The sequence below is a fragment of the Nicotiana tabacum genome, chromosome 4 (genome assembly GCF_000715075.1).
Source record: "Nicotiana tabacum cultivar K326 chromosome 4, ASM71507v2, whole genome shotgun sequence".
In the NCBI taxonomy this organism is placed as follows: Eukaryota; Viridiplantae; Streptophyta; class Magnoliopsida; order Solanales; family Solanaceae; genus Nicotiana; species Nicotiana tabacum.
In genome coordinates, this window is record NC_134083.1 from 59,949,166 (window position 1) to 60,021,254 (window position 72,089).

The window sequence follows — 72,089 nt, forward strand, 5'->3', positions numbered from 1 at the left end:
CGTGATTTCCTTAATGAGTAACTGAAGTTTTGAACTTCTCATCAAATTTGTACCTGTTAATTAACAGCTATTAGTCAGATTACTTGGAAAAGTGGTAAATAATTTGTTACAAATTACAATAGAGGAAAAAAACAAATTTTGGTAACTTTACAGCTTTAGTTTGTCGGCCCTAAAATAAAAACCTAGCTTGTAATTCAAGAAACACGTAATAGGGAAAAGGAAAACCAAGTAAATTATATTACATACTAATATATAACTTATAAGTAAAGCAATATATATCAGAAAGTTACCAAAACAAAACAAAAACCAGGTTATCGACTTACTATTGAGAGCAAGAGAAAAATTGATTCAATGGCGGCGATTAGCGATCCAATAATATGGACGAGAGGCAAAACTATAGGAAGAGGCAGTTTCGGTATCGTCACTTCAGCAACGACAACAAACTCATCCGTTGATATTCCGTCGACAATCGCAGTAAAATCTGCCTTGTTTTCGCATTCAAAGTCGTTACAGAAAGAGAGAGAATTGCTACATGAGTTTCAAGATTGTGATCATGTTATTCGATGTTTCGGAGCTGATGTTACTGAAGAAGATGGGAAGATATTGTACAACATGTTGCTCGAGTACGCGTCTGGTGGAAGTTTAGCTGATCGGATTGGTCAAAATTCAAGGAAAGGGTTGCAAGATTTTGAGGTAAAACAGCACGCGAAATCGCTTCTCTTAGGGATTAGTCATATTCATGGAAGAGGTTTCGTTCACCTTGACATTAAACCAGATAATATTCTTCTTGTGGGTACGGAAAAAGTTGCCAAGATTGCTGATTTCGGGTTTGCGAAGAAGGTTGGAGGAGTAAAGAGTCAGAAAAGAAAGCACGGACTCAAAGGAACACCTTTGTACATGGCACCAGAATTAGTTCTTGATAACGAGTACGGACCTGAAGCTGATATTTGGGCTTTCGGATGCACTGTCTTTGAGATGGTTACAGGGAAGACAATGTGGGATTGCAGTGAAGCCAACGACGTTGTTTATCTGTTGTGCAAAATTGGAATGGGATCACCGGATTTGCAGAACAAAAGATTGTCAAAAGAGGCTGAAGATTTTCTGAAAAAGTGTCTTGTTAAGGAGCCGAGATCGCGATGGACTGCTGATATGCTATTAAAGCATCCATTTCTTTCATCTGATGATAATGTTGTTGTTCGTGAGCGGACAAGGAAAAAGGAACTCAACCCGTTTTTGTTTATTCGGTATTTGTGCTGGTGAAAGTAATCCTTTAATTGACGATTTCTGCAATAGTATGAAGATGGATAAGCTAAAACCAATAAAGTTATTGAATTGCAGATCCAACAAAAGAAGAAAGCTACTAGCTTGAAGGATGCTGATTATTAGTTTTGATTAGAATTTTACAAATGTAAAGAATTATACTAATGTAAAGAACTACGTTTGGGCTTGATCCCCATAGGAGCTTAGCCCGGGGTACGTAGGCAACCTGTGAGAAAAGGAGAGATCAGGTGCAGCCCCTTGTATTAAAAGAAAACAGTTTTGTGTTTATATTTTCTTAATTAGTATTGAACAATCTGTACAAAAAGGCAGCTTGTAATTTTCGTTAACAGTGAGTACATTCTCTTTTCAACATATCTTGCAGATTTATATGTTGTATTTTTTCTTATAGAATATTCAATCTGTTCACTAGAAAGAGAGGCTATTTTGCAAGTAGATTTTGCTAATAGTAACTACATTCTGTTTTATGTTATATTCTTTTATGTCATATTATCATGGAACCAGAATATACCAAGTCAGAGTAGCAAAAGAATAAAATGAAAGAGCCCCTTTTGTATGTAATTAAACGCAATGTTTATTTGAAATATGAAAATTCTTTCTTCAAGCGACAAAAGATTAGGTTTTGCCAAGTTAATTTAGGATTTGGTTCCTAAAAACTTGTTGTAACTAAGGAAGTAAAAGGAGGCTTAATTACTAAATAGCTATCCAAAGCAATTGACATGATTTACAAAAGCAAAGATCATTCTCTGATATAGGCTAGGTGGTAACATATTTATCATATGCATTAGCACAATGGCTCAAACCTAGATATAGTGGCATTTCCTCTAGCAATTTATATCTAGCACTTTCTACACACAAATTATATCCCATCACAGTAGTTATTACAAACTACAGCTGCTGCCAAAGTTAACCATCGTCTTAAAATTGATGATGGGTAGCGAGCTTAAAAAAAACAAAAATGACAGCTCGATACACAAGGCATTTTGCGTTCACAGCCGGTGGACTGTTTAAGTGGGTGAAAGTATAAAATATAATGTTATGAATACTCAAGAGGACCAACAACCATAAAGTGGCAGCAAGATGTTAGGAATTTTTGGAAGTAAACATTCCTAATGACAACAAAATATAGAAAAATATCACAATCCTGCACGGATAAGTATCCCTTTTCAAGCCGCAAAGGCAGTAGGGGTGGGTGTTCGCAATTCAGATTGGATATGAAAATTCAGTTTGAATTTTCGAATTTCGGATTGAAAAATGATAATTCAAAGCTCGGACAATATCAGATTTTTTAAGTTTGATTTCGGATTGAAAAAATGACAATCCAAATAAGCTCGAATTGGATCGGATTTAAGTTTGATTTCGGATTAATCGTTTGGATATTTTGGATTTTAGATTTTAAGTCTATAAGTTTAGAGTCTTACAAAAATGAACATTCAAATGAAGTCCTCATGTTAAATTGCTTAGAAAGTTTCTCATTCTAACCGCAATCATCTAAAAAAAGTATTCACGTAATGAAATCATCATCAAATATAATAAGGCCGATACACTACTAGAAATTCGATAAAAACCGACCAAAAAAATCAACCAACGTTGGTCGGTAATGGCCAAAAACCGACCAAAACGCGACCATTTACGTGTGGACGGTATTTTTGTGGTCGGAAAGACATACCGACCAAAGTTGGTCGGAAATTACCGACCAAATTTGGTCGGTCAGTTAAATTCAAAAAAAAAATATTGCAAAAGAAATCGACCAAAGTTGGTCGATTTTTTCCGACCAAAGTTGGTCGGTATTTTAATTATGTAATAAAAAAATTCACCATCTGGGAATTGAAACGGGGTATGTACTGTGGCAGGATACTATTCTACCACTAGACCATTGGTACATTTTGTTTTAAGACTGTCTTTTATTTGATTTATACTCTTTAATTATATTTTCGCACGAAAATAACCGATCAAAGTTGGTCGGTTTTATTAAAAAGTAAAATTATCGACCAAAGTTGGTCGGTTTTTTTACCGGCCGAATTAACCGATCAATTTTGGTCCGTTTTTTTAATATTAATTTTTATTTATTTTAATTGAAAAACCGACCAAAGTTGGTCGGTTTCTTGAAACATAAATTTCGCGGGACTCAAAAATAGTTTCCCGCATTTTTGCGCCAAAGAAAACCGACCAAAGTTGGTGGGTTTCGTAAAAGAAAATTAAAAAAATATATTTTAAAAAACCGACTCGGTCGACCTTGGTCGGTTTTTGTCGAATTTCTAGTAGTGATAATAAGTAGTACTCCCTCCGTTTTAATTTATGTGAACCTGTTTGACTGGGAACGGAGTTTAAGAAAAAATAAAATTTTTTAGAATTTGTAGTCCTAAACAAGTCAAAAAAGGCCTGGAGTATTTGTGTGGTTATAAAAGCTTCTCATTAAGGGTAAAATTGAAAGTTTAAGCTAAATTGATTCCAAAATTAGAAATGGGTCATTCTTTTTAGAACGGAACAAAAAGGAAATAGGTTCAAATAAGCTAAAACGGGAGGAGTAATAGTAAGACCATATTGTCCTAATAAAAAGTATTATAATAGTAATTTAGTAATTAGTATTGAATATATGAGATAATATCTAATAGGTGGGGATGGTATTGGACTTATTATATTGCATATGGATAATGGACTAAATATAAAGTATATCCAAAAATCCGAAATACCAAATCCAACATCCAATCTGAAATCCAAAAATTTTAAAAATTAAATCCGTAATCCGAAGATTTAAACCAAAAATTCAAAAAAATCGAATTTAGGTTTGGATTTTAGGTTTGCCCAAACTATTCTCACCCTAAAAGGTAGAATCAAATTACTCGTCAAGTCCATCAATTTGAGTTGTGTGAAAATCATGTTACCCCTCCAACTTTGTGTGAAAAAACAAATTCCTTCTCAATTTGTAAGCTATAAACATTTTCTCCCTCCTATATCTTAGGTATTTATTGAATTTGCTAACAGTAAGTACATTCTCTTTTCAACATATCTTGCCGATGTATATATATATTGTATTCTTCTTTCTTAGCCCTAAAGTATGAGTGTTCTGAAGATAATATTTCTCAACTATCGATACGTTACGACCATGCCTGCTTGACAAAGTCTTTGGCGCCACTAATTGACATTCCAAGCATCTAATGCCTCAAATGTCCTTTTATTCTTCGTTTCGGACTAGCTAGTATATACTGCTTTCGTGCTTAATAGATTTTGGTGATTTGTGTAATTTTTAGGATGTACATTTTTCTTAAACTTCGTCAAGCCTATCCGCCTATTTGTTCCAAACCATAATTTCTAGTTTCAAGATCGCTGCGCTTTTAGCATGCGTGTGGTGAGATGTGCCAAGCCCGATGTCTACTTATTTTGTCATTCCTATGATTCAAAGAATTCACCGGCTATAGGGACATCAAGTAAGGGGCTACTCATGCCTAATGAACATTCGATTATTTTTTCGGGGAAGAGAAGAGCTCTATGTCACGACCCGAAATTCTCGCCTTCGGATCGTGATGGCGCCTAACATTTCACTTGCTAGGAAAGCCAACGTTAGAATAATATTATCTATTTTTAAAATAATTTTTTTAATTTATTAATAATCAAAGAAACAAATGCGGAAGTAAAGTCTAAAATATAGTGAATAATTCATAAAAACAATGGTGTATAAATACCATCCCAAAATTGATGTCACAAGTGCACGAACTTCTAGAATAATACAAATAAGGGTCTCAATAAAATAAAGTTGTCTCGAAATAAACACACATCTAAAGTAAAGTAGACGGGAACTTCAGAAACTGCGGACGCCATGCAGTTATACCTCAAGTCTCATTTAGTAGCTGAAATCTGAGTAAGTCTATGGTACGTCGCTGGGACCAACTCCAAAATCTGCACAAGAAGTGCAGAGTGTAGTATCAGTACAACCGACCCCATGTACTGGTAAGTACTGAGCCTAACCTCGACGAAATAGTGACGAGGCTAAGGCGGGTCACTTACATTAACCTGTACACAATATTAGTAACAACAACAAATAATAAAAATAAATCAGATAACTCATTTATAATAAATGAAGCCAGCCCTGCAATCATAACTAATTATCATTTCCATCAGTTTCCGTTGCAGTGTGCAACCCGCTCTCACAATATATTCATATTTAATTCTGTTGCGGCGTGCAACCCGCTCCTCTAATATATTCATTTTAATCAAATCTGTTGCGGCGTGCAACCCGATCCTCCAATATGGACTTTTAATAAGTCTGTTGCGGCGTGCAACCCGATCCTCCAATATGGACTTTTAATAAGTCTGTTGCGGCGTGCAACCCGATCCTCCAATATATTCATTTACCAATTCTTATAGAAGAAATTACTCCAATGAGTTCAACAATTAATATAAAGTTTTTAAGACAACAAGCATACAATAATTATGATTTAATTATGAAACAAACAATGACAAATAGCAATTTATTTAGGAAATCAGAGAGAAAATAGGCAGTTTAATATTTAAATATGATAAATGTCAAGTAGCAATTAGCACACATAAATCAAATAGCATGTAATAATTATTGCAGGAATTCAAGAATTAATATTTGTCAAAGAATAGGAAAGAAATAATTTTTATAACAATTAATTCATGATTAAAACAACTTATGATTTTTCAAGTAAATACGCAAACAATTAATTTGACGATGTATAGACACTCGTCACCTCGCCTATACATCGTTCACATGCATTTCACATAACAAATAGTTTAAGGGTTCTATTCCCTCAAGTCAAGGTTAACCACAACACTTACCTCGCTTTGTAAATTCCAATCAATTACTGGACCACAACTTTTCCTTTTAAATTTATCTCCAAAAGCTTCAAATCTATTCACAAACAATTCGATATACTCAATACGAATCATAGGAATTAATTCCATATGAATTTACTAATTTTCCAGATAAAAATCCAAAATTCATTTAAAAATTCGACAGTGGGACCCACATCTCAAATCTTGGAAAAACTTATAAAATCCGAACACCCATTCTGAGACGAGTCCAACCATATAAAAATTATCCAATTCCGATGTCAAATGGACCTTCAAATCTTAAATTTTCGTTTTTGGAAGATTTTATAATAATCTAATTTTTCTCCCAACATTTCACGGATTCATGATATAAATAGGTATGGAATCATGAAATATAATCAATATAAGATAAGGAATACTTATCCCAATATTTTTTCGTGAAAATCGCCCAAGAATCGCCCTACCCGAGCTCAAAAATAGAAAAGGGTTGAAAATGGGACGAATCTCATTTTCCAGAACTTAAGTTCTGTTTCTTGGAGTTTTTTCCTTCGCGAACGCGGTCAGTGCCTCGCATTCGCGAAGCACAAATTTGTGCTGTCCAATTTTATTCTTCGCGAATGCGAGGGATACCTCGCGAACGCGATGCTTGCCTGGCTTGGCCTTCGCGAACGCGAGATGCCCTTCGCGCACACGAAGGCAAGTTTTCCCGGCCAGCCTCTTCCCCTTCGCGAACGTGAGGTTTCGATTGCGAACGCAAAGCTTTGCACCTAGACCCTTCGCGAACGCAAAGCACAATTTCGTCTGCCTCCAGTTTCTTCTTCGTGAATGCGAAGAAGGATACCAGAAGCAGATTTCTGCGATTTTCCCAAGTCCAAAAATGATCTGTTAACCACCCGAAACCAATCCGAGCCCTCAGGGCTCCAAACAAAACATGCACCCAAGTCCTAAAATGTCGTACGGACTTGCTCTCGCGATCAAATCGCCAAAATAATACCTAGAACCATGAATTGAACACCAAATCGAATAGAATTTTCAAGAAAACTTTAAAATTTATATTTTTACAACCGGGTGTCCGAATCACATCAAATCAACTCTGTTTCTCACCAAATTCGGCAGAAAATTCATAAATATTATAGTGGACCTATACCGTACTCCGGAACCAAAAATACGAACCCGATGTCAGTAAATCCAACATCAATGAATTCTTAAAAATCATTAAGCTTTCAAGCTTTTAATGTTTCATCAAAATTCCATATCTCGGGCTAGGGACCTCGGAATTCGATTCTGGGCATACGCCCAAGTCCCAAATCACAATACGGACCTACTGAAACTGTCAAAATACTGATCTGAGTCTGTTTGCTCAAAATATTGACCAAAGTCAACTCAGTGGAGTTTTAAAGCTCTATTTCACATTTTAATCCATTTTTCACATAAAAACTTTCCGGAAAATTGTACGAACTGTGCACGTAAGTCGATGAATGATAAATAGTGCTTTTCGAGGTCTTATAACACAAAATTACTTATTAAATTTAAAGATGACATTTTGGGTCATCACATTCTCCACCTCTAAAACAAACGTTCTTCCTCGAACGGAGTTAGAAAAAGTACCTGAGATGTGAATAAGTATGGATATTTACTCCGCATGTCCGACTCGGACTCCCAGGTAGATGCCTCTACCGACTGACCTCTTCATTGCACCCGAACTGAAGGATAACTCTTAGACCTCAACTGCCGGACCTACCGGGCTAGAATAGCCACCGGCTCCTCCTCGTAAGTCAAATCTTTGTCCAATTGGACAGAGCTGAAATTAAACACATGGGACGGATCATCATGATATTTCCGAAGCATAGACACATGGAACACCGGATGAACCGATGATAAACTAGGTGGTAATGCAAGCATGTAGGCTACTTCACCCACCCTTTCAGGAATTTCAAAGGGTCCAATATACCTAGGGCTCAACTTGCCCTTCTTTCCGAACCTCATTACACCTTTCATAGGTGAAACCCGGAGTAATATTCTTTCTCCAACCATGAATGCAATATCACGAACTTTACGGTCGGCATAACTCTTTTGCCTAGACTGAGCTGCACGAAGTCGATCCTGAATAACTTTGACCTTATCCAAAGCATCCTGTACCAAATCGGTACCCAACAACCGAGCCTCTCCCGGTTCAAACCAGCCAACGGGCGAACGGCATTGCCTCCCGTATAATACCTCATATGGAGCCATCTGAATGCTCGACTGGTAGCTATTATTATAAACAAACTCCGCAAGTGGAAAGAACTGATCCCAAGAACCTCCAAAGTCTATAACACAAGCACGAAGCATATCTTCCAATATCTGAATAGTGCGCTCTGATTGTCCGTCTATCCGTGGATTAAATGTTGTACTCAACTCAACCCGCATGCCAAATTCACGTTGTACAATCCTCCAGAAGTGTGAGGTAAATTACATACCTCGATCTGAAATAATAGACACTGTCACACCGTGTAGGCAGACAATCTCACAAATGTAAATTTCCGCTAACCTCTTTGAAGAATAGGTAACTGCCACTGGAATGAAATGTGCTGACTTAGTCAACCTGTCCATAATGACCCAAACTGCGTCAAATTTTCTCTGAGTTCGTGGGAGTCCAACAACAAAATCCATAGTAATGCGCTCCCATTTCCACTCAGGAATTTCTAACTTCTGAAGCAAACCACCAGGTCTCTGATGCTCGTACTTAACTTGCTGACAATTCAGACACCGAGCTACATATGCAACTATATCCTTTTTCATTCTCCTCCATCAATAATGTTGCCGCAAATCTTAATACATTTGGCGGTACCTGGGTGAATAGAATACCTGAACTGTGTGCCTCTTCAAGAATTAATTCACGAATCCCATCCATATTAGGCACACAAATACGACCCTGCATTCGCAGAACTCCATCTTCCCCCACACAAACATGTTTGGCATCACCGTTCTGCACCGTGTCCTTACATACTGCCTCTCTTTGATATGCTCATATAAAGAAGACCGAGCGACTGTACAAGCTAGAACCCGAATGGGTTCTAGAACATCTAACCTCACGAACTGATTAGCCAAAGTCTGAACATCTGTAGCTAATGGCCTCTCACCAACCGGAATATACGCAAGACTGCCCATACTCACAACCTTTCTACTCAAAGCATCGGCCACCACATTGGCCTTTTCGGGGTGATACAAAATGGTGATATCATAGTCTTTCAACAACTCCAACCATCTTCTCTGCCTCAAATTAAGATCTTTTTGTTTGAACAGATACTGAAGGCTACGATGATCAGTAAATACCTCACACGAGACACCGTAGAGTTAATTCCTCCAAATCTTCAGCGCATGAACATTGGCCGCCAGTTCTAAGTCATGATAGGATAATTCTTCTCGTGAACTTTCAACTGCCGCAATGCATATGCAATCACCCTGCCATCTTGCATTAATACTGCACCAAGCCCAATATGAGATGCGTCACAATATACCGTATACGATCCTGAACCTGTGGGTAATACCAACATCGGCGTCGTAGTCAAAGCAGTCTTGAGCTTCTGAAAGCTCAACTCACACCTGTCTGACCATCTGAATGGTACACCTTTCTGGGTCAATCTGGTCAATGTGCTTGTTATAGATGAAAATCCTTCCACGAACCGACGATAATAACCTGCCAAACCCAGGAAACTCCGGATCTCTGTAACTGAAGTAGGTCTAGGCCAATTCTGAACAGCCGCTATCTTCTTATGATCTACCTTTATGCCTTCTGTCGATACAACATGCCCTAAAAAGGCAACTGAGTCTAATCAAAACTCACATTTTGAAAATTTGGCATATAACTGATTATTCTTCAAAGTCTGAAGCACACTCCGAAGATGCTGCTCATGGTCCTCTCGACTACTGGAGTAAATCAAGATATCATCAATGAATACAACCACAAAAGAATCCAAATAGGGCTTAAACACCCAATTTATCAAATCCATAAATGTTGCTGGGGCATTTGTCAACCCAAATGACATCACTAGGAATTCGTAATGCCCATACCGAGTCCGAAAAGATATTTTAAAGACATCAGATGCCCTAATCTTCAACTGATGGTAACCAGACCTCAAATCAATCTTTGAAAATACCTTGGAACCCTGAAGCTGATCAAATAGGTCATCAATTCTTGGCAGCGGATATTTGTTTTTGATAGTGGCCTTGTTCAACTATCGATAATCTATACACATCAGCATAGAGCCATCTTTCTTCTTTACAAATAATATTGGTGCACCCCAGGGCGAGAGACTGGTCTAATGAATCCCTGATCAAGAAAGTCTTGTAACTGTTCCTTCAATTCTTTCAACTCGGGCGGGGCCATACGGTATGGTGGAATAGAAATGGGCTGAGTGCCCGGAGCCAAATCAATACAGAAGTCAATATCCTTGTCGGGTGGCATCCCTGGAAAATCTGCAGGAAATACTTCTGGAAATTCACGAACAACTGGTACTGAGTCCATAGAAGGATCATCCGCACTGGGATCGCGAATATAAGCCAAATAGGCTAGACACCCTTTCTCTACCATGCGCCGAGCTTTCATATAATAAATAACCCTGCTGGCAAAATGACCAGGAGTTCCTTTCCACTCTAATCGAGGTAACCCCGGCATGGCTCGGGTCACTGTCTTGGCATGACAATATAATATAGCATGATAAGGGGACAGCCAATCCATACCCAAGATGACATCAAAATCTACCATATCAAGAAGTAAAAGATCCACACTAGTCTCAAGACTACCAATAGTAATCACACACGAATGATAGACATGATCTACTACAACAGAGTCTCCTACCGGTGTAGATACACACACAGAAGCACTCAGAGAATCACAAGGCACAACCAAATATAAAGCAAAATAGGATGACAAATAGGAATAAATAGATCCTGGATCAAATAGAACTGAATCATCTCTATGGCAAACTGGAATAATACATGTGATCACAGCATCAGATGACTCGGCCTTAGGCCTAGCTGGAAAAGCGTAAAATTGGGGTTGGGCCCCATCACTCTGAATTGCGTCTCTAGGACAGCCTTTAACTGGTTGGCCTCCACCTCTAACGGTCTGACCTCCACCTCTAATGGCCTGACCTCCACCTCGAATGGCCTGACCTCCACCTCTAGCTGCCTGACCCATACCTCTAGCTGGCTGAGCAAGCGATGTAGCAACCGGTGCCGGTATGATGGTACGAGAATCCTGCCGAGATCTGTTACTCGCCAATCTAGGGCAATACCTCCTGATGTGACCAATGTTCCCACACTCATATCACCCATCTTGATGTCGTGGCTGCTAAAATTGAAGCTGACCCGAATGGGCTGGATCACCGCTATAGTAACTATAGAGTGGCGATGCACTGATAGGAGCTGAATGTGCACTAAATGATGGTTGTCCATAGTAAGGCATAATAGGACCGTGACTCCCTAAAACACTGTGAGATGCATGAAGTGCTGAATGAAACGGTCTGGGAGGATGACCCCTACCAAAATTACCCCTGCCTCCAGACGAGGCACCACTAAAACCACCAAATTGACGAGGCCTCTTATCTAACCTTTGCCCTCTCTCTTGTGCAAGAACCATCTCGATCCTTCTCGTGACATTAGCAGCCGCCTGAAAATAAATCTCACTTCCGGTCTCCTTGGCCATCTGAAGCCTGATAGGGTGAGTGAGTCCCTCAATAAACCTCCTCACTCTCTATCCCTCAGTAGGTAGTAAAAGGAGAGCATGACGAGCCAAATCTATAAAACAGGACTCGTACTGAGTAACAGTCATACTGCCCTACTGTAGACGCTCAAATTGCTTGCGGAAGTCCTCTCTCAGTGTGATAGGAAGGAACTTCTCCAGAAATAGCTGAGAGAACTGCTCCCAGGTAAGTGCAGGCGATCCAACTGGTCTAGTCAATGTATAATCCCTCCACCACCTCCTGGCAGAACCCGTCATCTGAAATACAGCAAAATCAACCCCATTGGTCTCAACTATACCCATGTTCCGCAGCACCTCATGGCAGCGTTCAAGATAATCATGTGGGTCCTCAGAAGGTGTACCACTGAAGTGAACTAGAAAGAGCTTAGTAAACTTATCCAGTCTCAATAAGGCCTCAAAAAATATGGAGAGCATATCGCTGGTTTGTGCCGCAACAACTGGCTGAACTACCCCAACTGGCGGGGCTGCTAGAACCTGATTTTGGGGAGCCATCTGCTACGGAGCAGGAGTGGTGGGAGTTTGTGCTCCTCCCCCAGCCTGTGAAATGGCTGGCGCCATTGGAAATGTACCATTATGGGCCAAGCCCTCCATAAGACTCACCAAACGGACTAGAGCATCCTGAAGTACTGGAGTGGCTATGAATCCTTCCGGGACCTGAACTGGTCCAACTGGTACATTCTGAACTAGAACTTCCTCCTGAAGATCCACCTGAGGTTCTATAACAGGTGCAGCTACCCGAGCTCTGGACTGAGCTCTACCTCTGCCTCTGCCTCGACCTCTAGCACGACCTCGACCTCGACCTTTACCCCTGGCCATAGTTGCCACTGGGGGCTCTGGTCCCTGTCAATCGGTAGAGGTATTACGTGTTCTCACCATCTGCGAGAGAATAAGAGTAGAATGATACAATCATCGATGATAGAATAAATTCGCATGACAGAATAAGAAAGAAGTGATATTATTCCTAAAATTTATAGCCTCTAAGAGATAAGTACAGATGTCTCCGTACCAATCCTTCAGACTCTACTAAGCTTGCTCTTGACTCGTGAGACCTATGTAACCTAGTGCTCTGATACCAACTGTCACGACCTGAAATTCCTGTCTTCGGACCGTAATAGCGCCTAACATTTCACTTGCTAGGCAAGCCAATGTTAGAATAATATTATCCATTTTTAAAACAATTTTTTTAATTTATTAATAATCAAAGAAACAAAATGCGGAAGTAAAGTCTAAAATATAGTGAATAATCCATAAAAATAACGGTGTCTAAATACCATCCCAGAATTGGTGTCACAAGTGCACGAGCTTCTAGAATAATAAAAATAAGGGTCTGAATAAAATAAAGTTTTCTGGAAATAAACACACAGCTAAAGTAAAGTAGATGGGGACTTCAGAAACTGCGGACGCCGTGCAGTTATACCTCAAGTCTCCTTTAGTAGCTGAAATCCGAGCAAGTCTATGGTACGCTGCTGAGACCAACTCCGAAATCTGCACAAGAAGTGCATAGTGTAGTATCAGTACAACCGACCCCATGTGCTGGTAAGTGCTGAGCCTAACTTCGACGAAGTAGTGACGAGGCTAAGGCGTGTCACTTACATTAACTTGTACGCAATATTAGTAACAACAACAAATAATAAAAATAAATCAGATAACTCATTTATAATAATTGAAGCCAACCCAGCAATCATAACCAATTATCATTTTTATCAATTTTCGTTGCAGCTTGCAACCCGCTCTCACAATATATTCATATTCAATTCTGTTGTAGCGTGCAACCCGCTCCTCCAATATATTCATTTTAATCAAGTTTGTTGCGGCGTGCAACCCGATCTTCCAATATATATATATATATATATATATATATATATATATATCGATTTTTAATAAGTCTATTGCGGCGTGCAACCCGATCCACCAATATGGACTTTTAATAAGTCTGTTGCGCCGTGCAACCCAATCCTCCAATATGGACTTTTAATAAGTCTGTTGTGGCGTGCAACCCAATCCTCCAATATATTCATTTCAATCAATTTTGTTGTGGCGTGCAACCCGCTCCTCCAATATATTCATTTACCAATTCTTATAGAAGAAATTACCCCAATGAGTGCAACAATTAATATAAAATTTTTAAGACATCAAGCATACAATAATTATGATTTAATTATGAAACAAACAATGACAAATAGCAATTTATTGAGGAAATCAGGGAGAAAATAGGCAGTTTAATGTTAAATATGCTAAATGTCAAGTAGCAATTAACACACATAAATCAAATAGCATGTAACAATTATTGCAAAAATTCAAGAATTAATATTTGTCAAATAATAGGAAAGAAGCAATTTTTATAACAATTAATTCATGATTAAAATAATTTATGATTTTTTCAAGTAAATATGCAAACAATTAATTTGACGACGTATAGACACTCGTCACCTCGCCTATACTGTAATGACCCAACCGGTCATTTTAACTTGTAGAAACGCGTTCCCTAAAATAATACTCTTCGAACATGCTTTTAATGATTATTGACTTGCGGGAATGGTTGGTTCGGTATTTGGAAGCGTTTAAGCCTTGTTGACGGCTATTTATGGGCCGTATCTGCCCTTTGTTTATATAGGTTAGATATGCATCTTTATTTAGATTAGGTTGATAGGTGTTATTTGAACTTGGTTGATTTTGGTCTTTTGCCAAGTTGGGACCGAGGGCCGAAAGGTGTTGTTCGAGTTGGGTCAAACTTTACCTTTTATTAAATTACGGCCGATGGCCGATAGGTGTTGTTCAAGCGTGGTCGAACTTATCCTTTTTTTAAATCGTGGCCGAGGGCTGATAAGTGTTGTTCGGGCATGGTCAAACTTACCCTTTTATTAAATTACGGTCGAGGGTCAATAGGTGTTGTTTGCGCGTTGTCAAACTTAACCTTTTGTTAAATCGTGGCCAAGGGCCGATAGGTGTTGTTCGCACTCGGTCGAGCTTAACCTTTTATTAAATCGTGACCGAAGGCCGATAGGTGTTGTTCGCGTGTGGTCGAACTTAACCTTAACACAAGAAGGTGTCCTGATAAATGTAAGTTTATTATTACTTTGACGTTGTTGCTCTTGTTACATTATTGGAGAGAGTTACAGATTTTAGGCGTTGGCTGGCATTCCAATCCCAGTTCCAATCTACCTAGTCCCTTCATTATTTGACTTGGAGAGTATTGAGGAGTCGGGCAATGAAAGATAAAAATAGTCCTTCCTTTGCGTACTTTGACTCGAAGCATTCCCTTAGCCGCCTCGTTAAAAACCTCTTTGAGAAAACCCTAATGGGACAAAACTCAAGTGAGGGAAAAAGAGTACGACTTGGGGACACTTCTTCCTCTAGAAGTTGAAGTATTTGAGGTGGTTGATGTTCCAATTGCTCGGTAGTTGCTTTCCTTTTATTGTCTCTAATTGGAACTAACCTTTGTTTGCTTTGGCTGTGATTTTGTACGGGCCGTCCCAATTGGTTCCCAGCTTGCCTTCTTGTGGATCTTTGCTCACTTGAGTTTTGGCTTTGAGCATGTAATCCCCGACTTTGAGCGGCCAGACCTTTGCTTTCTTGTTATAATAGCGTTCTGCTTGCTGTTTTTGGGCGGCCATCCTTATGTACGCCATATCTCTCCGTTCACCAATTTCATCGAGTTCCTGCCTTTTACTTTGATCATTACTAGTACCGCTTTCGAGGGAGTACCTTAGGCTGGGTTCTCCGAATTTGATCGGTATCACTGCCTCGGTCCCATAGACCAAAGAGTGGGGCGTCTCTCTTGTACTCGTCTTCGGAGTAGTTCTATACGCCCATATTACTTTTGGAAGTATATCCGGCCATAGTCCCTTGGCGTCTTCGAGCTTTTTCTTCATGATGTTTAATATGGATTTGTTGGAGGATTCTGCCTGACCGTTACCCGCTGGGTGATACGGGGTTGAAAGTATCCTCTTAATATGCCATTTCTTGAAGAATTTGGCGGTTTTCTTCCCCATAAATTGGGGTCCGTTGTCACAACTGATCTCCTTGGGTAGGCCGAATCGGTAGATGGTTTTCCTCCATATAAAGGTGATTACCTTTTGTTCGCATATTTGAGCGAACGCACCTGCTTCCACCCATTTAGAGAAATAGTCAGATTAAATCAAAAGGAATCGTACGTTACCTCGCCCTGTTGGGAATGGGCCTACGATGTCCATTCCCCATTTGATGAATGGCCATGGAGAGGTGACTGAGTGGAGATGTTCGCCTGCTTGGTGAATTATTAGGGCGTACTTCTGACATTGCTCGCATTTCTTCATGAGCTCTGAGGCGTCCTTTTTCATTGTGGGCCAATAGTATCCTGCCTGTATGTAACACCTAATAAATGCTCGGTTGCTAGAGTGAGCACCGCAATGGCCTTCATTCACTTCTTTGAGGACGTGCTGGGTTTGGTTTGGGCCCAAACATTTCGCCAGAGGGCCGCCGTATGTCCTCTTATACAGGTCGCTGTGGAGGAGACTCTGTCTAGCTGCTTGCATTCTCAGTTTCTTGGCTTCCTTTTTGTCGTTTAGGAGTGCGTCGTCCTGCAAATAGGCAATAATACGATTGCGCCAATCCCAAGTTAAGCTTACAGTTCTTACCTAGATTTGGTCTAGCGATGAGTTGAGGAGGTAGACTACACTTTTAACCCCGGTCATGATTCTTTTGGTAGCTGCAACCAATTTGGTGAGGCCGTCCGCTTCGGCATTCTGTGCACGCTGGATCTGGTCGAACTGGAATTCGTCAAACTCGGGTAGCAGCTTACAGATCTCGGTCTGATATTTTTGCAACCTTTGTTCATTGATTTGGAAAGTCCCTGTGACTTGGTTAACTACGAGCTGGGAATCACATCGGAGTTTCAACCGCTTCACCCCATACTTGAGTGCTAGCCTCAATCCTATAATTACAGCCGCATACTCGGCCATTTTGTTAGTCATATCCGAGAATCTTATGGACTGGCGAATTACTTCGCCTGTAGGGACCTCGAGTACAAGTCCCAATCCTGATCTGGAAGCGTTGGATGCTTCGTCGGTGTATAGGACCCAAAGGTCTTGTATTTGGAGGGAAGCTTGGATGGCTTCCTTCTCGACTTTAGGAATTATCTTTGCACTGAAGTCTGCGAGCACTTGCAACTTTATCGTCGTTCGCGGCTAATATGTGATATCATTCTCTCTTAGCTTGATGGCCCACTTGTCCAGCCTCCCCGATAGCTCGGGTTTATGCAAAATGCCTCCTAGGGGAAAGGTGGTAACGACCGAGATAGGGTGGCACTGGAAATAGGGCCTAAGCTTTCGTGAAGCTATGACTAGTGCCAGGGCTAGTTTCTCGAGGTACGGTTACCTCGTCTCAGCGTCGACGGGTGTTTTGCTAATGTAATAGATAAGAGATTGCGTACCTTTGCTTTCTCGGATCAGGACTGCACTTACTTCTACTTCGGAGACGGCTAGATAGACGAGGAAATGTTCCCCGGGTTCGGGCTTTGCAAGCAGAGGCGGTGATGACAGATATGCCTTCAGTTCTCGCAGAGCTTGTACGCACTCGGGTGTATTTTCGAGACAGTTGTCCTTTTTTAGCACGCCGAAAAATTTGTGACATCTATCAGACGACCGCGAGATGAATCTCGATAAGGCGGTGATTCGACCAGTCAACCTTTGGACTTGCTTCTTGGTATTCAGGAGCTCCGGTATCCCTTCGATAGCTTTGATTTGGTCTGGGTTGACCCCGATCCCCCGTTGTGACACTAAGAAGCCCAAGAACTTCCCAGAGGCTACGCCAAACGCGTATTTCTCTGGGTTTAGCTTCATTCCGTACCATTTTAGTATGTCGAAAGCTTCCTCAAATGGTCGATATGGTCCTCTGCCTTTACGGCCTTGACTAGCATGCCATCGATATATACTTCCATGGTTTTGCCGAGCTAATCTTTGAACATCCTCCTGACCAGTCTTCGATATGTAGCCCCCGCATTCTTCAGCCCAAATGGCATGACCCTATAACAATATGTTCCTTAGTAGGTGATGAACGTAGTTTTCTTCTGGTCCTCTTTTTCCATAAGTATCTGGCTATAGCCTGAGTACGTGTCCAAGACACTCAACAACTCGTGCTCGACCATTGCATCGATGAGTTGGTCAATGTGTGGTAACGGGAACGAATCCTTCGGGCATGCATTGTTCAGGTTCGTAAAATTCACGCACATCCGTCATTTTCCATTTTTCTTTTTTACCATCACTACGTTGGCGATCCATTTGGGGTACTTCGACTCCCTGATGGAACCATTTTCTAATAGTTTCTCCACCTCCCCACGGACGACGCCAAACTGTTTGACCAAAAAATATAGATCTAGGTCCAACCAATCAGATTTATGCAAAAATGAGTTAATCTTAGTTAATAATAATATCCTAAAGACAAAATTGTCGTTGCTGTGATAAATAACTTGTATGTTTGTTCGGATGGAAATAAATGTAAACAATAACAGCAGTATTCAATGATCCAAAAAGATGGAATATGGCATTAAATAGTAATAAATAGCAATAAGTGACATTCAAGTAAATAAAGCGTGTGAGTCACCCGAAAAGGGATGAGATCAGTGGATATTCTTTTTGACAATGATGAATGATTGATGAGCCTTTGAATACTTAGGTTGCTCTTGGATCCAGTGGAAATGCTAGACAAGAATCTTGGTGAAAAATGTTCTTTTTGTATCCTTGTGATAGAATCAGATCTGCTCTATAAAGTCAAAGTATATTTTACAAATGAATATCTCATGTCCCCTATCATTGTGTCTCTTTTTATTTATAGGGAACATGTTCCTAGAAACCCTAATAGTATATGTGCAGAGAATATCCACCAGAATATTTTTTTTTATGTCATATCTTAGTATTAGCCGTTATAATTCTATCTAAGATGCTCGACCTCGACCTTGAACTATGGTGACTTTTCGACCGCATCTTTCATTGCTTCGAGGCTACTTCGCCCCGATGCTAATCTTTGTGGGGACCTCACTGATAGCACGTGGCGGTCGATGAAGGCTATAATAATACTGATGTGGCTAGCCCATATCAAAGATATTTTTTAGCCCATACACCTAACATAACTTGTGTTAGTTGTACGAGCCACGTAACAAAGCTTCACGAGAGAAAGAAAGAGAACATTTTCATAATTAATTATAGATTAAGTTTATTTAGTTAGACAAAAATAATCAAAACTTGTGATGATTATAAGCGATGATAGTGTCTTATTTCCTTTGCTTTTCCATCTTGAGACATCCAAATTAGGAGTTAAAGTAGAAGTAGGCAAACCCGAAATGCAAAACTTTTGGATTTTTTGTTTGGATTTTAGATTTAATTTTTAAAAAAAATTAGATTTCAAAATTTGGGACTTTAGATTTTCGGATATCTTATCCATTAAATATTAGCTCATATATCCAATACTAATTACTAAGTTCAATAACATATACCCTACTAAATTCAATATATGGTTTTTTTCTTTCTTATTAGCGCCAATTTCCATTTTCTGCATTTGTGAACACATACGGCTGAAGCCGCGTTACTATATAATTTGGTATGGTCTTATTATATTTAACTTGTTAATTCGTAGGGCCTTATTAATGTTTTATTGTATTTCCTTAGTAATAAAAGTTTCATTACTTGCATGAATACTTTGTCTGGATGATTTTGGTAAGAATGATGAACTATTAAGCAATTTGACATGAATACTTTACATGTATGTTCCTTTTTTGTACGAAGAACGTATAATTTTAACTTATCGGTTCAAAATTAAAAATTCAAAATATCCAATTCGATTAATCCGAAAACGATCGAATCCGATCTTACTTGGATTGTAATTTTTTCAATTCGAAAATCAAATATTCAAATCAAAATTTTCATATACAATCCAAATTAAAGTGATCGAAAGTAAAAAGTTTAATTGCCATTCCGGCTTGACGAGTCCATTCCCGAGCGAAGTGTAGCAATAGCCACTTTTAAACCCTCTGTTTAAAATATATCCACAATTTATAATGTATTTAAAGACTAGCTAATTATTTTTGAGCTGCTAATTTGTACTGAATTTCTGAACTATTAATTTAAAATTCAGGACATAAAATTCGAACTTTAGGACACAATTTTCGAACTTTAGGACACGATGTATTGAAATTTGAATTTTGAGGTTTAAGGACGTCATGTCATGAAGTTTGAGTGAAATTGGCTAATTTTTAAATATATTGTAAATTGTTGGTATATTTTAAACAATATACTTAAAAGTGGTTACTGTATATCATTTCCACTCCATTTCCATCTCCTCTCTCGATCTAATCCAGACAAAAGATATATCTCCTAAAAAAAAGGGATTGTTTTCATTTTCATCCTACAAGTCTATTACTCCCTCCGTTTCAATTTATGTGAACCTGTTTGGCTGGACACGGAGTTTAAGAAAAAATAAAGACTTTTGGAATTTGTGGTCCTAAACAATTCAAACAGGGGCTCAGAATAGTTGTGTGGTTATAAAAACTTCTCATTAAGTGTAGAATTATAAATTTAAGCAAAACTATTTCTAAATTTAAAAATAAATTATTTTTTTTAGAACGGACAAAAAAAAATAAGTTCACGTGAATTGAAATAGACATAACTAAAACTTACATAGTAGTACTAGTCTAGCATAGTTAATATGGTTAGTAACTTGAGAGAGCATTTTAATATAGACTAGTAGTGTAGTACTAGATATTTGGGGAGGCGGACGTAGACACACGGTAGACTCGTGTCGAAATGCCTCGAACTTAGTCTTACACGCCACTCTCACAAGTTTCCTTTTCTTCCCTGCAACTCTCTCCTACTATTTATACACACAATTTCTACTTCCCTCCTCCTCTCTCTATTTGGTAAGTCAAAACTTTCTTTTTCTTTTTCCTTTTTTGTTATTTTTTTTAATTACTGTACGCATATGATACAACACTGTTGCATCAGCTCAATCTAATTTAGTTCTGTTCTATTTTCTTTTGTTTTTTTCCTAATTTTCACTTCAAATTCTTTTGTTTATTTGTTATTTTGCACTTTGTGATATAACTATTGGTATATCTCTTTGATGTTTAGGATTCGACGTAAAATGGCGTGTACGGAAGTATATTCAATTTCAAGTCCAAAAATGGAATATGTTGAAGGACGGTGCTTTAGTTTTATTAATTCGTCGACTAGTCTAAAATTATGGCCTATGATTCGGAGAACGAACTCTCCAATTCGGAGAAAAAGAAAATTAGGTGTGAGTTGTTCATTGCCAAATACTTTGTCTCCATTAGGATCGGAGGAGGATGCAAGTGTTGTACCTAGCAGTCACTCCTTAGAAGATGAGTTTAGCCACGTCACGAAGTTCAAAATGTCCGATTTTAAGATACGGAATCGTGTCAGCATTGACCTTGGTGGCAGGGTAATTAAATTTCCTATGATTATTCTGTTGGAATAATAAGGGAGTCTTCGTCTTGAAATGAAGATGTAAAGCTATTTGATGTTTAATCTTCGCTTGCATTTTGCAATTGTGGCAGGGCGATGAGATAGTGTTTGAAGCTATGGTGAATGATTCTCATAGGTGAGTATTTCCGTGTATTCCCTCCTTTGCAATTTATGTCAGTCAAACAAATCAAATTTTGAAACTTGTGGTCTTAAACATGTTACTCCCTCCGTTTCCAATTTAGATAACTCCCTCCGTTTCCAATTTAGATGAGTTAGTTTGAATCGACACAAAGTTTAAGAAAAAATAAGAAGATTTTTGAAACTTGTGGTCTTAAAAGCTTAGGTAAAAGTTTTGTGGCGCCATGACATTTGTGTGGTTATAAAAACTTCTCGCTAATGGTAAAATAGGTAAAATGAAGAGTTTAAAGTTGAATTATTTCCAAATTTAGAAACGTATTATTTATTTTAGAACAGACTAAAAAGGAAAGTACCTCATCTAATTTGAAACGGAGGGAGTATAACATACTTTTGAAACTCGTGGTGTTTATCATGCTATAACATTTGTGTGGCTATACAAGTTTGTCATTAAGGATAAAATGATAAGTTTAAGTTAAATTGTTTCTAAATTTAGGAAAGGGTCCTTCTTGGAACAACTTAAGAAGGAAATAGGGTCACATAACTGGTACATGGAGCATAATTTTCAGCAGACGACCAAATTAACACAAACTTACTTTTCCTGATTTCATCAATACATGCAGTCCATTGTATAAGACCAGAGTTGTACTTAGGCAACTTATTAGTGCTCGAGCAAAGCGGAGAGGACGTCGTGCGATAGAGGTTTGTTGCACCTAGCCATCATTTTTTAACTCATGCATCGGTTCTGGAAATGTCCGTGATTTGTCCAATATTAATGATTGCATTTCTGTGTGCTAGGTATTGAAGAGACTGGCACGTCGTAAGCTCATGTATCATTCATACTCGATGCAAGTTCATGGGTATATCTGCTCATCCATGATAGATGAGAACAGTTCATTCACCTTAGTCCTTGGGGTATGCTGATTTTGATGTTAAGCTGATCCTTTATTTTCAAGGGACTATTCTGACTTGATAACATTACTATGATAAGTATAACTAGCTTCGCATGCTTGTTCTCTTAGGTGCTTGAGGAATAACTTAATGCAAGTACTATGGACCTGTTTCAGTGAACATCAGAAGCTTTTTTTCTTTGCATACAGTTAGCAGTAGTAAATAAACTATCTATGTGTTCCTATGTTAGACCTTAAAATAGCTGACATCTTTGAGGACCTTGGTTTTGTTCTCTCAGCATCATGGAAGTTCTTCACTGAGACATTGGCTTCAACGATCTGATTGGCTTCCAACTCTAGAAGCTACTCTTTCTCTAGATCAGGAGTCTGTTAGAAGGGTGGGGGATGATACAATAGGAGGGCCAGCTATTTCTCGACAACTGCGACTAATCCGGATCTTAATGAGGGATCTCTTGATTGGAGTATGTGTTATGTGTCTTTCATTCTTATCTGATCAGGTACCAGATAGCAAGTTCTCTGTTTGCTGATTGATCCTTGATTCTCTCTCTCAGGTGAACTATGTGCACAGTCATGGTCTTGCACATACAGAGTTGAGGCTTGAAAATTTGCACATCAGTCCAGTGGATAAACATATTAAAGTGAGTGCCCCTTCATCTTACCTGTTGTAGTAGGAATTGGACGGTACCGGTACATTAGGGGACAAAGTACCTGTTGCTAATGTTACAATACTATTCAACATGCTTAACCTTGGTGATAGGCATATAACATAAGACCTTCACCTTCTACTGTAAAGGAAAATGTTCAATTACCATGAAAATATTAGTCCCGCCAATATTGCTGTATTTGTAAATAATAATTCTGCAAAATATAAGTTAACGTAATGAAAGAGTATTTAATTCGAGCCCACTGAATTCACAGTGTTTCCTTAAGGAATTTAATCCCCTCCTAGTACCCAAGGTAATGGATTATTTCCTCCCAGGATAGAACGAATCATACACTGGTGTAGCGGTACTTCAAACCCCAGTGTTTCAGCGAATACAAAGTTCGGTAGCAAATCACACTTACAGTTGCTTTGTTTGAAGTTAAAACAATGCAGAACGAAGGAGTAGAAACTCAGAAAATCGTATGGAAATGCTGAGAGGAAGGAGTGCAATGTATAGCCAAATTTGTTGAGCGATTTCAGTTCGTGTCTTTTGTGTTGTGTGTGTCTTTCTTCAACAGCTGCTGCACATATATATAGCAGCCAGTGTTGAAGAAGACCAATCGTCCACCCTCCATGGTGGAGCAAGCACATTCATGGTGGGAAGAGCATTAGGCGGCTGCCAAATGGTCAATACACGGATTAGAAAATATCCGTTACAAATGCGGATAATCTTACGTTAATATTTACTATTAACAAATAAATTTGGTCCAAAAAATTAATCAATCAATCGATCATTTGACCAAATCCAAATCCGAATCCGAATCCGAATCCGAATCCGAATCCGAATCCGAATCTGAATCCGAATCCGAATCCGTAGCCGTAGCCGAAGCCGAGCCGAGCGAGCGACGACGACGACGGCGCGAGGCTTGCTTTCTTCTTAACTCTTTAAGAGCTACAAGAAGAGCAATTATATATATACCCACCAAAAATCTTTTCCTCTTCCAATATGGGACAATGTCTCATTGTCAAGAGGGGGAAATTTAAAATTTTACTCAAAATTTTATTTTTCCTCCATTTCCCATTCACCCTCATTTTAAGACTATTTCATCTTAAAAACAAAACCTCAACAATCCCCCACATGAATGAGGAATGGCTATATCACGGAAGTATGCATGGAAAAACTGTGTGATTTACAAGCAAGGATTAATCGCATTTGGATAAGTAGGTTTCCCTTTGAACTTTCCGTAGTAAACTTATGTCGGATATACTCGGTCAATCGGTAGATTTGATATCTTTGAACCGTCGATCTTTGGTGTATACCTAGACAACCATAAGTCACACAATCAACCCTTAACCGTCTTTGGTTCTCATTGTTGTGTTCGTTTCAGCCATGAACACCGCCTGGTTTCATAAGTGCGTAGAGAACTGGCCTTACAAAGTTCTCCTTGAAGCGGCTAACACTTCACACTTACATAGGTGATTCCTAAACGTGTCATCCTGTAGATACACTATTTGATATACCCCGTATCAAATTTACAAATCATTAAAAAGCCTTAATGCTTTATCCTTGGTACTGAACATTGTCTCATCACGAGAACGGACTAAAATTTTATTTGACAATGTTGAACCATCATTAATGACTTTGTTTGATCTCCTTGAACCTAGATCTTGGGATCTCCAGTCTTCTAGGTAGAGTTACCGCCACAATGACTTGTTCTCGGCCATAGCCCCATTCCCCTTGATGATTTCTCAACTACCTCTCTAGTTAGGCCTTTTGTAAGTGGATCCGACACATTATCACTTGACTTTACATAGTCAATCGTGATAATTCCTCTAGAGAGTAATTGCCTAACGGTTTTATGTCTTCGTCGTATATGACGAGATTTACCGTTATACATAACGCTCCCAGCCCTTCCAATTGCCGCTTGACTATCACAATGTATGCATATTGGTGCCAACGATTTGGGCCAAAATGGAATGTCTTCCAAGAAATTCCGGAGCCATTCAGCTTCTTCACCGGCTTTATCTAAGGCTATGAATTCAGCCTTTATTGTAGAGCGGGCAATACATGTTTGTTTGGACGACTTCCAAGATACCGCTCCTCCACCAATAGTGAATACATATACACTCGTGGACTTAGAATCAGTTGAACCGGTGATCCAATTTGCATCACAGTATCCCTCAATCACCGCAGGGAAATTACTGTAGTGCAATTCAAAGTTCTGGGTATGTTCTAAATATCCCAAAACTCGTTTCATTGCCATCCAATGAGATTGGCCTGGATTGCTCGTATATCGACTCAGTTTACTTATAGCACAAGCTATATCTGGTCGTGTACAATTCATGATATACATTAAGCATCCCAACACACGAGCATAATCCAATTGTGATATGCTTTGGCCTTTATTCTTTGCTAATGCAAGATTCACGTCAATTGGAGTCTTTGCAACTTTAAAGCCCAAGTGCTTGAATTTTTCAAGTACTGTCTTAATATAATGAGATTGTGACAATGCCAGACCTTGAGGAGTCTTATGGATCTTAATTCCCAGAATTAAATCAGCAACTCCCAAGTCTTTCATATCAAACTTGCTATTGAGCATACGCTTAGTAGCATTTATGTTGGCAATGTCATTACTCATTATCAGCATATCATCTACATATAGGCAAACAATGACTATGTGATTTGGAACATTTTTAATGTACACACATTTATCACATTCATTTATCTTAAAACCATTTGACAACATTATTTGGTCAAATTTCGCATGCCATTGTTTGGGTGATTGTTTTAGTTCGTAAAGAGACTTAACAAGTCTACATACTTTCTTTTCTTTACCTGGAACCACAAACCCTTCAGGTTGTTCCATGTAAATTTCTTCCTCCAACTCTCCATTTAAGAAGGCCGTCTTAACATCCATTTGATAAATTTCAAGACTATACACTGCAGCTAATGCTACTAACATCCGTATGGACGTAATTCTTGTAACTGGAGAGTATGTATCAAAGTAGTCTAGACCTTCTCGTTGTCTATACCCTTTGACTACGAGTCTTGCCTTGAATTTATCAATAGTGCCATCATCTTTGATTTTTCTCTTAAAAATCCATTTAGAACCCAAAGGTTTATTTCCAGGAGAAAGATCAACCAATTCCCATGTATGGTTGTTCAATATGGATTCTATTTCACTATTGACTGCCTCTTTCCAAAACAATGATTCCGAAGAAGTCATAGCTTCTTTAAATGTTTGAGGCTCATTCTCCAATAAGAAAGTCACAAAATCTGGTCCAAATGAAGTAGACGTTCTTTGACGTTTACTACGTCTTGTATCCTCCTGATTATATGTACTTTCTTTTGTTTCTTCCCGAGGTCGTTTAGATCCTTCACCAAACGACTCACATTCCTTTTTATACGGATATATATTTTCAAAAAACTCAGCATTATCTGATTCTATAACCGTATTATTATGAATGTCGGGATTTTCTGATTTATGAACCAGAAATCGATATGCTTTACTATTTTTCGCATATCCTATGAAAACACAATCAACGGTTTTCGGTCCTATCTTTACCCTTTTGGGTTTAGGAACTTGCACTTTTGCCAAACACCCCCACACTTTAAAATAATTCAAGTTGGGCTTCCTTCCTTTCCATTTTTCATATGGAATGGATTGTGTTTTGCTATGGGGCACTCGATTTAATATTCGATTAGCCATAAGAATGGCTTCCCCCCACAAGTTCTGTGGCAAACCAGAACTTATCAACAACGCATTCATCATCTCCTTTAACGTGCGATTCTTTCTTTCCGCAATCCCATTAGATTGGGGCGTGCAAGGGGCTGTTGTTTGATGAATAATTCCATATTCTAAACATATTTCTTCAAAAGGAGATTCATATTCACCACCCCTATCACTTCTTATCATTTTTACTTTCTTGTTAAGTTGCGTTTCAACTTCATTTTTGTATTGCCTGAATGCGTCTATTGCTTCATCTTTACTATTCAGTAAGTAAACATAGCAATATCGAGTACCATCGTCAATAAAAGTTATGAAATACTTCTTTCCACCGCGAGATGGTATTGACTTCATGTCACAAATATCTGTGTAAATTAAGTTTAAAGGATTTGAATTCCTTTCAACTGACTTATAAGGATGTTTAACATACTTAGATTCCACACATGTTTGACATTTTGATTTTTCGCATTCAAACTTGGGCAGTACTTCCAAGTTAATCATTTTCCGCAAGGTTTTATAATTGACATGACCCAAACGTACATGCAGTTTGTGTCTTGTGTGTTGTGTGTTGTGTTGTGTGTCTTTCTTCAACAGCTGCTGCACATATATATAGCAGCCAGTATTGAAGAAGACCAATCGTCCACCCTCCATGGTGGAGCAAGCATTAGCTTGTTTGTGGAGCAAGCACATTCATGGTGGGAAGAGCATTAGGCGGCTGCCAAATGGTCAATACACGGATTAGAAAATATCCGTTACAAATGCGGATAATCTTACGTTAATATTTACTATTAACAAATAAATTTGGTCCAAAAAATTAATCAATCAATCGATCATTTGACCAAATCCCAAGCCGTAGCCGAGCGAGCGACGACGACGACGACGACGGCGCGAGGCTTGCTTTCTTCTTAACTCTTTAAGAGCTACAAGAAGAGCAATTTTATATATACCCACCAAAAATCTTTTCCTCTTCCAATATGGGACAATGTCTCATTGTCAAGAGGGGGAAACTTAAAATTTTACTCAAAATTTCATTTTCCCTCCATTTCCCATTCACCCTCATTTTAAGACTATTTCATCTTAAAAACAAAACCTCAACGGAAAACAGATAGGCTTTACTCTCTGTAGGTTCCAACTTGTCTAGTGGAAGAGACACGTGATGTCAATATTGGGGTTTTAGGCTGTGTGAATCCAACTCTACCCAATCCCGATAGTGTGGGAGCCTCGTGAACTATCAACAGTTCCACCTAAGAATCAATTAGATAAACCTGGCTAAACTTCCTCAGAAAAGCACGATGTCTTCGGTGAAACTAGAGCTATGAAACATGTCTTAATCATTAGATATAGAATACATGCATAATGCATACATTTGACAATGCTTCATCCATATTGCTTAGTTATGCAAAATCCTTTTATGAGTTCATCGAGATGCTACTTTTTGTGGTATTACAAGAGTGCTTTTTTAGATCAGGCTAGTCTCTGGTTTTCCCAAAAGGAAGCGCTCTCTACATTTTGTTTTTCTTCCAATAGGGGCACTGATGGCTACGTTGGTAGTTGTGATACTTTTTGCTAATATGGTCCAGTTTGGAATCACTGTGAACCTATCTATGTGTTTTCGGAGGTTAACAACTCAACTATACCTCCTTGGGAAGAAGAGTTTATTTTGATTTGTCTTGATTGTTCAATTGATCACTTCTTATCAGGTAGGTATATTGGGAAATGCTGCTGACTTTAATGAGGCTGATACTGTGGATGGCACATCATATGACAATATGGATAGGAGGAGAATGATGATTGCATTTGACATGAGGTATGACATGCATGCTTAAATATTTATGTTTTTTGTTTAGCGTGAAGCAAGTTATTTATGATTTTCTATCTGCTTTTACCTGTTGCAAAGATGTGTTGGATTCATCATGGCAAAAATGGTTTTGAGGGAACTCATGGACCCAACGACATTTGCCAAGTTCAAAGCATTCCTCACCAAGGTTGTACACTGTTTTTGGATGTTCTGCAAAATACATGCTTTCACATGCAATAACTTAATTCATGCCATCTTCAGGGAAATGATTCCTCCTGTTTGCGAGAGTTTCTTCTGCATGATGTAAAAAGAAATTCTTCAGCTGGAAATTTTGGTATACAAGTTAGTACCTTATCCCTTGTTTATGTTTGACTCTTCCATTGTCGTTTGCTGAAAGTCAAGAGAATTAATATAGTGATAAATCAATTATGACTAATGAATTCTTTTGTAGACCATGTTTTTATTAACTTCATCTATTTCTTTCCATGAACATAACTATGAAAGTTCTTTTATGCTAGTCAACTACCCAGTAGTGTCACTTATCACATTTCTCAAAAGGGCGGCAAATGGACGGTTATGAAGATAAAGTGGTTTACTTAATAAATGAGTCATGACTCAGCTCGTGCAAAACTTTCTTAAGTCAAGATGGACTAGTAAGGGGGTTATTGCCCAATAAGATGGAATATAACGTTGTTTGCTGTAAATCAAGAGAATTCATAGAGTTATAACTTATAAATCAGGAGATATATTATTTTCTCTTCCAATTATCCGAGGACTCTAATGAGGTGGTTTTGTTCCTGCTAGATTCAAAAATTGAGTTATGATAGAGTGGATTCAGAGATATTAGAGATGAAGGTGGATGTACATAATATTAATTTTTATCACATATTTCATCGTGCTACGACGAAGCATGAAGATTGTGACACATGGTAAAACATTTACAATGTGTAGCCTTATTTAGGTAATTTACTTGTTAAAGGTGGACGTAATTCATGTTATTTAGGTAATTTTCCTTATTTAATAACTTTTCTTATTTCATGTAGTTTAATCTCCTCTAATTTCAATTCAAAACTTAGTTCTCTCTCCTATTGCTCCACACTGTTTACTTTCCATTTTAGGTAATATAGTAATATTTGTTCTTCTTTCAGATACTTGATAGAAACTGGGGTGCAGGTTGGCATTTGCTCTCATTACTCCTTGCACCTAAACCTTTGGACAGGATAAGGTAAACTCAATCATTATGGTTGATGATGCCTTTTGGAAACTGCATACATGCATCAGATATTAGTTTTTCTTACAAGCTATGCAGGATTAATGAAAACCAGCTTATTAGATAGCTTATAGCCTAGAGGCTAGAGGAAATTTTCTAGAAGATGAGTTAATTGGTTAACGGAATTTGGAACTCTTCTGATGGCTTTCTGTAGGAGCCCTAGCAACTTAAGTATTTGAAAGGCTTTTGGAGAAACATGTATCATTTTATCAGATCTTCCAAAAATTATTTTGGGAAGTGATCAAGGGGAAGCAGATTTTAATGTTGATGAGCTTCTAGGTAAAGGAGCGAGCTTCTGATCTCTAATCCAGTTGTTTATAAGAATCTTTAGATTAAATTAAAAGCAAGACCCATGTGCCTAGCATTCAATGAAGTGGGTGAAAAATCTTGGAGACCACGGTTCAATTCCCACAAAGACAAAAAAATGCTAGGTGATTTCCTCCCATCCACCTAAGTTTGGGTGGTGGGCAGAGTTACCCGATACATGTACTGGTGAGAGATAGCAGGTACCTAGTGCAATAATTGAGGTGCGAAGCAAGATAGCACGGGCACCATCATTTAAAAGAAAAATTAAAAGCAAGACAGATAAATTACATGTACATTATTTTAGATACTTCACGGACTGAGCTTTCATAGTGCTGATTGTTGTTACTCAAACAGCATGTGTAAATTAAATCGGTCTCATAGATAATCAAGTCAAAGATGACAATGTATAATTACATCATAATTAATGAAGATCTCCACTAATATTTCACAGTTGCTTAAATGCTCTGAGGCATCCCTTCTTGTGTGGACCAAAATGGCGTGTAAACCCATCTATTGAGGTAATCAGATGGAGTCTTGGCTCAACTACTGTTCGAATTGCAGAGGAGTACATTTATGGGCAGCAGCAGGTAATAACTGTTGGCTGATCATGAAAAGTATTTCTTCTTTTTCAGTGGTTAAATGGTTGATTTGATACTACGAAGTGTTTGAGTATTTCATGTTTCCTATTTCCCCCTCCTAGTTTCCCAACAGTACATTTGATAAACAAACCTCCTTATTTTAGCTGGAAGTCTGAATGTGCGTCACTGCTTTTGTCTGTTGTTAAGCTTGCTTGCTTCTTAAGTATTAGTTCTTATTACTCCAGAAATCTATGGTGGCACAAATAGCTTGCCTCCCCATTTATTTTCAATTTCGAACTTTTCCTTTTCAGAACGGTTGGTTCATCTGATTTTCTTTTCTTGTTTTCCTTCCTCTTTGGCCGAGTATATTTATATATGCTTCTTATGTTTTCACTCGGAGTTTATAATTATCTTTTTATCTCAATATATTGTCATTGTTTGTCTTTCTACTCAAGTTGGCCCCTTTCTTTAGAATTTTTGTTTTACCTTATTTTTTAAAAATGCAGAAATAATAGTAGCAGTGTACTTAAATGCATACTAATCTAAGATCCGGTGTTCGTCATCGCGAAAACCACTAAATAAAGAAAAGTATCTTCCTAAAAATATATTAAGAGAGCACCCAATTTGGATAGGGTAAGTAGATCTATAACTTTGCTTGACTATCTGCACTTTAGTCCTTAATGAAAATATGGGTCATAATTCATAGACACCAATTGCTTTTTTAATCTGGATAAAGGGACACCCTTACGTGAGACTTTAAAAAGGGACGTATGGTGTTTATCCCAAAAAGGGGTAAAATGGAAGCAACATATTCTTCTACAAAAAATAAAGACTGTCATGACTTACTAGGATGTGTCCTCCCTCAAATTCTTTCTTCAAGTATTATCAAATAATAATTCTACTCAGCTCTTTAAACAGATGAGTTTAATTCTATTTAGCTCATCGCTACTGTATTTTTTTCATTAATTGTCTGCACCTTGCTGAAATCTGTTAGCAGGATCAGAAAGTAAAAGAGTTGCTAATATATTATTTCTCTTCTGTTTTTTCCAGCGGAGTAGGCTTGCTCATTTCATTGAATTAATGGAGATGCTAAATCCTTATCCAAAACCAAAGGTGAAGAATCTCTCTTCTTTTATTATGAGTTATTTTTTTAATTCTCTTTGGTTGGTGAAGAGCGTCTCTCATCATCTGCTTCTCATTTATAGCACTTTGACAATATTTATTTTACAGTCTCTCCCCTAAAGATTCACAGTATTTCACACATTGTGCATTTCATGCTTGTCTACAATGTTTATTTTACAGTTTCAAGCTTTGTTTATTATATTATATATGCAGTACTCTGTCTTTGTATATTTGTTGCACTGCGTTTGTTGTTATTTAGGGTAAGTAGTGATGCATGCTTGCATTTTTTTCAATTGGGAGGAATTGCCTCAAATGATACATTATGCCTTGAGCAATGTGCTCACCATTTGCAACTGAACGAGTATCTACTGATCTGCAGCATTGGCTGGGATCGTTTCCTGGAAAGTGGCGTCTGTTATACTGTACTGGTAGACATATAGGATTGACCCTTAGACAGCCTTCTGTTAGAGTACTCATTGGGGAAGTGTACCTAACAATATCTAAAGCATCAACACCTAAAACAACATTTTCAGCTGCCTCACATATAAGCTTCACTGTTATGGCTGGTGGGGATTGGCCTCATGACAAGTCTGGTGTAGGTGGAAAGTTGCAAGTGAATACCTATTTCAGATTGAGAGCTGGGAGACGGTTATATCTTAAGGAAGAAACTGACACCTCGAAGTTTCCCTCTGCTACACCAGATGCTCAAGCTTCTGCAGTGAAAAGGTTATCTAGTAAAAAGTGGAGGAAAGCCATCCCCGTAAATGAATTTCCTTCAAGCCTTTCTGTAGCTAAACTTGTGTCCACTGAAACTGAGGTAACAATGAGTCTGGATAAACCACTGAGTGGTAACATTGAAGTGGCACAGAAAGCACTTCAAGAGGTACGCACTCAAATACCTCCAGAAATGTTTGATCTGTCAAAAATCGTTTGTGGAACATATTTGGATTCAAGATTGCTTGTCCTGCGAAGTGTAAATGGATCTGCACTCGTTTTAACAAGATGTACAAATGATAGTTGATTGTAGTTAAAAAAAAAACTTTGTTGATTCACTTTTTGTAAATAGAATCATATTTTTATCTTTCCGTATTTGGTCAGAGGGAGCAAAAGATTGGTAGAAGAATAGAAAGCTTAATTCGTGTATTTAAGGTCACAGAGATTCTTTTTTACCATGTTACCAATTTTCCAGCAAAATATATATATGTTCATCACATTGCAGAAGGGAAATGCTGCGCCCCTGGGCACTCAGAGGAAAATTTTGCGCATCAACTAATCCCAAACTAGTTAAAACCAATCGAATTCATTAATTATAACTATTCCGCTGCATCTAAGTTCATTTCATTTTAACAGGAAATAAGTTACCTTTTTAAAACACATTGAAGTTCTAGTATTTTTTAGAAATGTAAAATTCATCTCTACAGTAGTCCTTAACCAGGCAACAAATACTCGTTACAAGCACTTGTGATCCCAAAAAAGTTGCAGTCACGCTTATGGAAATTTCAGTAAACATATGAGACTACGTATAGAATTTGGCAGAGAACTTGAAAGAACTCGGCAATCAAGATGCACCAGCATGCATTAATTTACCGTACAATTGTATGGCACTAAAGAGAAGATAATAGCAATGCAGTCAGAGAAATATTTGGCTATCTTCGTCGGAACCCCAGACGGCCTGTGAAAACATCACGACCAAACACCACGACTCTGTTCTGAAAATAAATGTAATCTAGTAATAACATTAGCCTATCTAAAGACATCCTCGCTAATATAAATACATTTCATACATTTCAAATAGAGGCTTCTGTCTCTTGTCCCTCTCCCTCTTAGTGAATTCTAACATTCAAATTGCACTTTTGAGGGGCAGGTGGATACACCAACAATCGCTTGCTCAACCAAAATCAAGAAATCCGGTCTGTCCAATATCTAGGATAAAGAAAATGCATAAGCAAAAGGAGCAGAAACATTTCCACAATTCCACCCAGGTGAACTAAAACCAATAAAACAACATACCACCAAAGTGATTGAAAAGCTCTACAGAAACAAATCTAGATCAATCCATGGCGTTGTAGATCCGTATATGCCTTTTTATTGTAGATGTTGCCCTCTTGATCTTCATATTCCTCTTCAAGATCTGGGCGCCACTTATTCAGCCCTTGTTTTTCTTGGATTCTTTCCCAAAGCTGCTTGGCTTCCTGTGACACAACAAAAAATATGCATCAGAAGCTGCAGTAACAAAGGAAAAAGGAACAGCTAGCTGCATGCAACCAGGATTAAAATTATGCCAAAACAAAAGCTAGAAGCTGTTATACTAATTTGATTTGCATCCGTGGATCTAAGTACTAATATAACCAAGACGGGTAAAAAATAAGCTAAGACATGATGTAAGAGGGAAAAGAGGAAAAGAGAGCAGGGCTCTTCAAAGCTTAGTTGGCAGAAGCAGAAAATTCCATCCACTGAATTACCAAACTCCAGCTGCACTCTGTATCCTAACTATATTTATAGGAAGAACGGCAGCAAGAATGACGCCCCGAAGAAACACATCATTGTCTGCCCAGACATGTAAAGAGGTTCATAAGGTTATTAAACTACTGAATCACAATTTTAATCATTAATTCATGACGGATCAACAGCCGTATGTTAAAAAATACCAAAATTACAACTCGAGCTACATGCTAGGGGTCTGGCTCTTTGAAATCAGGCGTGGCATGGTCATGGCAAGGATTTGGCATGATGGCCTTGTCATTTGCCTATGTGCAGTTATTGCTTCCTAAGAAGCTCATAACTCTGTGAGGAGCAATCAAAAACCATCTGGAAGATTGCAAGCCTAAAAGAAATGGCCAAACAAAAAAGACAACACACGCCTAGTGATGAAGGGGGAAAAAATCAAGATGGGCCAAGTTGACCCTGCAAAATGACCTACTGTTTGAGTAGAATGTTAATAATGGACTTCTATCCAGATAGCTTAGAAATCAAATATCTAGCAAACTCATTTATACATAGTGATCACCATTCATCATGTTGATGATGGCTCCTTCACCATTCATTTTTCTCTCTCGTTTGTGTGGAGGGCGCGAGGCTTGCTCTAATCTCACGTTGTCATGAACCCGCCTAACTTCAACCTCAAAAGCTAGCTCATGAGGTAAAGGGTTGCGGACTGCTTATACGCTGCCCAAGCCTCCCTTTTGTCCAATGTGGGACAGGGTGTTATAATAAGCTGTGCTGACAAAGGCACAAAGCAAGTATAAAACTGTACACAGAGACATGGAAAATGGCTTGTGTCATCTATGTTATCAAAAGGCATATTGCTTTCTATGGAGCTGATAGATCTATGCGAGAAGTAATCAAAAAGCCTCTGGAACAATGCGAGCCTAAAAAACGGCCAAACAGAAAAGAAAACATATGCCGAGCAGCGAAGAGGTGCAAATCAAGACGGGCCAGAACAGTGAAGTTTACCACCCAAATGACATACTGTAAGTGTAGAATGCTAACAATGGATTTCTATACAGATAATTTAGGAACTGAATATCTATCTAACTCACTTATACATTAGTGATCACCATTCGTCATATTGATGATAGCTCCTTCCAGGCCATTCTGCCTTTCATCAGCATTATCATTGAAACCTTTCTGCAAAATATGAGGGTTGGTTAGTGTATTAGAACCAAAGACTAAACAAGCAGGGAAAAGAGCAGGAGGGATACTAAGGAAAAAGCTACTCTGTGAATCGCAAAAATTCACCAGTTCCAAGGTTTCAATTGCATAATTATCTCTTTTAAGCTATTATGCTTTTATCAAGGATATCCGCATCTATAAACTTCTTAGCACAGATTGTCTTAACTAGAGGTTCTTTCATGTTCTGACATATGTGCTAGAGAGCTCTATACACATCGGTTGAGCATTCTTGCAAAGAGCTTTTGGGTTCCAATTTTCTGCATTGATTTGAAATTAAAACACTAACTGCATAAAGACCACAGATATCTTCAACTTATCTGGTCAAAATGACTGACCTCAGTTTCAACCATGCCTCTTCTATTTGGGCTCTAAACTAAATGGTACCAAGTATCCATTTTGACACACATTACATATTTAACACCTGCAGCTAAAAACTTTTCAACAACTCGGGACCAGGAGTCAAGTAGATTGCTAAGTCAAAGTTGTACTTCCCAATAACTACACAGTATCTCACAAAATATTCTTAGCAGTGGCATCAAATTTAGCAAGTTATCTATACCCATTGGAAGCAAACAGAAAGTCCCGATTAAAAATGTCATGCTTAATGTGAATTCTCAGAACTAGGACAAGTTAAATCATTCCTTTGTGTGCCATAAAGACGAAGGGGAGAGTCGGAAAGACAAGAAATAAGAGTATTCCCTTCACTAGAGATTCAAAGACTCCAATACTAGGGGTTGAAAAGGTCCTTCACATTGAAACAACTACAAAGCAGATATAGGAACTAGATAACAAAGAAACTTGACCACAAAGCTTTTCTACAAGTGTGATGAATATACCTTTTTATTTAGACCATGAGCAGTCATAAGTTCATAGAACTTGCGCATCAGCATTTCTTCCTCAACCTACAAGCAGTCGACATGCCAAATTGATACATTAAATTGAAATGCAATGGAAAAATGGAAAGGAAATGAAAAGAAACAGCTAATAAGAAGGGCTTTGCTCTCACAGAAGCCAGAATATCAATACGACTTTCGAAATTATTGATGTGGCATATAAAACAACGAATGAGCCGAAAGCAGTGGTGCACGTAACTAGATTGAATGTGCCCCTAACCCAGGGCACTGCTATTAAGGGTTGAGTCTCTCCCTTCCCTTTCCTCCCCCAACCCAACTCCCACCACCTGAAAAAATATATCGTTTGAAAAATGTTTACGTGACTGCAGAAAGTTCATAACACATAACATCTGCACTACTATTCAACTACAAGTGTACATTACATTTTTTTTTCTTTCTTTATGATTTTCATATATCCATTGCTAGTATTTTTATCGTGCTCTTTCATTTTATGGCCATCCCAAAATAATGTCCTCTAATACATATTACTATATACACAAAGTAATAACAGGTCAAACCGATGTATCTGAAGATGCTTGGAGAGTACACAAAGGTTACTTGGAGAAGATTAATATGCAACGATCCAGGATCCCCTAAATGGCTGTTCATAGCGAATATGGTGGCTCATGGAAGGTTATATACAAAGGATCGACTAGCTCACTCGGGAATTGTGGTGGATCAGACATGACCTTTATGTCAGGTAGAATTGGAAAGTACTGAACATCTATTCTTCAGATGTTTTTGTATCTGCTTCTATTTGGGGAAAGCTACTGGAATGGCAAGGTATATCAAGGAATGCTATGGAGTGGACTGAAGAAATGCAATGGCTTGAAAGTAGTTGCAGAGAGAAGCGGGCAGCAGCCACCATATATAGAACAACCTTGGCAGCAACTGTGTATTTCATTTGGCAAGAAAGGAATATGGTGGTGTTTCAGAGCAAGAGAAGACAACCTGCAGAAATTATCAAGATGATCATTCAAGAGATCTTTGTGAGAGGCAGCATGTGCAGGAAGCTTAACAGTACATTAAATACAATGAACTTTTATCCTGCTTTGTAAGGATTGTAGGCTATTTGACATGATGAACTGAGTAGTGTTGGAGTGCAAAACTGTGGTAGTCCAGTTTGCTATTTTCTTTTATTCTTGAGCTGTAATTTTCTCAGTTGGTAGTAAAATTGCTTATGTACCCAAAAAAAAAGAAGGTCCAATTTTATTGTCAGCGCCACATGTTTTGTCAATCTATATTAAGCTCTCAATACGTGTGCAAAACCAAACCAAGATATCAAAGTAGGATAAACAAAATAATATTTTGTCCATCCATTTTTACATTTCGAAGTAGTCTAGGATGTTTAGCTAGAGTCTCAATATCTTAGCAACTTTACCTGGAAATACTTGAGAGATTCTCGCCTCAGGGCTTTGATAAAGTGGTAAGAGCACAACCCGTGATGTTTGATGTTTTTGTTAGGCGCATGTCACAGGCTACAGAAAAAAACAGAGGCGAATTCAGGATTTAAGCTCTATGAGGTCCAACCTTTAAGTTTTTTAGCCTTGAACCCATTATAATTTTAAAACTATGGGTTCATATCAGCCATTTATTGCACCTTTAGTGAAGTTTTACACATAAATTTATGTTCCATGTCAATAATACTACATGAACTCGATACTTATAAGCTCCATCCGACCCTGGCAAAAACCTGATATATTTGAGTGGAGGAGGATAGATAGACGGACCCATCATCCATGGAGTTTCAAACCGTGCACCATTGGCCCCAGTGGCGAAGCCAGGAATTTTGCAAAGATGTTCAAAGTTTAATATATATTTATAAAAAGTAATTTTTGACCTATATACATAGTATATATTTCTATATATTCGGTATAATTTTCGAATGAAGGGTGTTCAACTGAATACCCTTCACTCTATGTGGCTACGCCACTGATTGGCCCACCGGGATTTGTCGGTTATCAAAAAAAAAATTAAGAGATACTCTTATCTTGCAAGTTAATAGCTAGAGTTTGTACATCTATTTTTCCTATCAATATATGATTACTGTTCAAGTAGAAATGTTCTGCTTCTTCTTTTTTGGTAATTTGGTAAAAGAAGAGTAAAAGGTTAAAGTGAATACCTGAAGTCTGTGCAATTCATCTGACATTGATTTATGGGCATTCAAGAGTAGTTCACTTTCTTTCTCCAGATGCCTGTACCAAAAACATTACTCAGAAACCAAATTAAACACCCACATACAAAACCAAGAAAAGAAAACATCTTTCACACAAGCAGAACATTATGAAGAAAGAGGAAAGTAACTCAAAAATATAACTTACTTCAAGGTTTCTCCTGCATATTTGGGATCCATGAAAAAAATCTATCTGTAGCCACAAACCCTTAGTGGGTCGTAGGAATTCGCTCAATATCAGGAGAATCAAAGCTTCAGACTGATTCAGCAATCCCACGAATTCTAACAGTGAAAAGAATGATATTTTCGAAAAGAAGAAACGGATTATAATAGTTGAGCTGGATTTCACCGCCAGCAGATTATACCCAAACTTTGGTTTGGATCAAACTGGGCCGTACCAAAAACTAGACTGATATATAGTGGCCCAATACAAAAGATAAGGCCCAACGTGTTTCACAATAGCTTTATCCTTTTTGTTTTTTTAAGAAATAATAGCCGCCCACCAATGCTTAAATTAAAATTACTTGGTAGATGTATGATATATGTATAATCCATATATATAATATATAATCGTATATAATTAATGTAAAAGTTATGTATATCAGCTAGGAAAGGTAAATAGTAAATTTTGTCGGCTATTATATAAAGATTCTTTTTTCGAAGAATTATCTTATTCGGTCGGCTATTTGTATAAATATTCTTTAATATTTTTTGGGTTTTTCCTTAAAATAAGTGTCTCATAGGATATTTGTTTTTCTTTAAAATTAGCAAACACCTTTCCTTAGAATTTTTTCTTGAAATTTTTATTAAGCGTGAGAAAATACAGAAGAAGGTCAAGGGTCTGTTTGAGAATCAACCTTGGCACTTTTTAGGAATAAGATAGTGGCTCGTCAAATGATTTATTACTTAATTCTCTTCTAAATATATCTTATTATGGCACGTGCACGATAACCAATTGCATTTTTTTTATCTCGATAAATGTAGTGTCCTTAGTCTTGAACTAAGCGCACGTGCGGCACTTGACAACTTGCTTACGATCTTACACAATTCGGTCACGATCTTGATGTGCCAAGTCAGCCTAAAATGCTACACTCAAGATCGCTAAGGGAATGCTAGATAAGAAAGACAAGAGAAATTTGCCAAATGAAGTTTTTATTGTAGAGAGAACTTGATTGTTTTGCTTGATTGTTGAGTTACAAATGAATGCTCATATTTATACTAATCACCTAGGGGCTAGTGTGTAAATAATACTTGTTCCACAAGTCCTTCCATTTTTACAAATAAGTACACCCTCTAGAATTTTCTACACGACTAGAACATTCCAAGGCTTTCCAAAAGAGTCTTCCTACCAAGTCCATATATATCTAGAGTTTTCCCAAGGAAATTCTCCATGGTTCTAGAATATTCCACCATGAGCTAGTCCCTAACTTATGTAACCCTTCCATATGTCAAACATATATGCCAAGTGGCACCTACATGGCATGATGATGTGGCAGGCCATGATACTCACCCCCACCCAATTTTGTGCCGCCCTCAGCACAAAGCATTGACACGTACGTGCGCACCTCGCCTTGGCATCGCCGGAGATCTTTGTCCATTAGCTATGATGCTCTATGGAGCGGTTCGCCTTTCCATGTCACAAGGTACCGGTCACCTTTCTTCTTGCCCAACCACTAGCACTGATGACCTCGATCCTCCGCTCATCGGATGCCTCTCCTTACTCTTGGCCTGAATCTCCCCATGACTCAACCAAGTCTAGAAACTTCTGAAGCATCGGGTCCATGCTTCCACTCCCTTTTTGGCTGCCCTCTGTGGTCACAGCCTTGTTAGAAAACTTAAACCCTCTTCTTGATGCATCGTCCAAGTCTGATAGCATGTCATCACTTTGTAGCTCGCCATCCTCTTCAACTATGTCCGCCCAACGTTTCTTGCTGCCACCATGCTCCATTTGCATGGTGCCAAGATAGGCTTTGGAATCCCCTACTTTCGGCTTAGATTCCAAGCGCATACCCCTAATACAGGCGGTCCCTCTTGTGCCACCCTTGTGTGCTTGAGCAAAGTTCCCGATATTTGCTGCAAGCCTCCCCATATCTGGGCATTCACTTGCCCGATGTGATCCTTTACAGAAGTTGCATCTTCCCTTAGGCACGTACTCGCTACCATTTTTCAGCCTCTTGCCATTTCTCTTGGAACCCAGTCTTTTATGGGATGGCCCCTTGTCATTACCCTTGTATACCTCGGTTATGCCTTTCTCATTGTCCTCGTCATGATCTCCTTCACCCCTCTCGGTGTTGCCTTATTTGGACTTGGCAGGCTCTATCTTGAAGTCAACAAGTGACTCGGCTACCGCTATGGCCTCGTCTACATTGGCTACTTGATGTCTTCTTAACTCTTGTTTTGCCCAATATTGCAACCCATCCATGAAGTAGAAGAAGGAATCTTCCTCGGGCAACGACGAGATTTCCAGCATTATGGTAGTGAACTCGCGCACATACTCCCGAATTGTGGCCATCTGTCGGAGCTCCCTTAGCTTCCGCCTAGCTTCATACACCACATTCACCGGGTAGAATTGCTTCTTCAACTCTTTCTTGAACTGCTCCCACGTCTCAATCTTGCATAGCCCCTTCTCTATGTCAGCATACTTTCGACGCCACCATAACTCAACAATCTCTGTGAGGTACAATACAATAGTGTTGATCTCAGCCTCATCGTCCCTCACTCTACCGTGTCTGAAGTAGTTCTCCAAGTGCCAAAGGAAGTTCTCCACTTCTTATGCATCACGAACACCTTTGAACACTGGCGTTTTGGGAGCCTCGATCTTGGCCTCCCCCGTCACAACAATATTACTGTCAGCCTCAGTCACGCTAGCATTGACACGTTCCTCGAGTGCCTTTATCTTAGCCTTCATGGCATCGATAGTGCTCACCACCTCCATGAGTCTGCACTCCAAGGTAGTGATGGTTTGTCTTAGTTCCATCTTGGTCTGTATGCATCCCTCCAAGTCATTTCGGATACTCTCAATCTCTTCAAGAGTGTGCCACTCAAGAACGATAAGGGTGCCTTCCACCTTCGCCAAGTATTGGACAAAGATCTCCATGACGTCCATCCCCACGTTCATCTTCATCACCCACTCTTTAGCGAGCGAGACGTCCTCGGGCAGGACCTCCACTTCATCCTTGCTTGCCTCAGTGGCATATGGTTCTTGTGATGTTAGCCCTTCGTTTGACACAACCTCGGGTGGCACCTCCTGGCTCTTGTTGGTGGCATTTCTCTTTTTGTTACGGTCGCTCTTGCCAGTAGCATCCTGGATGACGTTGGTTTGGGTGTTGGCAGCGTTAATTTCTCCGTCTTTCGCCATTCCCTTAGTTGCAACCATTGTTTTGATACCACGTTGTCACGTCCTTAGTCTTGAACTAAGTGCACGTGCAACACTTGACAACTTGCTTATGATCTTACACAATTCGGTCACGATCTTGATGTGCCAAGTCGGCCTAAAATGCTACACTCAAGATCGCTAAGGGAATGCTAGATAAGAAAGATAAGAGAAATTTGCCAAATGAAGTTTTTATTGTAGAGAGAACTTGATTGTTTTGCTTGATTGTTGAGTTACAAATGAATGCCCATATTTATACTAATCACCTAGGGGCTAGTGTGTAAATAATACTTGTTCTACAAGTCCTTCTATTTTTACAAATAAGTACACCCTCTAGAATTTTCTACATGACTAGAACATTCCAAGGCTTTCCAAAAGAGTCTTCCTACCAAGTCCATATATATCTAGAGCTTTTCCAAGAAAATTCTCCATACTTATAGAATATTCCACCATGAGATAGTCCCTAACTTATATAACCCTTCCATATGGCAAAAATATATGCCAAGCGGTACCTACGTGGCATGATGATGTGACGGGCCATGACACTCTCCCCCACCCAATTTTGTGCCGCCCTCGGCACAAAGCATCGACACGTACGCGTGCACCTCGCCTTGGCATCACCAGAGATCTTTGTCCATTAGCCACGATGCTCTATGGAGTGGTTTGCCTTCCCATGTCACAAGGTACTGGTCACCTTTCTTCTTGCCCCGATGGCTAGCACTGATGACCTCGATCCTCTGCTCATCGGATGCCTTTCCTTGCTCTTGGCCTGAATCTCCCCACAACTCAACCAAGTCTAGCAGCTTCTGATGCATCAGGTCCATGCTTCCACTCCCTTTTTGGCTGCCCTCCGTGGTCATAGCTTTGCTAGAAAACTTAACCCCTCTTCTTGGTGCATCGTCCAAGTCTAATAGTGTGCCATCACTTTTTAACTCACCATCCTCTTCAACTATGTACGCCTAACTTTTCTTGTTGCCACCATGTTCCATTTGCATGGTGCCAAGATAGGCTTTGGAATCCCCTACTTTTGTCTTAGATTCCAAGCGCATCCCCCCAATACAGGCAGTCCCTCTTGTGTCACCCTTGTGTGCTTGAGCAAAGTTCCCAATCATTGCTATAAGCCTCTCCAGATATGGATATTCACTTGCCCAATGTGATCCTTTACAAAAGTAGCACCCTCCCTTAGGCACGTACTCGCTACCGTTTTCCAGCCCCTTGCCATTTTTCTTGGAACCCAGTCCATTATGGGATGGTGCCTTGCCATTACCTTTACATACCTAGGCTATGCCTTTCTCATTGTCCTCGTCATGATCTCCCTCACCCCTCTCGGCATTGCCTTCTTTAGACTTGGGAGGCTCTATCTTGAAGTCAACAAGTGACTCGGCTACTGCTATGGCCTCGTCCACATTGGCTACTTGATGTCTTCTTAACTCCTGCTTTGCCCAATTTTGCAACCCATCCATGAAGTAGAAGAGGGAATCTTCCTCGGACAACGACGTGATTTCCAGCATTAAGGTAGTGAATTCGCGCACATACTCCCGGATTGTGTCTATTTGTCGGAGCTCCCTTATCTTCCTCCTAGCTTCATACACCATATTCACTGGGTAGAATTGCTTCTTCAACTCCTTCTTGAACTGATCCCACATCTCAATCTTGCATAGCCCCTTTTCTATGTTAGCACACTTTCGACACCACCATAACGCAACAATCTCTGTGAGGTACAATACAACAATGTTGATCTTAGTCTTATCATCACTCACTCTACTATGCCTGAAGTAGTTCTCCAAGTGCCAAAGGAAGTTCTCCACTTCTTGTGCATCACGAACACCTTTGAACACCGGCAGTTTGGGAGCCTTAATCTTGGCCTCCCTTGTCACAACAACATTACTATCTGCCTCGGTCATGCCAGCATCGACACGCGCCTCGGGTGCCTTTATCTTAGCCTTCATGGCATCAATAGTGCTCACTACCTCCATGAGTCTTCACTCCAAGTTAGTGATGGTTTGTCTTAGTTCCATCTCGGTCTGTGTACGTCCCTCCAAGTCATTTCGGACACTCTCAATCTCTTCAAGAGTGTGCCCCTCAAGAATGCTTAGGGTGCTTTACACCTTCCCCAAGCGTTGGCCAAAGATCTCCACGTCATCTATCCCAGCATTCATCTTCATCACCCACTCTTTAGCAAGCGAGATGTCCTCGGGTAGGACCTCCACTTCATCCTCGCTCACCTCAGTGGCAGATGGTTTTTGGGATGTAAGCCCTTAGTTTGACAGAACCTCGGGTGGAACATACTAGCTCTTGTTGGTGGCATTTCTCTTTTTGTTACGGCCGCTATTGCCAGCAGCATCCTGGATGACGTTGGTTTGGGTGTTGGCAGCGTTAATTTCTCCATCGTTCACCATTCCCTTAGTTGTAACCTTTGTTCTGATACCACGTTGTCACGTCCTTAGTCTTGAACTAAGCGCACATACGACACTTGACAACTTACTTACGATCATACATAACTCAGTCACGATCTTGTTATGCCAAGTCAGCCTAAAATACTACACTCAAGATCGCTAAGTGAATGTTAGATAAGAAAGACAAGAGAAATTTTCCAAAGGAAGCTTTTTATTGTAGAGAGAACTTGATTGTTTTGCTTGGTTGTTGAGTTATAAATGAATGCTTCCTATTTATACTAATCACCTATGGGCTAGTGTGTATATAATAATTATTCCACAAGTCCTTTCATATTTACAAATAAGTACACCCTCTAAAATTTTCTACATGACTAGAACATTCCAAGGCTTTCCAAAAGAGTCTTCCTACCAAGTCCATATATATCTAGAGCTTTTCCAATGAAATTCTCCATAGTTCTAGAATATTTCACCATGAGCTATTCCCTAACTTATGTAACCCTTCCATATGGCAAATATATATGCCAAGTGGCACCTACGTGATATAATGATGTAGCAGGCCATGGTATAAAGGACACCCTTACGTGGGACTTTAACAAGGGGCGTATGGCATTTATCACAAAAAGTGGGGAAATGGAAGCAACATGTTCTTCGACAAAAATTAAAAACTATTTTTTATTTGCTAGAATGTCTCGTGCCTCAAATTCTTTCTTCAAGCATTATCAAATATTAATTCTACTCGGCTCTTTCTTCCTATTAAATTAATTTTATTAGCTCATTACTGCTATATTCTTTTAATTATTAGTCTGCGCCTTGTTGAAATCTGTTAGCAGGATCAGAAACTAAAAGAGTTGCTAATACATTCATTCTCTTTTGTTTTTCTTCTTTCTTTCTTTCTTTTTTTCTCAGCGAAGTAGGCTTGCTCATTTAATTGAATTAATGGAGATGCTAAATACTTATCCAAAACCAAAGGTGAAGAATCTCTCTCCTTTTATTATAAGCTTTTTTTAATTCGCTTTGGTTGGTAAAGAATGTCTCTCATCATCTGCTTCTCCCCTAAAAATTAAGGCATTGTGCATTTCATGCTTGTCTTATGCACAGACGTGTGAGGACATGTTTCTTCTATGTGTTACTTATACTATTGTTGCGGAAAGTAAAGAACACAAGTATTTTTACGTGAAAAACACCCTGCTCAAAAGGTGAAAAAATCAAGACCTACTACTCAGTAGGATTTTTCTCAACACTTCACTAAATCACTGAGCCAAATTAGCATTTACAAAACTCTTTGTAAACCTAAGAATTACCTCTAATCCCATTGTGGCAACCAACCTCTAACTGTTACGACAACTTTAAGTTAACTATAACTTGAATACTCAGAGTACCTAATACAATTGCCTCTAGATAAAGCTGAAATGTACAATTTGAAAAGCCCTACTACAATTGAACTAGAATAAAAGACAGGCACTTGGAAATGGTTCTTCTATCTAGTTCATGTAGCTTCAGGTTCGCACACTTGAATCACAGAAGAATTATTTTCAAAATGCCTTGCTATTTTTCTCTCAACTTAGGTTTAACTTCAGTGTTTATGCGTACCTGTAGAATGACAATATATAAAGTTAGTAGAATAAGAAATAACTAGAGTTCTAATGCTACTCTTCCTTGGTGGAAAAGATCTAGTTATCTTCAACTTCTAACTTCACCCTTATCTTGGATAAAGTTCTCTTCGAGTAAGGAGTCCTTCTCCTTATCATTTATGCAACCTTTTCGATCAGGAGATATCAGATATAACAAATTGAGCTTATCTCCTTCACGCGCATTTTTTATGCTCGAATCTGCATGTGTCTGTGTACAATGTATATGGACCTGATTCATGCTTGAGTTCCTTTATCAATCATCAAAACAAAACTTTACTTGGGCCAACAAATTACCCATTTTTGATGATGGCAAACTTTGTGCTTTTCATAAGCATAAGCCATGTATCAACTCAAATCAACTCAATATCAACACAAGGTTAGAACACTTTTCATTTTAAAGTCACTAATCATCAAGGACCAAATTTATTAGGTTATAAACATCACAGTCCAAAGTAAAAAGCACAACCTATCTTCCCTCTTTTGGCATTATAGAAAAGTTGCATAATTATATTAGATAACCAGATTTTAATGGAAATTACTCATGGCCACTGGGGCTACTTCAAATGCAATCATGAAGTCAAGCAGCATTTATCAATCTAATGATATTAGTCAACTAAGAAGCATCAACAAACAATTAGAGAAAAAACAGTTGATTATCATTGATACTACTCATCCACAAAGCATAAAGAGAAATAAAAACACTGGATCATGAGCAAATTGATTAAAAAGAAATCCCATCCGAATCACTGGTTTGTTTAACTAGGCTAGGAAGGTTTTAAGGCTGAGAAGGACCAGGTTCTTGGTGCTTGGTTTGAAGCAGTTTCAGCATATCATGAAGAATGACATCATTCTTCTCCTTTTCTTTTGCAAGCTCAACTTAGAGAGCATCTCTCTCAGTTTCTACTTTTGCCAACTTCTTCTTCAGCCTTTCTATTTCAGCATCCTTAGCCCCACTTTCTTGCACCAAGGCTCGCACTTTACTGTTCATAGGCACCTTTTTGGATGAACCATGTTCTTTAGGAGTGGTGTGAACTTCATAGTCACAAGCAATCAAAGTGTTTGTGTCACGGACCAAAACCACGTGACCGGCACCCGGCACACTACCCGACTCGAGCGAACCAAACCATGTGATGCACCCAAATCATATGCATGAAAACCAATTTAACTGTGGAAGCTCCTTGAACATCACATACATTTTCAAGTTAAATGATAAAATATTTTTCAATTCAAAATCACACATGACGTCTTTCATGATAATAACAATGCGGCTAAGTAAAATAAATATACTTTAATGTATGTCGTGTATAACCCCATTACTATAACCTTTCACAACTATCTATGGAGCCTCTATACCAAAGAATAGAATCAAACACTTGGGTTAATACCTGACTAGCGTAAATTAAGAAAATAACATGATAGCTACCACGAAATAGGAGTGGTGCCTCACCATATACCTCGGGAAGAGAGTCATCCTAGCCCTGACCGTATGCCACGTATCATACCTCATCCTGAAATATGTAAAGTAAGCGGGACCCTGGAGGGGCCCCCCTAAGTGCTGAGTACACCACATCGGTACTGATAAGTATATTTTCCCTGATCTTAACCAAATAATTTTTCTCAGTAAAAGTATAATATTATCATGTTTCTTCCATATTTTTAACTAAATTTTGCAAGAATGATTTTAAAAGAATTGTCGTACAAAGCAAGAGAAACTTCAAGAAAAATACTACAAAGAAGTAAAAGAGCAAGTTATGATGAAAAAAATAATTTGGCAAAGGAAAATGAACACATAAATGGCGTTGGACTTTGACGATGCACCAAATCCACACTTACCTTGAAGACATCTCAACTTTCAGGGACAAATTGAAGAGTTACATGACAAATCTAGATTTACATGACAAAAGCTCAATTTGTAAATGAGTAGTCAGATTTGCCATGACAAATCCAACTTACCAGTGCCAAATCGAGAAGATCATCATAATTTTCTCTCTTATATAAGAAGGGATTTACCAATCAGAAAGGGCATGGCAGTAGAGAGAAAGCTTAGAGCTAGAAGTCTGAATCCAAATTCTTAATAAGCTTCTATGTTTTATTTCTTTCACTAGTATCGAGTTATCTTTTCTTTTAAATCACAAAAGTGGTTTAGTTGTTGTTTCTAAATAAATTCAAGTGTAGAAAATTACTCTAGTTCCTGCTTTTAATTAAATAGGGGGGATTATTCTTCTTAAATAATTTTTTCTATTTTCTTATTTAATGAGTATGGAGTAACTTTTCTTGTGTTGGGAGAAAGGAGAATCTTAATATTTTTATATAATAGTAGATATTATTCCTCAAATTCACATGCTTGAGCTAAAATATATTTAATTTTTATCTGCTTTTACAGCTAGACATTATTTAATTTATTAACATCTATCTATCTTGTACTACATATTAACTGTTTATTAATTCTGTAATCAAGAGAGGCGGAAGAAATAATATAGTTAAGTGTAGTATTGATAGATGATAATATTTATTCAGTAACATCTATCTCTTTTATGTTATAATTAATTTTACACTTATTTGTAATTGAGAGAGACGAATAGTGTAATAATCAGTTATAACAAGTAGGGTAACCGAAAGGGACTTACTAACAAGAGCATGTTTTAGTTCAATCATATATTTCTGGTTCTTTAGTATTACTATTTTGAAGATTAATTTGTATAACCGAGAGGAGTGCAATTAATTATTCAACTTGAGTAATAATATATATTTGTAATCGCGAGAGGCATTTATACAATTTTGAGAAATAGAACTCGAGGAATAATAATTCTACCATATAATAAAATATTAAGTGAAGTCAAGATCCCAACACCTCTTTATTATATTTGTGAAAAATAAAATATTTTCTATTGCTCTATTCATGCATTTTTAGTTAGTTAATTTATAACTTAACCCTTTCTGATTTTCTCAAATAGTAATTAAAACAAGAAACGTCTGTAGAATAGATAAACGAATCTCTGTGGGTTCGACATCTTTATATATTATTATTTGACAGAGTACGAGTTAGAATTGTATATATGCCAGAAACTCGTCAAAATTTTGGCGCCGTTGCCGGGGATTGGCTAAAGTCTACTACAGATTAATTGTTTTACTACTAATTTGAGATTTGTTTTATTGTCTAATTATTTTAACTTTTCTGCAGAAATTTCAAAAAGTGTATGACCCGTTCTTCTTCTAGAGAACTAGTCAAATACGATCCTTGAACATCACATACATTTTCAAGTTAAATGATAAAATATTTTTCAATTCAAAATCACACATGACGTCTTTCATGATAATAACAATGCGGCTAAGTAAAATAAATATACTTTAATGTATGTCGTGTACAACCCCGTTACTATAACCTTTTACAACTATCTATGGAGCCTCTATACCAAAGAATAGAATCAAACACTTGGGTTAATACCTGACTAGCGTAAATTAAGAAAATAACATGATAGCTACCATGAAATAGGAGTGGTGCCTCACCATATACCTCGGGAAGAGAGTCATCCTAGCCCTGACCGTATGCCATGTGTCATACCTCATCCTGAAATATGTAAAGTAAGCGGGACCCTGGAGGGCCCCCCCTAAGTGCTGAGTACACCACATCGGTACTGATAAGTGTATTTTCCCTGATCTTAACCAAATAATTTTTCTCAGTAAAAGTATAATATTATCATGTTTCTTCCATATTTTTAACTAAATTTTGCAAGAATGATTTTAGAAGAATTGTCGTACAAAGCAAGAGAAACTTCAAGAAAAATACTACAAAGAAGTAAAAGAGCAAGTTATGATGAAAAAAATAATTTGGCAAAGGAAAATGAACACATAAATGGCGTTGGACTTTGACGATGCACCAAATCCACACTTACCTTGAAGACATCTCAACTTTCAGGGACAAATTGAAGAATTACATGACAAATCTAGATTTACATGACAAAAGCTCAATTTGCAAATGAGTTGTCAGATTTGCCATGACAAATCCAACTTACCAGTGCCAAATCGAGAAGATCATCATAATTTTCTCTCTTATATAAGAAGGGATTTACCAATCAGAAAGGGCATGGCAGTAGAGAGAAAGCTTAGAGCTAGAAGTCTGAATCCAAATTCTTAATAAGCTTCTATATTTTATTTCTTTCACTAGTATCGAGTTATCTTTTCTTTTAAATCACAAAAGTGGTTTAGTTGTTGTTTCTAAATAAATTCAAGTGTAGAAAATTACTCTAGTTCCTTCTTTTAATTAAATAGGGGGAATTATTCTTCTTAAATAATTTTTTCTATTTTCTTATTTAATGAGTATGGAGTAACTTTTCTTGTGTTGGGAGAAAGGAGAATCTTAATATTTTTATATAATAGTAGATATTATTCCTCAAATTCACATGCTTGAGCTAAAATATATTTAATTTTTATCTGCTTTTACAGCTAGACATTATTTAATTTATTAACATCTATCTATCTTGTACTACATATTAACTGTTTATTAATTCTGTAATCAAGAGAGGCGGAAGAAATAATATAGTTAAGTGTAGTATTGATAGATGATAATATTTATTCAGTAACATCTATCTCTTTTATGTTATAATTAATTTTACACTTATTTGTAATTGAGAGAGACGAATAGTGTAATAATCAGTTATAACAAGTAGGGTAACCGAAAGGGACTTACTAACAAGAGCATGTTTTAGTTCAATCATATATTTCTGGTTCTTTAGTATTACTATTTTGAAGATTAATTTGTATAACCGAGAGGAGTGCAATTAATTATTCAACTTGAGTAATAATATATATTTGTAATCGCGAGAGGCATTTATACAATTTTGAGAAATAGAACTCGAGGAATAATAATTCTACCATATAATAAAATATTAAGTGAAGTCAAGATCCCAACACCTCTTTATTATATTTGTGAAAAACAAAATATTTTCTATTGCTCTATTCATGCATTTTTAGTTAGTTAATTTACAACTTAACCCTTTCTGATTTTCTCAAATAGTAATTAAAACAAGAAACGTCTGTAGAATAGATAAACGAATCTCTGTGGGTTCGACATCTTTATATATTATTATTTGACAGAGTACGAGTTAGAATTGTATATACGCCAGAAACTCGTCAAATTTTTGGCGCCATTGCCGGGGATTGGCTAAAGTCTACTACAGATTAATTGTTTTACTACTAATTTGAGATTTGTTTTATTGTCTAATTATTTTAACTTTTCTGTAGAAATTTCAAAAAGTGTATGACCCGTTCTTCTTCTAGAGAACTAGTCAAATACGATCCTGAAATTGAAAAATCCTTACGGTTGTTGCGAAAAGAACAAACCTTGCGATCTCAAATTTTCACATCAGAGGAAATGGAGAACGAAGAACTCAATAACCAACTTCCACCACATCAAGTAGAAGAACAGTTTGATGAGGTGGCACCACGACATGATAGAATACTCCGTGATTATGCAAGGGCAGATCATTTTGAAGGAGAATCAAGTGTGAGGAGACCACTAATTGCAACAAACAACTTTGAAATCCGCACAGTCTTGATTCAAACCATTCAACAGTCATGTCAGTTTACTGGTGATATGAGTGAAGATCCTCACACCCATTTAATTGATTTTCTTGAATTAGTTGAAACTTGTAGGTATAATGGAGTCACAACAGATGCTATCAGGTTGCGACCTTTTCCTTTTTCATTAAAAGGTGAAGCCAAAACATGGCTGCGAAGTCTACCAAGAGGTTCCATTACAACATGGGACCAAATGACCCAAAAAATTCTTAATAAATATATTTCACCTGCAAAAACAATTAAAATGAAGCAAGAAATCAATAATTTTATGCCGACAGATACTGAATCTGTATACCGGGCATGGAAAAGATTAGAAGCAATGTTAAGAAAATGCCCACATCATGGTATCCAAGACCTTGGCATTTTATATATTTTCTATCATGGTCACCCTCTGCTAGAAATATAATTGATGCAGCATCAGGATGATCAATAATGGAAAAAACTACTACAGAAGCAATGCAATTGCTTAATAAAATTTCGAAAAATGTTGTTCAATGGCCTTCAGACAGAATGATTATAAAAAAACAGCTGGAGTAAATCAAGTTGAAGCTTTGAATTCATTGACACAACAAATTCCGACCTTAACACAAAAAATAGAGGCTTTTCAGGTAGGTGCTCACTCATCATCCCAACTTGAGAATTGTGATGTTTTTCAAGGTAGTCATCCGGATCATGAATACCAAGCTTCAACACAAAATGAGGAACATGTAAATGTGATTGGTTATAGAAATAATTACTTATTCCTTAGTTCCATGGCACAAAAACATCCAGGATTTCAATGGAGTAATCCTAATGGTGCTGAAAATCCTCAAAGATTTTTTTTTATCAAAAGCAGTAGGTACAAGGACTGCCTGGTTTTCAAAATCAAAATAGAGGAAAATAAAATTTTCAACAATATCAGCAGCAGTGTAATGACCCAATCGGTTGTTTTGAATATTATAAATCCGTTCCCATATTTACTGCTCAATTTATACTTTACAGTTATTTTATGACTTACCGGATTAGTTGGTTCGGGTCCAGAAGGAATTCGGAGTGAAACGAGACACTTAGTCTCATAATTAAAAATTTAAGTTAGAAAAGTTGACCAGATGTGAACTTATGTGTAAACGAACTCGGATTCGAATTCTGATAATTTCAATAGCTATGTATGGTGATTTTGGACTTAGGAGCATGTTCGAAAAATTATTTAGAAGTTCGTAGTAGAATTAGGCTTGAAATGACAATAGTCGAATTTATGGGAAGTTTGACCGAAGGGTTGACTTTTTGATATCGGGGTCGGAATCCAGTTCTGAAAATTTTTATAGCTCTGTTATATCATTTATGACTTGTGTGCAAAATTTGAGGTCAATCAAAATTGATTTGATAGGTTTCGGCATCGAATGTAGAAGTTAAAAATTCTTAAGTTTCTTAAGAATGAATTGGGGTATGATTCATAATTTTAGCGTTGTTTGATATGATTTGAGGTTTCAACTAAGCCCGTATGATGTTATAGGACTTGTTTGTATGATTGAACGGGTCCCGGGGGGCTTGGGTTTATTTTTTTAGGATCATTGGTTGAGAGACTAGTATGGTTAAGAAATTTAGGAGTTTGACCATGGTTAATATCGGGTCAAGATTACCTCTTTTCGGTGTTTTGAGTGCGTGAGCAGATTCGTAGCGTATTTTATGATTGAAATTCATATATGGATTATGTCCGGGAGGTTTCGAATGGTTAACGGATCAAAAGTTGGACTTAAACAGCTGCTGCAATTTTTATTCTGCTGGAAATTCGGGGGGCAGGACCGAAGGCCGAGGGCATGGACAGAACTGTAAGTTATAAAGTAGGGGACTTCATCCTATTTTCTATTTTTGTCAAATTGGAGCTTGGGGAGAGGCAATTTTTGGGAGATTTTCAGAGAAAACATCGGGGTAAGTGTTCTTAACTTAAATATGGTTAGATTACTCGAATCCATCATTTGTTTTCACCATTTAATTAGTGTTTTGAGATTGAAATTTGGGAAAATTATAGAATCTTATAGAAACGAGTTTTTGAGATTTCGTTATTGATTCGGAGTTGGATTTGAGTGAATCTAGTATGTTTGGACTCATAATTGAATGGGTTGTCGGATTTTGTGAGTTTCGCCGGATTCCGAGATGTGGGCCCCACAGGCGATTTTTGAGCTAAAATTCGGATTTTTATGGAAAATTAGAATTTTCTTATGGAATTAATTCCAATAAATTTTATTGAGTGAATTGAATTATTTGTGGCTAGATTCGAGGCGTTTGGAGGCCAATTCACGAGGCAAAAGCTTAGCGGAATAAGAATTTCAGGATTTTTGTATCATGTGATTATTTTGGAGGTGACGAACATGCTAGGTGACGAACGTTTGGGTGTGTGCCGAGGGGATTGTTACTTTGTTCGTCCCATGAATAACTTGTTGTTAGCTATATGCTCTCTATATATTGAAAAAAATTGACTGTAAATTGTCACGACCCGAAATTTCCCACCGACGGGACCGTGATGGCACCTAACATTTCATTTGCTAGGCAAGCCAACGTTAGAAAATCGTTAAACCAACTCCTTATTTCCATTCAGTAAATAACAATAATTAACTAAGATGAAATATAATAAGTACGGAATATTATAAAAATATATTAATTACTAACACCCGGATCTGGAGTCACAATTCACGAGCATTCTAGAATTTATTACAAGTAATAGTCTAGAAAAAAAATACAACTGTCTGAATGAAAGAAAACAGTAGGACATAAAAGATAGACGGGGACTTCATGGTCTGTGAATGCCAACAGATCTACCTTGAGTCTTCGGACAGTGGACCAATAGCAAATCTCGATCAACCTGAGCCGGTATCAAAATCTGCACAGAAAGTGCAGAGTGCAGCATCAGTACAACCGACCCCATGTACCGGTAAGTGTCGAGCCTAACCTCGGTGAAGTAGTGACGAGGCTAGGACAAGACACCCACATATAACCTGAACAATATAATCATGCTAGTGGCAACAACAGTAAATAAAGAAATAATGCAAAAATAATAGGAAGGGGACATAGAGTGGGGGAATACAACATAAAGAGTGAGAATAATGAAAAGACAGAAGTACACCGAAAATTCTTATACGAATTGAGCCATTAAAACAGCAAGGAAAATTTCACGACATGTGATCAAATCGCCAAAATAATACCTCAAACTACGAATTTAGCACCAAATCAAATGAAATTCTCAAGAACACCTTAAAATTTCTATTTTTTCAACTGAACGTCTGAATCACGTCAAATCAACTCCGTTTCTCTCCAAATTTCATAGATAAGTCTTAAATATCATAATGAGCTTGTACCGGACTCCGGAACCAGAATATGAACTCGGCACTAACAATGCCAAACATCAATCAATTCTTAAAAACAAATAATTCCCAAATTTTTAATTTTCATCAAAACTTCATAACTCAAGTTAGGGACCTTCGAATTCGATTCCGGGCACACACTCAGGTCCCATAATTCGATACGGACCTACCGGCACTGTCAAAGCACGGATCCAGGCCCATTTACCAAAAATATTGACCGAAGTCAACTAAAATTAACTTTTAAGGCAAAAATTCTTATTTTCATTAGTTTTTAACATAAAAGCTTTCCGGAAACCTGCCCGGACTACCCACGCAAATCGAAGAGGGTAAAAATGAGATTTTTAAGGTTTAAGAGCGCAGATTCGAGTTCTAAAACATAAGATGACCTTTTGGGTCATCACATTCTTCACCTCTAAAACAATCGTTCGTCCTCGAACGGACATAGAAAAGTACCTGGGCTGGTGAAAAGGTGGGGATATCTACTCCGTATATCGGACTCGGACTCCCAAGTAGCTGCCTTAATAGGTTGACCTCTCCGCTGCACTCGAACTGAAAGGTAACTCTTTGATCTCAACTGGCGAGCTTGCCGGGCTAGAATTGCCACCGGCTCCTTCTCATATGTCAAATCCTTGTCCAACTGGACAGAGCTGAAATCTAACACATGGGACGGATCGCCGTGATACATTCGAAGAATGGACACATGGAATACCGGCTGAACAACTGCTAAACTAGGTGGCAACGCAAGTCTGTAAGTCGCATCTCCCACTCTCTCCAGAATCTCAAAAGGTCCGATATACCTAGGGCTCAACTTGCCCTTCTTTCCGAACCTCATTACACCCTTCATGGGTGATACCCGAAGTAACAATCTCTCTCCGACCATGAATGCAACATCACGAACTTTACGGTCGGCATAACTCTTCTGCCTGGACTGAGCTGTGCGAAGTCGATCCTGAATAATCTTGACCTTATCCAAGGCATCTTGTACTAAGTCTGTGCCCAACAACCGAGCCTCTCCCGGCTTGAACCACCCAACTGGCGACCGATACTGCCTACCATATAATGCCTCATAGGGAGCCATCTGAATGCTCGACTGGTAGCTGTTATTGTAGGCGAACTCTGCAAGGGGCAAGAACTGATCCCACGATCCTCCGAAGTGTATAACACAAGCGCGGAGCATATCCTCCAAGATCTGAATAGCACGCTCGGACTGCTCGTCCGTCTGAGTATGGAATGTTGTGCTCAACTCAACCCGTGTACCCAACTCACGCTGTACTGCCCTCCAAAAGTGTGAGGTAAACTGTGTACCTCGATTAGAAATGATAGACATGGGCACACCATGAAGACGGACGATCTCCCGAATATAAATCTCTACTAACCGCTCCGAGGAATAGGTAACTGCCACAAGAATGAAGTGCGCTGACTTAGTCAGCCTATCCACAATAACCCAAACTGCATCGAACTTCTTTTGAGTCTGTGGGAGTCCAACAACAAAATCCATAGTGATACGCTCCCAGTTCCACTCAGGAATATCTAACCTCTGAAGTAAACCACCTAGTCTTTGATGCTCACACTTTACCTCCTGGCAATTTAGGCACCGAGCTACATAGGCAACTATGTCCTTCTTCATTCGCCTCCACCAATAATGCTGCCTCAAGTCCTGATACATCTTGGCGGCGCCCGGATGAATAGAATACCAGGAACTGTGGGACTCCTCAAGGATCAACTCACGAAGTCCATCCACATTAGGCACACAAATACGACCCTGCATCCTCAAAACTCCTTCATCTCCAATAGTAACCTACTTGGCACCCCCGTGCCGCACTATGTCTCTAAGGACAAGTAAATGAGGATCGTCATCCTGCCAATATCTGATGCGCTCAAACAAAGAAGATCGAGCAACTGTACAAGCTAGAACACGGCTGAGCTCAGAAACATCTAACCTCACGAACTGGTTGGCCAAGGCCTGAACATCCAATGCAAGCGATCTCTCACCAACTGGAATATATGCAAAGCTACCCATACTGACTGACTTCCTACTCAAAGCGTCGTCCACCATGTTGGCCTTCCCGGGATGATATAATATAGTGATATCATAGTCTTTCAATAGCTTCAGCCACGTCCTCTGCCTCAAATTGAGTTCCTTCTTCTTGAACAAATACTACAAGCTCCGATGATCAGTGAATACCTCACATGGCACGCTGTAAAGATAGTGCCTCCAAATCTTCAGCGCGTGAATAATGGCTGCCGGCAATAGATCATGAACATGGTAATTCTTCTCATGAAACTTCAGTTCCCGTGAAGCATATGCAATAACCTTGCCACCCTGCATCAATACCGTACCCAGACCAATACGGGATACGTCACAATATACTGTATAAGATCCTAAACCTGTGGGTAACACCAATACCGATGTCGTAGTCAAAGATGTCTTGAGCTTCTGAAAGCTTGCTCCACACTCGTCTGACTACCTGAACGGGGCACCCTTCTGGGTCAATCTGGTCAACGGGGCTGCTATGGATGAAAACCCCTCCACAAATCAACGGTAATAGCCCGCCAAACCCAGGAAACTACGGATCTCTGTAGCTGATGTGGGTCTAGGCCAGTTCTAGACTACCTCAGTCTTCTTAGGATCCACCTGAATACCCTCTGCTGATACCACGTCACCCAAGAAAGCAATTGAACTCAACCAAAACTTGCATTTTGAGAACTTAGCATATAACTGGTTGTCTTTTAGAGTCTGAAAAATGATCCGAAGGTGCTGCTCATGCTCCTCTCGACTGTGGGAGTAGATCAAGATATCATCAATAAACACAACCATAAAGGAATCCAAGTAGGGTTTGAACACCCGGTTCATCAAATCCATGAATACTACTGGGGCATTTGTCAGCCCAAATGACATCATTAGAAACTCATAATGCCCATTCCGAGTCCGAAAAGCTGTCTTAGGAACATCAGATGCCCTAATCCTCAACTGATGGTAGCCAGATCTCAAATCAATCTTTGAAAACACCTTGGCACCCTGAAGCTGATCAAATAAATCATCAATCCTCGGCAATGGATATTTGTTCTTGATGGTGACTTTGTTCAACTGCCGATAATCTATACACATCCTCATCGATCCATCTTTCTTCTTCACAAACAACACAGGTGCACCCCAGGGAGAGACACTAGGTCTAATAAAGCCCTTATCAAGCAAATCTTGCAACTGCTCCTTCAACACTTTCAACTCTGGCGGGGCCATGCGATATGGCGGAATGGAAATAGGCTGAGTGCCCGGAGCCAAATCAATGCAGAAATCAATATTCCTATCGGGTGGCATCCCCAGTAGGTCTACAGGAAACACCTCTGGAAACTCACGAACAACCGGTATCGAATTTATGGAAGGAACCTCCGCACTAGAATCACGGACATAAGCCAAATAAGCTAGACACCCCTTCTCGACCATATGCCGAGCCTTCAAATAAGAGATAACCCTGCTGGCAGAATGTCCAAGATTTCCTCTCCACTCTAATCGAGGCAACCCCTGCAAGGCTAAGGTCACTGTCTTGGCGTGACAATCTAATATAGCATGATAAGGTGACAGCCAATCCATACCCAGTATGACATCAAAATCAACCATGTCGAGAAGTATGAGATCTACACGAGACTCAAGACTCCCAATGGTGACCACACACGAACGATAAACATGATATACAACAATAGCATCTCCTACTGGTGTGGACACATACACATGAGCACTTAAAGAATCACGGGGCACAACTAAATAGGAAGCAAAATAGGATGACACATAGGAGTAAGTAGATCCCGGATCAAATAGAACTGAAGCATCTCTACTGCAAACTAAAATAATACCTATGATAACAACGTCAGATGACTCAGTCTCAGGCCTGGCTAGGAAAGCATAACACCGGGGCTGGGCCCCACCACCCTGAACTACGTCCCTGGGAAATACTCTAATTGGCTGGTCTCCACCTCTAACGGCCTGACCTCTACCTCTAACAGTCTGGCCTATACCTCTGGCTGCCTGACCCCTGCCTCTGGCTGGCTGAGCAGGTGGTGCAGCAACTGGTGTCTAGACCATGGCACGCGAACTCTGATGCTGTGAGTTGCCCGTTGCTCGAGGGCAAAATCTAGCAATGTGCCTCGGATCACCATAAGTATAACATAACTTCGGCTGCTATGACTGTTGACCCTGAAGCTGGCCCTATCGACCTAAATAACCACCCTGATAACTCTCGAGTGGAGGTGCACTAATAGGAGATGGTGGTGCACTGTAGGCTAGTTGGTCGGAATAATGCATCTGAGGGCCACGACCACCTGAGGCACCGTAGGATTCCTGGAGCGCTGAATGAAACGGCCTGGGAGGATGGCCTCTACCAAAAGTACTCCTGCCTCTAGGTCAGGCACCGCCGAACTCATCGGAATGACGTAGTATCTTGTCAGACCCCTGACCTCCCTGAGTAAGAACCAGTTCGACTCGTCTGGCGACATTAGCAGCCGTCTGAAAAGAAATCTCACTCCCAGTCTCCTTAGCCATCTGCAATCTGATAGGCTGAGCAAGTTCATCAATAAACCTCCTCACCCTCTCTCTCTATCTCGGTGGGAAGCAGAAGAATAGCATGATGGGCCAAATCCACAAAACGGGTCTCATACTGAGTAATAGTCATACTGCCCTGCTGGAGGTGCTCAAACTGATGGCGATGCTCCTCTCTCAATGTGATAGGCAGAAACTTCTCTATGAAGAGCTGAGAGAACTGGTCCCAAGTAAGAGCAGGCGACCCAGCTGGTCTGGTCAACAAGTAATCTCTCCACCATTTTTTGGAGGAACCAGTCATCTGAAATGCAGCAAAATCGACCCCATTGGTCTCCACTATACCCATGTTCCGTAAGACCTCGTGACAGCTGTCAAGATACTCTTGGGGATCCTCCGAAGGAGCACCACTGAAGTGAACAGGAAAGAGCTTGATAAACCTGTCCAATCTCCATAAAGCCTCAGAAGACATAGCTGGCCCATCTTCGACCTGTGCCGCAATTATTGGCTGAACTAATCCGATTGGCTGAGCTGCTGGAGCCTGATACTGGAGAGCTATATGCTCCGGAGCGGGAGTGGTGGGATTCTGGGCTCCTCCTCCAGCTGAGAGACTGCTGGTGCCATGGGAAATGATCCAGTCTAGGCCACACTCTCCATAAGGCCCACCAAACGGACCAAATAGTCCTGAAGTACTGGGGTAGCAATGAACCCCTCCGGAACCTGAGTTGGTCCAGCAGGAACAATCTGGGCTGGAACCTCCTCGTCAAGCTCTATCTGAGGCTCCATTGCTGGGGCTGCTGCTCAGGCCCTAGGCTGAACCCTGCCCCTGCCTCGGCCTCGACCTTTGCCCCGCGTAGGAGCTGTCACTGGAGGCTCTGGCTGCTGCTCAGCTGAGGAAGCGGTACGTGTTCTTGCCATCTGCGAGAGAATAAGAGTAGAAGAGTTCAATCAGTATTGAGAAAGCAAAATCGCACGATAGAGAAGAATAGAAGTGAAACTTGTTCCTAAACTTCATAGCCTCTGGAAGTTAAGCACAGACGTCTCCGTACCGATCCTCCAGACTCTACTAAGCTTGCTCGTGAATCGTGAGACCTAGGCAACCTAGTGCTCTGATACCAACTGTCACGGCCCGAAATTTCCCACCGACGGGACCGTGATGGCGCCTAACATTTCATTTGCTAGGTAAGCCAATGTTAGAAAATCGTTAAACCAATTCCTTATTTCCATTCAGTAAATAACAATAATTAACTAATATGAAATATAATAAGTACGAAATATTATAAAATTGTATTAATTACTACCACCCGTATCTGGAATCACAATTCACGAGCATTCTAGAATTTACTACAAGTAATAGTCTAGAAAAAAAAATACAACTGTCTGAATGAAAGAAAACAGTAGGACATAAAAGATAGACGGGGACTTCAAGGTCTGTGAATGCCGACAGATCTACCTTGAGTCTCCGGACAACGGACCAATAGCAAATCTCGATCAACCTGAGCCGGTATCAAAATCTGCACAGAAAGTGCAGAGTGCAGCATCAATACAACCGACCCCATGTACTGGTAAGTGTCGAGCCTAACCTCGGCGAAGTAGTGACGAGGCTAGGACAAGACACCCACATATAACTTGAACAATATAATCATGCTAGTGACAACAACAGTAAATAAAGAAATAACGCAGAATTAATAGGAAGGGGACATACAGTGGGGGAATACAACATAAAGAGTGAGAATAATGAAAAGACAGAAGTACACCGAAAATCCTTAAACAAATTGAGCCATTAACATAACAAGGAAAATTGCACGGCATCACCCTTTGTGCTTTTACTCTCAACCTCACCAAATAAATAAAAATAGAACGGCACGGCATCACCCTTCGTGCTTTTACTCTCAACCTCACCCAAATAAATAAATAGAATGGCCCGGCATCACCCTTCGTGCTTTTACTCTCAACCTTACCAAATAAATAAATAGAACGGCACGACATCACCCTTCGTGCTTTACACTCTTCCTCACAAATCACAGAATTAATAACAATGGATAGATAAGAGTATCACAAAGAAACCAGTATTTTTCCCATAATCAATAGCACAATGTAATCTCAACCTTGAATCAATATTCGAAAGTTACCAAACCTTAGTGAAACCAGATACGAGTCACCCAACATTTCAAATAACCCGCTAAGCATGGATAGTAGAATTTAAGGCTACAAAATAGACAAGAATAGAATTTCACTCACATGCTATGACTCGACAACGACGCATAGATGCTCGTCACCTCACCTATACGTCGCTCACATGAATTTCACTTAGCAAATAATCTAAGGTACCTAATTCCCTCAAGTCAGGGTTAGACACAACACTTACCTCGCTCCGAAGGTCACTTAATTCTCAATCACAGCTTTTCCTTTGGAATTCACCTCCAAACCACTCGTATCTATTCAAAAATGACTCAATAATATCAAATATTGCTAAAGGAATCAATTAAATTTCATAAATTAAATTTCTCAAATTTTCCTCCAAAAAGTCAAAAAATTGACCCCGGGCCCGCTTGGTCAAAACCCGAGGTTCAAACCAAAACCCTTTTACCTATTCATCCCCGAGCCCGAATATATAATTAGTTTTGGAATCCGACCTCAAATTGAGGTCTAAATCCCTAAATTCCCGATATCCCTTGTTTCTACCCTAACCCCTAATTCTACCATGAAAACTCTAGATTTTAGGTTGAAAATTCAAGAAATATAATGGGTAATTGAAAGAAAATGGTTTAGAATCACTTACCAACATTTTGGGGAAGAAATGGATCTTGAAAAATCGCCTCTCACCATTTGGTTTTTGAGAAAATGATTTTTTGGCTAAAATCCCATTTTTGGATTCTGTCAAGTGCTGGGCGACAGTGTTCATCGCATTCGCGAGAGCACTATCGAGCTCGCGAAGGGTACTGGCTACCAAGCCTACGCGTTCTTGATACCCAGCTCGCGTTCGCGATGGTTACTCACCCTGTTCTTCACGTTCGCGAGACATTGCTCGCGTTCGCGATGAAGGAACGGCTGACTCTTCCCCTCCCCAATGCCTAACACTACGCGTTCGCGATGGGCTTGTCGCGTTCGTGAAGGGTAACGCCCCCATCGCTTCACGTTCGTGACCAAGCCTTCGCGTTCACGAAGAAGAAATCTTCAGCTGCCTAGTTTACTCTTCGCGTTCGCGGGAGTACCTTCGCGAACGCGAAGAAGGACATGCCAGAACACCCGCTGCAACAAAATACCAGATTTCCAAAGTCCAAAACATCCCGCGGCCTATCCGAAACTCACCCGAACCCTCGAGGCTCCAAACTAAACATGCACACAAGTCTAAAAACATCATACGAACTTGCTCGCGTGATCAAATTTCCAAAATAACACCTCAAACTATGAATATAGCACCAAATCAAATGACATTCTCAAGAACACTTTAAAATTTTTATTTTCTCAACTGGACGTCCGAATCACGTCAAATCAACTCCGGTTCTCACCAAATTTTACAGACAAGTCTTAAATATCATAATGAACCTGTACTGGGCTACGAAACCAGAATATGGACCCTGCACTAATAATGGCAAACATCAATCAATTTTTAAAAACAAAGAATTTCCAAACTTTTAATTTTCATCAAAAATTCATAACTCAAGTTAGGGATCTTCGAAAATGATTCCGGGCATACGCCCAGGTCCCATAATTTGATACCGACCTACCGAGACCGTAAAAGCATATATCCAGGTCCGTTTACCAAAATATTGACCGAAATCAACAAATATCAATTTTTAAGGCAAAAATTCTTATTTTCATTAGTTTTCAACATAAAAGCTTTTCGGAAAACCTGTCCGGACTGCCCACGCAAATCGAGGAGGATAAAAATGAGATTTTTAAGGCTTAAGAGCACAGACTCGAGTTCTAAAACATAAGATGACCTTTTAGGTCATCACATAAATTATGTTAGAAATCATACTTAGGCTATGTGATGGTACTGTTGGGACTAGTAGAGGTCACGTACTTATTGAATTATTTGCTAATTTCAATTTTGTACTTAGTCATGATTTTACTTGCGTATCATACCTCAGTCTTTCTTGATATTTGTTGATACACTATGTTATCTTTGTTTGAGCTGATCTTTGTGATTTCCGAGAGCCGAGAGACTAGAGAGGTTGATGACTGAGTAAGGCCGAGGGCCTGTCGGCGAGGTAAGGATACTATGGCACGTGAGTTGTCCATGCAGGATATTATAGCATGTGAGTTGTCTGTGCAACACGTGAGTTGTCTGTGCAGACTCTCCGGAGTCTATGCACCCCGAGTGAGCGCGGGTACCCATTGAGTGTGAGTGCTGAGGGTTGGGAGCCCAGTGAGTGATTGTTGTCCTGAGAGGCTGTACTTGCTTTTCATTTGTTGTTGCACTTAGTTTCTATCTATCTTTGTTGTGAAATTTTTTGAAAGATTTTATATCCGGAATACATGAACTTAAACTGTATAGAATTGATTTGACTTAAAATGCTGGATTTGAAAGCATGTCTATCCTTTGCTGGAATTAATGAAAATTAACTATAACTGTGTAACTCGTCACTATCTCCAGTTCCGTATTTATTATTGTTACTTACTGAGTTGGTTGTACTCATACTACACCATGCACTTCGTGTGCATATCTAGGTGTTCCCAGACATAGCAGGTGTTGATTATTTCGCGCAATTAATTTTTTGGAGATTCTGAGGTAGTTGCCGTATTTTGCAGACCTTGTCTCTCCTTCCATATCTCCTTGTTTACTGTATTTGGTCTCAGACTATCATAGACCATATTTTCTAGACTTGTAATCATATTATATGCTCATGTACTCAGTGATACCAGGTTTTGGGAGTATTTATTTTTGTACTTGTGAGATTTCTTCCGCTGAATTTAACCATTCTCTTTTCAAATTTAAAAGAATACGTGGTTTATTGAGATTATCGGCTTGCCTAGTATTGAGAGAGGCGCTATCAAGACGGGTCAGATTTTGGGTCGTGACAAGTTGGTATCAGAGCCTAGGTTACATAGGTCTCACTAATCATGAGCAGGTTTCGTAGAATCTTGCGTATCGGTACAGAGACGTCCATACTTATCTTCGAGAGGTTGCAGAACCCTTAGGAAAATTTTACTTTCTTGTATTTTGTCATGCGAATTTGTTGATTCCGGAAACTAAATTTCTGTTATTCTATTCTCTCAAAGATGGTGAGGACACATACTACCAGATCAGACGGTCAGCCACCAGTGCCACCAGTTAGGAACGCGCGAGGTCAGTGCCGTGGTAAAAGTCGGGGCCAAGGTAGAAGTCAAGGTGTAGCTCGTACCACAGTTGGACCAACACCTGTAGTACCACTAGTTGCTTCAGCTCAGGAGAAAATTCCAGATATAGCTGAGCCGACAGCACCAGCTCACGCACCAGCTATGCCCATCGAGATTCTAGGATTTCAAGAAACTTTGGCCCTGATATTGACAGTTTGCACTGGTCTTGCTCAGGTGGTTTTGGCTCAGGCCGCTCCTGCCACTTCTTAGGCCAGGGGAGGACTACCAGCCTAGCCGATTGCACCTGCTCAGGCCTCGATAGTTACTGTTATGGCAGATGATGAGCATAGGAGATTTGAGATATTTGAGAGGCTTCGACCTCCACCATTTAGCGGTGCTGAGTCAGAGGATGCTCAGGGTTTTCTGGATAAGTGTCAACGGATGCTTCAGACAACGGGTATTCTGGAGACCAGTGGGGTCTCTTTCACTACTTTTCAGTTTTCTGGGGCTGCCTTCAGATAGTGGGAGGCATACGAGAGGCGTAGGCCGGTCGGCGCAACACCCCTAACCTGGAAGCAGTTCTTTGATCTATTCCTGGAGTAGTTCGGGCCATAGTCCCGCAGAGAGGAGCTACATAGACGGTTCGAGCAACTTCGTCAGGGTGATATGTCTGTAAAACAGTATGAGATGAGATTTTTAGAGTTGGCCCATCATGCTATCTAGTTGATTCCCATAGATAGGGAGAGGATCGGGAGGTTCATAGATGGCTTCACTTTTCAACTGCGATTACTCATAATTAGAGAGAGTGTCTAGTGCTACTTTCAACGAGGTTGTCGACATTGCTCGATAGATTGAGATGGTTTGCAGCCAGGAGCGGGTTGAGAGAGAGGCTAAGAGGCCTCGTGGTTCAGGTGATTTTAGCGGTGCTCCTTCAGGGAGTCAGTTTTACTGAGGTAGGGGTCGTTCTTATAGACACGCTCAGATGGGTCGTCCAGCTCATCGTGGTGCATCACTAGCCACGGTTCTTACAGTGCTCACTCAGGCTAGTCTCCATCCAGTGCACTACTAGCGTAGAGTTCTCATCATGCCTCATCCGCTCAGGCTTAAATAGGTAATTCTTCGGGTTATCAGGAGCAGCAGTTTCGTCAGATAAGGGGTTTTTCCGAGTGCGGAGAATTGGGTCATTTCAAGAGAGATTGTCCTAGGCTGTTGAGTGGGGCTCTACAACAGAATTCTCGACCAATGACACCAGCACCAGCAGTTACACCACCCGCCCAGCCAGCTCGGGGTGGGGGTCATGCAGCTAGGGGTCTCCCAAGAGGGAGAGTCTGATCAGGTGGCACTCATGCCCGATTCTATGCTTTTCCTTCCAGGCCAGATACTGTTGCTTCAGATGTAGTGATCACATATATTGTTTCAATGTTCCACATGGAAGCTTCTATATTATTTGACCCTAGTTCCACTTATTCATATGTATCATCGTATTTTGATCATTATTTGGATATGCCCTGTGAGCCCTTAATTTCACCTGTTTGTGTATCTACACCGGTGGGTGATATTATTACTATGGACCGTGTGTATCGGTCGTGTGTGGTAACTATTGGGGAACTGGAGACTAGAGTTGATCTCTTATTACTTGGTATGGTTGATTTCGATGTAATCCTGGGTATGGATTGGTTGTCTCCATGTCATGCTATTCTGGACTGTCACGCAAAAACCATGATGTTGACGATGTCGGGGTTGCCAAAGGTTGAATGGAGAGGTTCTCTAGATTTTATTCCTAGCAGGGTAATTTCTTATTTGAAGGCCCAACGTATGGTTGGAAAGGGATGTTTGTCATATTTGGCCTTTGTGAGAGATGTTGATGCTGATACTCCTATTATTGATTCAGTACCGGTCGTGCGAGACTTTCGGGATGTATTTCCTGCAAACCTGCCGGGTATGCCACCCGAAAAGGATATTGATTTCGGTATTGACTTGGTGTAGGGCACTCAACCCATTTCTATTCCTCCGTATCGTATGGTACCAACTGAGTTAAAGAGTTGAAAGAGCAACTTCAGGAACTCCTTGAAAAGGGGTTTATTAGGCCTAGTGTGTCACCTTGGGGTGCGCCGGTTCTATTTATAAAAAAATAGATGGTACTATGCGGATGTGCATTGATTATAGGCAGCTGAACAAAGTTACAATCAAGAATAAATATCCCTTTCTGCGTATTGATGACTTATTTGACCAGCTTCAAGGACCGAGAGTGTTCTCCAAAATTGATTTGAGATCTCGGTATCACCAGTTAAAAATTCGGGATTCGGATATTCTAAAGACGACATTCAGAACTCGTTATGGCCACTATGAATTTCTTGTGATGTCTTTTGGGCTAACCAATGCCCTAACAGCATTTACGCACTTGATAAATAGTTTATTCCATCCATATCTTGATTCATTTATTGTAGTATTTATTGATGATATCCTGGTGTACTCACGTAGCCAGGAGGAGCATGCAAAACACTCGGGTTATTGTATTACAAAGATTGAGAGAGGAGAGACTTTATGCCAAATTATCTAAGTGTGATTTCTGGCTTAGTTCGGTGGAATTCTTGGGACACATAGTGTCCAGTGAAGGAATTAAGGTGGATCCGAAGAAAATAAAGGCAATTCAGAGTTGGCCCAGGCCATCTTCAGTTACTGAGATTCTGAGTTTTCTCAGCTTGGCTGGTTATTATCGTCACTTCGTGGAGGGTTTCTCGTCTATTCCATCGCCTATGACTAAATTAACCAAGAAAGGTGCTCCGTTTATGTGGTCGGATGAGAGTGAAGAGAGCTTTCAAAAACTCAAAACAGCTTTGACTATAGCTCCAATATTGGTGTTGCCTATAGGTTCAAAGTCTTATACTGTGTATTGTGACGCGTTGCATATTGGTCTCGGTGCAGTGTTGATGCAAGACGGTAGGGTGATTGCCTATGCATCCAGACATTTAAAGGTACATGAGAAGAATTATCCAGTCCACAACCTTGAGTTAGCAGCTATTGTTCATGCCTTGAAGATTTGGTGGCACTATTTGTACGGTGTCCATTGTGAGATTTATACCGATCATCGGAGTCTATAACATCTGTTCAAACAGAAAGATCTTAATTTGTGGCAGCAAAGGTGGTTGGAGTTGCTTAAGGATTATGACATTACCATTCTCTATCATCCCGAAAAGTCCAATATAGTGGCCGATGCCCTGAGTCGTACGGCGGAGAGTTTGGGAAGCTTAGCATACTTAATGGTAGCAGAGAGGCCTTTAGCCTTGGATGTTCAGAGCTTGGCTAACCAGTTTGTTAGATTGGATATTTCGGAGCCGAATCGAGTTTTGGCTTGTGTGGTTTCTCGGTCTTCTTTATATGATCACATTAGAGAGCGCCAGTATGATGATCCATATCTGCTTATCCTTAAGGACATGATTTAGCATGGTGATGCCAAGGAAATCACTATTGGAGATGACGGTGTATTACGAATGCAGGACAGGCTATGCGTGCCTAATGTAGATGGTTTGCATGAGTTGGTTCTCCAGGAAGCTCACAGTTTGCGGTACTCCATTCATCCAGGTGCTGCGAAGATGTATCAGGATTTGAGGCAACACTATTGGTGGAGGTGAATGAATAAAGATATAGTTGGGTTTGTAGCTCGGTGTTTAAATTGTCAACAGGTGAAATATGAACATCAGAGGCTGGGAGGATTGCTTCAGAGACTTGAAATTACGTAGTGGAAAGGGGAGCATATTACCATGGATTTTGTAGTTAGGCTTCCACGGACTTTGAGAAAGTTTATGGGAAGTTTGACCGAGGGGTTGTTTGATATCGGGGTCGGAATCCAGTTCTGAAAATTTTCATAGCTCTGTTATGTCATTTATGACTTGTGTGCAAAATTTGAGGTCAATCGGAATTGATTTTGATAGGTTTCAGCATCGAATGTAGAAGTTGGAAATTCTTAAGTTCCTTAAGCTTGAATTGGGGTATGATTCATGGTTTTAGCGTTGTTTGATATGATTTGAGGTTTCGACTAAGTCCGTATGATGTTATAGGACATTTTTGTATGATTTGACGGGTCCCGAGGGTCTTGGGTGTATTTTTTTAGGATCATTGGTTGAGAGACTAGTAAGGTTAAGAAATTTGGGAGTTTGACCATGGAAAATATCGGGTCAAGATGACCTCTTTTCAGTGTTTTGAGTTTGCGAGCAGGTCTGTAGCGTGTTTTATGATTGAAATTCATATATGGTTTGTGTTCGGGATGCTTCGGAAGGTTAACGGATCAAAAGTTGGACTTAAACAGCTACTGCAAAAGCAGCTGCAATTTTTATTCTGCTGGAAATTCGGGGGCAGGACCGAAGGTCGAGGGCCTGGACAGAAATGTAAGTTATAAAGCAGGGGACTTCGTCCCATTTTTGTCAAATTGGTGCTTGGGGAGGCGATTTTTGGGAGATTTTCGGAGAAAATATCGGGGTGAGTGTTCTTAACTCAATTATGGTTAGATTACCTGAATCCATCATTTGTTTTCACCATTTAATTAGTGTTTTGAGATTGAAATTTGGGAAAATTATAGAAATCTTATAGAAACGAATTTTTGAGATTTCGGTGTTGATTCGGAGTCGGATTTGAGTGAAACTGGTATGGTTGGACTCGTAATTGAATGGATTGTCAGATTTTGTGAGTTTCGCCGGATTCCGAGATGTGGTCCCCACAAGCGATTTTTGAGCTAAACTTCGGATTTTAATGGAAAATTAGCATTTTCTTATGGAATTAATTTCAATAAATTTTATTGACTAAATCGAATTATTTGTGGCTAGATTCGAGGCGTTTGGAGGCCAATTCACGAGGAAAAAGCTTAGTGGAATAAGAATTTCACGGTTTGAGGTAAGTAAAAGTTATAAATCTGGCCCTGAGGGTATGAAACCCCGGATTTTTGTATCATGTGATTATTTTGGAGGTGACGCACATGCTAAGTGACGGGCGTGTGGGCGTTCACCGAGGGGATTATGACTTGGTCCCTCCCATGAAACTGTAAAGTTGAATAACTTGTTGTTAGCTTTATGCTCTCTATGTATTGAAAGAAATTCATTGTAATTAGAAATCATGCTTAGGCTATGTGATAGTACTGTTGGGACCCGCAGAGGTCGCGTACTTGTTGAATCTTTTGCTAATTGCTGTCTTGTACTCAGTCATGATTTTACTTGCATATCATACCTCAGTACTTCTTGATTTTGCTGATATGCTATGTTATCTTTGTTTTGGTTGATCTTCGTGACTTCCGAGAGACGAGAGACTAGAGAGGTTGAGGACTGAGTAAGGCTGAAGGCCTGTCGGTGAGGTAAGGATACTATGGCACGTGAGTTGTTCGTCGAGGATATTATAGCACGTGAGTTGTCCGTGCAGCACGTGAGTTGTCCGTGCGAATTATGGCGCTTGGGCTGTAGGAGCCTCTCCGGAGTCTGTTCACCCCCAGTGAGCACGGGTACCCATTGAGTGTGAGTGCTGAGGGTTGGGAGCCCAGTGAGTGATTGTTGTCCAAAGAGGCTGTACTTGCTTTTCATTTGTTGTTGCACTTAGTTGCTATCTATCATTGTTGTGAAATTTTCTGAAAGATTTTATATCCGGAATACATGAACTTGAACTCTATAGAATTGATTTGACTTAAAATGCTGGATTTGAAAGCATGTCTATCCTTTGCTGGAATTACTGAAAATTAACTATAACTCTGTAACTCGTCACTATCTTCAGTTCCTTATTTATTATTGTTACTTACTGAGTTGGCTGTACTCATACTACACCATGCACTTTGTGTGCATATCTAGGTGTTCCCAGACATAGCAGGTGTTGATTATTTTGCGCAATTAATTTTTCGGAGATTCTTAGGTAGTTGCCGTATTTCGCAGACCTTGTCTCTCCTTCCCTATCTCCTTGTTTACTATATTTGGTCTCAGACTATCATAGACCATATTTTCCAGACTTGTAATCATATTATATGCTCATGTACTCAGTGATACCAGGTTTTGGGAGTATTTATTTTTGTATTTGTGAGATTTCTTTTGCTGAATTTAATCATTCTCTTTTCAAATTTAAAAGATTATATGGTTTATTGAGATTATCGGCTTGCCTAGTATTGAGATAGGCGCCATCACGACGGGTGGGATTTTGGGTCGTGACAAGTTGGTATCAGAGCCTAGGTTACATAGGTCACACTAGTTATGAGCAGGTTTCATAGAGTCTTGCATATCGGTATGGAGACGTCCGTACTTATCTTCGAGAGGTTGCAGAACCCTTAGGAAAATTTCACTTTCTTGTATTTTGTCGTGCGAATTTGTTGATTCCGGAAACTAAATTTCTATTATTCTATTCTCTCACAGATGGTGAGGACACATACTACCAGATCAGACGGTCAGCCACCAGTGCCACCAGTTAGGAACGCGCGAGGTCGGTGCCGTGGTAGAGGTCGGGGCCGAGGTAGAGGTCGAGGTGTAGCTCGTACCACAGTTGGACCAGCACCTGTAGTACCACTAGTTGCTTCAGCTCAGGAGCAAATTCCAGATATAGCTGAGCCGACAGCACCAGCTCAGGCACCAGCTATGCCCATCGAGATTCTAGGATTTCAAGAAACTTTGGCCCTGATATTGACAGTTTGCACTGGTCTTGCTCAGGTGGTTTTGGCTCAGGCCGCTCCTGCCACTTCTTAGGCCAGGGGAGGTACTCATACCCCTATTGCCCGTACTCCAGACCAGATAGTACAAGGACTTCATATACCGGGGGCACTACCAGCCAAGCCGCTTGCAGCTGCACAGGCCTCGATAGTTCCTGTTATGGCAGATCATGAGCATAGGAGATTTGAGAGATTTGAGAGGCTTCGACCTCTACCATTTAGCGGTGCTGAGTCAGAGGATGCTCAGGGTTTTCTGGATAAGTGTCAATGGATGCTTCGGACAACGGATATTTTGGAGACCAGTGGGGTCTCGTTCACTACTTTTCAGTTTTCTAGGGCTGTCTTCAGATGGTGGGAGGCTTACGAGAGGCGTAGGCCGGTCGGCGCAGCACCCCTTACCTGGCAGTAGTTCTTCGGTCTATTCCTGGACAAGTTCGGGCCACAGTCCCGCAGAGAGGAGCTGCGCAGACGGTTCTAGCAACTTCGTCAGGGTGATATGTCCGTGACACAATATGAGATGAGATTTTCAGAGTTGGACCATCATGCTATCTGGTTGATTCCCACAGAAAGGGAGAGGATCGGGAGGTTCATAGATGGCCTCACTTTTCAGCTGCGATTACTCATAATTAGAGACAAAGTGTCTAGTGCTACTTTCAACGAGGTTATCGACATTGCTCGACAGATTGAGATGGTTCACAGCTAGGAGCGGGTTGAGAGGGAGGCTAAGAGGCCTCGTGGTTCAGGTGATTTCAGCGGTGCTCCTTCAAGCCCCTAGTTTTACCGAGGTAGGG

The 72,089-nt window shown here is 39.5% G+C and overlaps 2 protein-coding genes across 4 annotated transcripts; both read left to right on the forward strand.

Annotated features, from left to right (window-relative positions):
• Positions 1–295: 295 nt before the first annotated feature.
• LOC107776219 (mitogen-activated protein kinase kinase kinase 20-like) lies at positions 296–1,608 on the forward strand. The gene has a single exon (XM_016596090.2). The coding sequence runs from the start codon at positions 352–354 to the stop codon at positions 1,258–1,260; it is 909 nt and encodes a 302-aa protein (XP_016451576.1). The 5' UTR covers positions 296–351; the 3' UTR covers positions 1,261–1,608.
• Positions 1,609–20,524: 18,916 nt separating this feature from the next.
• On the forward strand, positions 20,525–32,843 carry LOC107808306 (putative plastid-lipid-associated protein 14, chloroplastic). Of its 3 annotated transcripts, none has more exons than XM_075251924.1 (14): positions 20,525–20,705; positions 20,917–21,247; positions 21,363–21,406; positions 22,029–22,107; positions 22,204–22,320; positions 22,595–22,777; positions 22,868–22,954; positions 28,388–28,494; positions 28,585–28,672; positions 28,747–28,827; positions 29,634–29,710; positions 30,513–30,648; positions 31,690–31,752; positions 32,141–32,843. In XM_075251924.1, the coding sequence occupies exons 2-14, from the start codon at positions 20,930–20,932 to the stop codon at positions 32,780–32,782; spliced, it is 2,022 nt and encodes a 673-aa protein (XP_075108025.1). In that variant the 5' UTR covers positions 20,525–20,705; positions 20,917–20,929; the 3' UTR covers positions 32,783–32,843. The 3 variants fall into 3 exon arrangements, with proteins under 3 accessions (XP_075108025.1, XP_075108026.1, XP_075108024.1); XM_075251925.1 differs by having other exon boundaries at positions 20,700–20,804; XM_075251923.1 differs by lacking the exon at positions 20,525–20,705 and having other exon boundaries at positions 20,821–21,247.
• The last annotated feature ends 39,246 nt before the right edge of the window (positions 32,844–72,089 follow it).

Bases quoted from the DNA above. Each gene is read 5' to 3' on its own strand.
- LOC107776219 (XM_016596090.2), top strand. From the start codon at position 352: ATGGCGGCGATTAGCGATCCAATAATATGGACGAGAGGCAAAACTATA.
- LOC107808306 (XM_075251923.1), top strand. From the start codon at position 20,909: ATGTTTAGGATTCGACGTAAAATGGCGTGTACGGAAGTATATTCAATT. The intron at 30,649-31,689 runs GTAATAACTGTT...TGTTTTTTCCAG, and splicing joins ACATTTATGGGCAGCAGCAG to CGGAGTAGGCTTGCTCATTT. The intron at 31,753-32,140 runs GTGAAGAATCTC...ACTGATCTGCAG, and splicing joins ATCCTTATCCAAAACCAAAG to CATTGGCTGGGATCGTTTCC.